The sequence below is a fragment of the Python bivittatus genome, unplaced genomic scaffold (assembly GCF_059951505.1).
Source record: "Python bivittatus isolate LINGU-HERP-01145 unplaced genomic scaffold, Pbiv_v1 ctg000200_np1212, whole genome shotgun sequence".
Taxonomy (NCBI): domain Eukaryota; kingdom Metazoa; phylum Chordata; class Lepidosauria; order Squamata; family Pythonidae; genus Python; species Python bivittatus.
The window spans coordinates 7,455,382-7,526,955 of record NW_028277040.1 but is presented as its reverse complement, the minus strand read 5'-3'; the positions used below and the strand labels follow the sequence as shown (position 1 = coordinate 7,526,955).

The 71,574-nt window shown below is 41.4% G+C and overlaps 1 long non-coding RNA gene across 2 annotated transcripts; it reads left to right on the top strand.

Moving 5' to 3' along the window:
• The first annotated feature begins 12,243 nt into the window (after positions 1-12,243).
• Positions 12,244-55,119, top strand: LOC148216531 (uncharacterized). Of its 2 annotated transcripts, XR_015795230.1 has the most exons (6): positions 12,244-12,406; positions 40,399-40,512; positions 42,030-42,123; positions 42,447-42,515; positions 52,008-52,127; positions 55,068-55,119. It is a non-coding gene; the product is annotated as an uncharacterized LOC148216531 (long non-coding RNA). The 2 variants fall into 2 exon arrangements; XR_015795231.1 differs by lacking the exons at positions 52,008-52,127; positions 55,068-55,119 and adding an exon at positions 43,826-44,180.
• The last annotated feature ends 16,455 nt before the right edge of the window (positions 55,120-71,574 follow it).

The following is a 71,574-nucleotide window of genomic DNA, read 5'->3' as shown; positions in this document are numbered from 1 at the left end:
TTAAACTGTCTCATTCATGAATCTTCTGTCTACAGTTTCGTCCCACAGTTCCCATCCTACCATCCCATAGCATCAGTAGCAGAAGATTCAATTGTAACCTAGCCTTATGCAGGTGCTGTTTTATCTTTGAAGAGGGAAATGCTTTTCAAAGCACCCAAAAATATCTCTCACACACTTTATTAGATTTCCAAGATAGTATTCACCAGTTCTTGGAAAGCAAGGAGAGAATTGTTGGGGTGTCTTGATTCAGTAGTATTTGAAGGTTCAAGATTACTGTAATATCTAAGGTCCAAAGACCTTGTGCTATAGGATGTTACCCATTTTCAGACTAGACTCATTGCTTGTGGAAGCCATGTAACTGAACCTCTTGACTCCCAGATTCTCTTGGTGTATTTCAAAAGTGCATGGTATGTTGTTGTTGTTTTTTTAAAAAAAACCCTGAGGCATAAACCTGCATCATTTTTGTGGGCCAGAAAAAAAGACTGTATTAGAATGGTGTAATTCACACACATTGCAGTAATAACATGTAGGCCTTTTGGACAGAAATTGGGGAGTTCAGACATTTCAGTTTCCTATTTGTCCAGTGTTAAGTTTGATTTGCCATGTTTTCACATTATTTTGATAAGTTTAAAAAAATCATACAAAAACTTGTGTGAATGCTTTATGTATACACATTTCTCTTAATATAACAATTTTGTTATATTACAAGTTTACAGTTTTGTCATACATGCATTTTTGCAATAGGTTTTTCACACAGGGTATGTGTTTTTATACTTTATTTTCACTAGTATAAGCATTTTTATACACCCTTCCCTAGTATAAATGTTTGTGCATGTTTAATTGGAGAATTGGAAGATTAAAAAAAAATGCTTAAGTCAAACAATACTTGAGTTTTGGTTTGTGACTTGGTCTGAAAATGTAAAGTTTAAGTAATATTAAATGCAAGTTGAACTGGCTATCCCTACTCTTGAATACTTTTAATTCCTTTGAATAATTTTAATTCCCTTTATTTTCCAACTGAAACTAATATTCCACTCTGCCTCTGTTCTGTGGATATAGAACATGCTCAGTCTGAGCTGGCCTGTTTCTTCTTTTATTTTTTTCTTTTAATTTGCAAAGTTGTACATTTGTAAGGAATTTCCCAACAAGTAAAAACAGTTACCTAATTTGTGGGATGCCGTATTTCATTTCCAGAATTACACCTTGTCTCTGAGATTAGTAGCAGTTAATATTTATGGTTTTTCTTCAAAACTTGTAGACGTTTGTCTCCAAACTTTGCATTCAAAGGTGGTAAATAGATCTTTCACCATGTATTGCACTATGACATTTAGAAGTCCAGCTGTTCTGTTCAATTCTCGTTCTTCATCCAGGTTTCCATTGTTCTTCAATACTTTAATGATTTGGTACTCCCACTTTAGGGTTTATTCCTCTGAAGGATCTTAACATTAATCTGGTTTCAGGTGTCTCTGAGTCTGTTCTTGCCTCCCAACTGGATTGTGGGTGATGCAGTTTTGACTACAAAAGCAATGGCATTTCCCCCTCAAAGACTAGTATGAAGAGAGATCTCCCTCCCTTCTCTAAGCCATTCCTTCAATATCTCTGTGTATTGCTCTCAACTACTGTGTGACACCTACCCAATTATTTGCAATATTTGCTCTTTGGATGGATAGACTCATCCAATACTAAGATAGCATTCTTCCCAATGCAGATAGGAAGACACAGTGGGGTGTTTTCTTCTACCGGGCAGATGTTAGTCTTCTTGCCAAAGATTGCAAATTGCCAAATCTTTGGATAGGATGTAGAATCTCTCTTTTGCTTGCTGGTTCTTTCTTCCCATGGGCCCACCTTGAAATGCCTCTTCAAAAAGAATTTTCGCAGGTTCGACAGCCTACAGAAATGCGTGGGAGAAGATTAAAATGCAGCTTTCAGTCTCCTCCTCATCTATGTGCTGCAGACCTAAAGATATTTTATGATATTGTTTATTGTTTATATAAAGTAAATACTTTGTGTAACGTAAATAATTATAATTTAAATGAGGAAAACAGAATAAGAGGGAAATAAAATTGTATTCCCTTATCTTTACTGTAATCCTCTTGCTCCATTGTCAGTCTGATCAGAACTGGCAAACCTTCTGGACATCCACCAGCTGGTTGGAAAATGGCGTAGTGAAATCTTTGTTACATATAGAAGGCAAAGTTAAATTTCTTCCTCCTGCGTGATGAAACATTGGGGTGGGGGGGGACTAGAAAATAAAAGGAAATTGTAGATTCTTCCTTTGCTATTACAAAAGTGTCTGGAGTTCCAAAGATTCCTGCTGAAATATTTACACTGATTAAAAGTATTTTTGGAGAGATAACAATGAGGATTGCATCCTATATTAAATAAAAAAATAAACTGAGAAATTTTGCTTACATGTTCCCCTCTCTCTTTCCTTCTAAAAAAAAAAAAATAGTGATGGAAGTTTCCAGTTGCTGGAATATTTGTCACAATGGAAGGCATGAGGTCACAATCAGCAGTTAGAGGATCAGCCCATTGATATCTCCATCAAAGTAGTAAAATTCTGTTCAGTTGCAGTATTTCTCAGGAAAATATTTATTTGAATTTGGCGCTTCTTCTGTTTCTTTTATGCATCTCCTTTTTGGGGGGGGGTGGCCTTTAAAAGAATTATGTATTGTTTGGGTACAGTATTTAATTTCCTTTCTTTGCTCTCTATGACATAAATAAAGCAATAGTAATAACAATCAGCTTTGTAGCCTCTGACTATGAAAGACACCATTATTGGTATACCGTTAACCTTTCTTAATATTTATGATTTAGGCTAAGTTGGACACATGTACTTACTATGAGTAGCACCACAAATTTCTTTTAAAAATCACTTATACTTTTATCACACTAAAAGAATCTGGTTTCTGTCACTTCTGGCAAACTCACAGTGAGATTCAATGCACTGTTTACAAGGGATCCCCAAATGAAAAACTCTGAAAATGTAAATAAACAGAAATCATAGTTAAAAAAAATGCAAGCTCTTAGAATTGCCTAATGTTAATATACAATAATTAAAAATATACATTACATGTTTGTATTGCAAATACTAGAAGTAGGCAGGGTAGTACTTACGGGGACCACAGTACCCCTAGGTATCTATCCCCCGTGGTGCTCACCAGATTCTCTGTCCTACTTGACTTTTTTTAAATAGAGGCTTTTAATACTTAACTAGGAAAATATCAGCTCTACTTGGTTTAAGTAAATTGTTGTATAATGGCACACTATTATGGGAAATGTATTGCTGTGCAGAGGAAAATCTAATCAGAAATATAAAAAACAGGAGAAGGTGTCTTCAAGTCAACATATCCTAAAGTCTGGAGTCAGTTGCAATCAACTCAAGGTCATCTAGACAGCTGGAATATCAAGTGGAGATTTGTAGCTTGGTCTTTATAGTTTGACATTTACTTGCAAGTCATTTGATTAGACAAAGAACTGAAGGATGACATTTTTCAGTTAAATAAAGGGGTCTCGTGTATCCATAGAATACACTATAAGAGTGAAAAATTACAGGGGAAAAGTGCATTTGAACCATGAATATTATTTACTTACTAGTCTGTGCCAAAACATGGATACTGTACAGTAGTTTGAAAGGGGATGTGTGTGTGGAGTTTAGGTATCCCATCAGTTCTGTGAATGGCCAGTGGGATGCTGCTTTCATCTGTCCACTGTGTGTGTTTTCACTGTACTTTGTGTCTACATATGATTTGTCTCACTGCTTTTAATGTTCCCAAGGATTTTTAAAAAAAGAGAAGAAAGAAAAAGTGCATTTTATCTGATGGCTGGTGTGGGTCTTCCGGGCTGTGTGGCCGTGTTCTGGAAGTTTTGTTTCCTAACGTTTCGCCAGCACCTGTGACCGGCATCTTCAGAGTGCAGGAGCACAGACAGGAGCAGTTCTCTCTGTGCCCAGGGTGATGTGACCCTTTTGTGGGTATTTACAGAGATCTGGGGGGGGAAGGGGGGATTGGGGGGAAAGGGGGGGATTGGGGGTGTGTGTGGGGGGTTGAGTTACTGAGTGGCTGCTTGTTTTGGTGTCAGCATCTGTGTGTATCTTCCTGGGGATTAGGCAGGGTTTTTTCTTCTATTGAATTGTTAACGAGGGGCTGCTGGGGGTGATTAGCAAGTTCATTGTGTGAACTGTTCGCATGTCCTGGTGCTTGAGCTGAGTTCGTTGACCTTTTGCAGGCTGTATTTTTCAGGACTGGTAGCCAGGTTTTGTTGATTTTTAGACTCTTCTCTTTTATATTGAAACTGTGCTGGTGTTTGTGAATCTCAATGGCTTCCCGGTATAGCCTGGTATAGTGGCTGTTGGTGTTGTCCAGTATCTCTGTGTTTTCAAATAGGATTTTGTGTCCAGTGTGCTTGAGAGCATGTTCAGCTACTGCAGATTTTTCTGGTTGCTGTAGTCTGCAGTGCCTTTCGTGTTCCTGCACTCTGAAGATGCCAGTCACAGGTGCTGGCGAAATGTTAGGAAACAAAACTTCAAGAACACGGCCACACAGCCCGGAAGACCCACACCAGCCATCGTATGCCGGCCGTGAAAGCCTTCGACAATACATTGCACTTTATCTGTTTGCACTATGGAAAATATTGCAATGCATTCATCACAATTCCCACTAACAATAGAGAAAAGAAATGAACCCTTTAGAGAAACTTAATAAGGGCAAAAAGCCATGCTAAGAATTGGACCACTAAAGCGTAATGGAGCTCACATCTGAAAAACTGTAAATATCATGGTAGCAGATGCCCTCAGCACTCATACCTGATTGACAAAAATGTCCAAGAACTTTTTGTTCATCATGTCTATTTTTTGCTGTGGGCTAGAATGGGAAACTGAAAAAATATCCTGGAAGAAAACAATGGCAAAGCACTTCTATATTTTTGCTAAGAAACTTAACATGGATGAGGCCATGAAGTCATCAGGATCTCGGCTCAACTTGACTTCTAAAGCTGATATTTTATTTTATTGCTGCTATTTTTGTGAAAGGAAGAGATATTTAAAAAAGCAAGTTAAGATTTCTCCGCAGCTCTTCATTATCAAATGCAGGCCTGGGGCCTTCTTCCTCCCCAGTACTGAACATTTGTCTGTAAAAATGTATGCTCAGGAATGGTTTAGATGCTTCCATAGGATCTTTAGACCTCCAAGCCCAATGCACAGTGGCATGAAGGAAGAGTTCCATTCATCTTCTAGTTAGCCAGAAAAGAAGGAGGAAGATTTTTCTTTGATCTTTAATTTCAATCTTCTGGAGAGATTGTCATTACTTCAATAGCCAAAACTATGTCATTCATACCCCAAGAGGGAGATAGGTGTGAAAATCCTTAATGGGTTGCATAACTGACTCTAAATTAAACTGCAGATTAGCAAATAATCACTTTTTTTTTTAACTTTGTGGGCTTTGATGTTCACACCAACCCATAACTAAATCCTAGGGCTGAACTAGGACCAAGGAAAATCACAAAGGTTCAAAATCACAAAGTTGAGTGGGTGTTGCTGGACTGGTCCTTACATCTCACCAGGGCACCCAGCAGATAAAATGGATAATTGGAAAACACAAATAACACCCTGAGCTCTTTGAAATAAAAAGGACAGTGATTATGACAATAGCAGCAGCTTCTATGGCTTTTCTTCCCAACCACTTCCTAACATAAATGAAACTGGTTGATGTATTTTCTCTTTTGTTCACAGAAGATTTGTTGACACAGGACTAAAAGGATTAACATCATCTACATCCAGGTCTTCTAGCAAGAGGCTTTCCATCCAATTCCAAGATCCACAACAGTTTTCATTTGCAGAAGTATTTTTCCCCCCAGGAATTTACGATTCATCCATAAGAAATGTTTGTATTTTGACACTCCACAAATAGAGGAAGACAATATAAACAGTTGTAGGATTTATGTGCCAACATTTAAGATTTTATATGAATTCAAAGAGAAAAAGCAAAAAAGAGAAGGCTTTGCTCATAACTGTAGTTACATATTCTATTTCATAGACTGTTAGTTTTAACTAACATAAATTGCTATTGATCTTTAAAATGTATTATCTATAGTGTTTTTGGATGCTAGAGAAATGGAATGGGATACAGTTAAAGAGATGCAGCCCTCTGATAGGTCACACTTTTCCACTTTTGGCTCTGACTCAGCCCATCTTTTATCCTGGGGGGATCAATTTTAAGGTCTGGCTCCATCCATGGTTGGTTCCTACTGTTCACTGACTTTTGCTATGTGTCAAAGGTCTCCCAAAGTTTCCCCATCTCTTTCAAAATATGAGAGCTGTTGAAGAATAATAGCATACTCGGGATTGATTTAATTGTCTGGGATACAATTTCGAGCCCAAAGGAAACCTTATCTATTTAAAAATACAGGTATCCAGAAAGAGAGACTAGAGCAGTGTCTCTCAACCTTGGCAACTTTAAGATGTGTGGACTTCAACTCCCAGAATTTCCCAGCCAGCAATCTTGAGGGTAGATGAGATAAATGGCATGGGCTTATTACAATGCCAGCTTCCTTGTACAATATCTCATTTTCTATCTAGTTGTTCACTGCTGATTGCAAGCACTGATACCTGTCCCCGTCTCTCTCTTGGTATTCCCAAAGATGCACCTCTCCTCCAGGAAAGACAATCATAAGGCAGCAGCCTTTGTATGCAGTGCAGCGGTGGAAGGACGTGCAAGAGAATGATACATTTGGAAATGTGAACCATTCGAGGGACATCATTAATTTTGTGTTTTTATTGTGCTGATTGCAAACTATGAGTGAGCCATCAGAAATACCATTGCAAAAGCAATATAATTATAGAAACATGGCCCTAATACTGAGCTATGGGGCCTTTTGGAGATTATTAGAATAAATGACTCACTGCCTTACACACTGGACATCCAGTGTCGTAAAATGCTGGCATTTGGGGCTGACAGTAGCAGGACTGTTAATATGTCTCTGGGTCAATCATTACATGTTAAAGGCACAGGTTTTCCTCTTGGCAATATCCCAGTATTTGGAATCTATCCAGGTTTGCGGGGCTTGGGGCACAGGGCCTTGCTAAAAGAATGAACGTACAAATCTGGAAGGAGAAAACTTTCAAGCAATATGGCCAATGTTTTTGGAGTTGTTCTGTTTACACAGTACTGAATTTCCAGGCCATTGCTCCCCCCGCCCCCCCCCCCCAGCTTTTTAAAAAATGCTATGCTTATCAGTTTGAAGTTGTTTTATTTTCTAATAGAGCCAGTTTGGAGCAGTGGTTTAAGGCACCAGGCTAGAAACTGGGAGATGGTGAGTTCTAGTCCTGCCTTAGGCACAAAGCCAGCTGGGTGACCTTGGGCCAGTCCTTCTCTCTCAGCCCTGGGAAGCAGGCAAGGGCAAACCACTTGTGAAATCTTGCCAAGAAAACTGCAGGGACTTGTCCAGGCAGTGACCAGGAGTTAACGCTGACTTGAAGGCACGCACACACACATGCACAAAATACGCCTGCACCCTTTAATTTTAACTATATACATACATACATACATACATACATACATACATACATACATGAAGGTAAATCTCACTGGCTGGCTTCTGTTTGGACCAGTCCAGCAGTGCATAGACCTAATGAGAATTGTTCTCTTCTCATTAGTCTCCATGTCTTTCCTTTGCTTTCCTGAAATGTGTGCATACATGAATGCCTTCACTCCCCCACCATCTTCCCACGGACACTAAAGCAGACTGTTTCTTTTTCTACTTTCCCCTTATGGTATCTTTGCTGCTCTGATGCTACATTAGTCAAAGCAAAAGGGAACAGGCTGTTCTTTCATTCCTGCATTCCTCTGTAGGTCCACAGAAACTTGTAATGAGGAACAACTAATGGTTCAGCTTCATAAAAACAAGATGATGATGATGATGATGATGATGATGATGATGATGATGATGATGGAGAAGGAGGAGGAGGAGGAGGAGGAGGAGGAGAAGGAGAAGGAGAAGGAGAAGGAGAAGGAGAAGGAGAAGGAGAAAGAGAAGAAGGAAGAAGAAGAAGAAGAAGAAGAAGAAGAAGAAGAAGAAGAAGAAGAAGAAGAAGAAGAAGAAGAAGAAGAAGAAGAAGAAGAAGAAGAAGAAGAAGAAGAAGAAGAAGAAGAAGAAGAAGAAAGAAGGGAAGCTATGCAGGGGTCAGGCAAGCAAGGAAAGATTGCTTCATTCAGCCTGGGCAGAAATGGAAAGGGTGCCCACAGGAGATGTCAGGGCTGAAAGGAGCATGAGCTTCTAGGATTGAGATCAGTTCATTGATTTAGTGAACCATTGTTGGATCAACTGCAACGTTACATTTAAAAAACCCTCAGCAACTGTTAACCAACGGAGTACAGACCAAACCAGCAGCCCAGGAAAAATGCCCAGGGCAGTGACCAGCCACTGGAGGGAAGGGGGCATGCCAGGCACTACATTGTGGCTGCTACTCGAATGGAATGAAGTGCTGGAGACCATCTGCTCTGAAAGGCTGAAGATGGCGCCAGTCAACACAGCAGTTTTGAATCAAAGCTGGAAAACCCGGCCGTGGGGTGCTTTTGCAATGGGCTGGGAATAGGAGGAAGAGGAGATCATCTGCTCCTGCACTCAGGAACCAGGGAGTGGCCCTTCCTGGCATGGCATATAAAATATATGAGGTGGTATTATTCTTGTATAGTAAGTTTTATTTCTACATGCATCTGAATTCTCTATGAATGTTGTAAGGTGCTACAATGCCTATTTTTAGCAGAAAATTTAAATATTCTTTTAAGGAGGTGATCTGATCCTAGGATGATTTGCTACTATTTCCCAGCCCCCATCACAGTATTATATACATGGTGCTGGATTAAGAAGTTCCTTTTGGCCTAGGAACAGTATGAATTAACAGCTTGGTAGCAATATCAGTGCTGTATATGCTTTCATCTGATGCTACATAAAAGTATTAACATTTGCAAGTAAACAGAATTTTGTAAACATCTCTCATTCTCTGAGAGCTAACCAATGAAGATATGTTTGGATGGCAATTGAGCCTGTCTGAGATGCTTCAGGTCACCAAATTTTCAAATTTTTGTAAGACCTTTGAATTTTTGGAGAGGTTTTGAGTGGTAAGTATAAAGCTTCATCTGAGAAATATGTAGAAAAATAATTATCCCCCCCCCCAAGTGCAGCAAAAATAGAGTATTTCTGTTTAAAAGAAATACTTTAACACTGAATTCAGTGTGTTAAATTTAAAATTATATTAAGTACATTAATATATAGCTGATAATTATACCAACAAACGCTAAAGTAAAATCAGCAGGAATTCCCTTTGATGCTTGGCTTGTTTCATCAAAACTTTTAAGCCAATTAAACTGATAGCAGGTAGAAAGAAGTCCACAAGCCTGATTCTTTTTTTTTTAATCTTTGATTTTACTTTACTATCTTGTTCGATTCTTTCTTTTTAATTAAGTTGCAGTCCAGTGATCTATCAGAGGGCCACAAAGAAATCAATTCTTCCATTCTAAAGAATCAGAGGTCCACTCTCCCACTACTGAGTAAGTATTCCTCATTCACCCCTGAATAGGTAAATAACTAGAGAGATATGAAATTTGTTCTCCCTGTTGCCAATCCCTATTCTGTCCTAATTGCCTGTTTCAAATCACTGCCAGTCACTCCAGGGTAATGGGTGGCAAGGTCTAACACTGTAGATTTTACACACTTTGAGGCTGTCCTTGGAAGATATGGGAATAAGGAGGAAATACTAGTTTAATACCAAGGACAACTTAAGCCTGTCTCAACCATGGGATAATGAAAAGTTGAAGGCAACGTCATGGGGCATAACAGACATTGCCAGGCATGTGTTCGTGGCATGGTTTGGTACAAATGGGGAAAGGCACATGAGGGATGAGATCTGATATTTGATGTCCTTTCCCAACTCCAGCTGATAAAGTCAGAGCTCCAGGGACAGTACAGATACCAAGTGTACATATCCAGAAGAGAGGATCGTGGAGGTTTCGAATCCTCCCACTGGGGAAAAGCCTGAGTTCCAATGGAGGAATGGGGGTGGAGGAATTGTCAAAAGAAAAAAAAAATGCATAGAGGATGAAAGATGCTGCTGTTCCCTCCACTGCATTCTGTCATGCTTTGACCTTCCTCTTCCAGCTGTTCTCTCCAAATAGTTTCTGCTGTTAAGACAAAGATCCCTCAAAGCAACTTGCAGCATAAGGTTATAAATCACCATTCAAATATTAATAAACACACAATTATTTGACCAAATTATAAATGTTGAAAACGATCAAGCTGCATCTAACACCAATAAAACATTTGAAAGGTGATCCCTTGTAGAAAGCATTTTAAGAAACATGTTCTCCTCTTCCAGTTGAAACTATGGTTGAGTCTGTCCATGTGTTGTTGTGAGAATAAGGAGTTTTCATCATGTCTTCTGACTGCTAGTTGGTGCTCGCGGATGCGCTCTGCTAGTCAAACTGGGAAACTGTCAGGATTTTAGACCAAGCCAAATCCAAAAATGCAAGAGAATTCTTGGAAGCTTGGTGTTCAGACAAGGCAGCAATTAACAGACACATAGAGATAAACAGCATCTACATACTATTCAAAAGAGACAAAAAATCAGAAGATCCCCTCACCAGCAATCATCACCCAGATCAGCAAAGGTCACCACCAGGCACACAATCAAGCAGTAAACAGATGCTAATCAAGGAACTACCAGAGGAGCAAAACAGAACCCCCACCCCCACCAGCACTGGCAAGCCAGGCCACAGTATATAAATAGAGGGCAAACCCCACCCCATTTTAGCACTGAAGATGTTAGCTCAGAGAACCCCAAGGACTCCACAGGACAGGGCTTAGTATTTCATGGGATAAAGAGATAGTATGGTTCACTTTAAAAAGTACTCAGGTGGACGGTACCCTGATATAAACATATCGTAATTGGAATATTTTCTGCTGCTGTTTCAATTTAAGGACTAAAAATTTAATTAAAATAATTTTAGCTACAATCTACTCCATTAATATGAACTTCTACCTGCCTCTGCTGGATTGGCACTGTGCAAAACAAGCACCACAAATCTCTCTGGGTTAGTCAGAAGTAAAGTTTTATTGGAAGCGTTTGCAAAGGCTGGCAGGCTTCATTGCAAATAAGAAGCCACCCCCACATACACACTCCGGCCTAATTATACACATTCCTGATCGCAAGTCCCTCCCCTTTTCCCCATTGGCTAAGGTACTCAGGGTGTACACTCTTTCCGGCCGCTCTATGATTTCTTCCTGGTCCCTCCCACCTCATCCATTGCAAGTCTATGGTAATTTGCTCAAGGTTTCAGCTAATGGCATTATACTGATAAAGACTGCCCCAGGTTAAATTAGTTTTTATTTACATTGTCCCACACAAGGAGACAACTTCCTCTCCATCTGCCACTATTTGATAACCATGACACTTAACACTGCTTCCTTATCTCTCACACAGCTGCACTCTTAGCATGCTCAAGCTACTATTTCTTTGTCAATAATAACATCTTTTATCCATCTCTCACAGCACCTACTGTGAATTCGTTGTAGCTAAAAACTGTCAAATTATACATGATACGATATATTAATATTCTTTATATAATATGATCTGCAAACTGATAATAGCGGTTAGCGAACATACAATATGTTTCTATCCATTTCAGAGAATGCCCTGCCCCATCCTCATTGTCAGCTGGAATTTGCATATATTGAATAGCATCTCACAGCTGGTTTGAATCTTGATTTTTGAATCCATTTCAACTGGGCAGATCTTCATGCTTTGCTTTATGAATTTGTTAAATGCACAATAAATTCAACAAAAGCCCCCCCCCCGCAAAAATCTATGTATCTATTTATATGCTTTCAATTTAGAAATGTGCAAAAGTCAAAATAAGAGGTTTGAATACATCATAATTAAATTCATTGTATTCTATTTTATGAACATTTTTCTAAAAAACAGTTTTACATTGGCTACAATGTTTAAAAGTTTTTGAACACCTGTCAGAAGATCTGCTTCCCGCCTTTTCCCTTTCATCTCAAAGCAGTGGGGTCTCTCTCATCCTGACAGTCTGCAGCTTCTGAACACCTGTCATCTGCGGAGGCTCCTCTTGTAGAGACACAATCTTGGTTTCGGGAAGAGCATTTGGGGTGACCATCCTGACAGCTGCAGCCCATGACAAATATGAAAGCTTTGTATAATGTTGATTTCCCTCTTTGCTGGCAGGCGAAGCTTGCTGGGTGCCTTTTCAGATGGGTCTCTGGAAACTAGCATCAAGACTGCGCAGAGGTTTTTAGAAAATACCTGAAGTCTTGTTTCTCATTTGAAAGGTCCTGGGGATCCCAAGTGAAGAAATGTGGCCAGGAGTTTCCAAACTTTGCCACTATAAGCCAGGTATGATCTCACTGCTTGCTTAAGAGGGTGATGTGAGATGGCTTTTTGCGTGCAGAACATCGATTCATGTTGTATCCTGGTTTTAAGAGCATTTGAATTAAGACTTTTTTTCTCATCCTGGTCAAATCTGCCACCTTTGGGCTATTCTGGCCGGCCTCTTCCTGTATTTCTTATGGTGGCCATTGGTGATAAAAGCATGCATTGCCGTTCCCTGAGCCAGCTGATCAGCTAAGGTGTATGGATCTGATCAGCTGGCAGCACAAAGCAACTGTGATTTACTTGGAGGAAAAAGCATTGTGGCGTTCCCCTTCTTGCCAGCAACACACCTTCAGCCCTTTGTCTGAGACAGGTGTGTGTTGCTGCTGCTGCTGCTGCTGCTGCTGCGAAAGATCTCTGTGCCTTTGACCAGTCTCTCCACTCCCCTGCGCAGTGATCCTGCTTACAATTGCTGTCTTCCTCCATGAGGAACGCAATACTCTGCCAACAGGTTGCTGGGGCTGTGGGGGAGCAGAGACTTCCCCATTTCCTTCCTGCAATTCTGCTCAGAATCAGAGGGGAGAAGGGGAGCAGAGGGGTATCGGTCTTTGTTTCCATCCATCATGGGTGAGAACTTTGTGTCCCCAACTTCAAAGGACCAGTTGTCTCTTAGTGGGATGTGGGCAATGTTTTTTGAAAAGGACCCTCCTTTTCCCTTTCTCTTCTTTTTGTTTAATGTTTTCTCACGAGATGTCTTTCAGAACAGCACACCCAAGCGTCATGGGTACGCGGACGCAATGATCAACCCCAACGCAGGGGGAAATGAAAGAAAAGTGAAATATTAAAACCCTGAGACATGAATTCCCTCCTCTGCATCCTGCTCGTACTGGGAAAAGGGGCACGGTCTGCTTGAAAGCCAGGAGGGTCAGTGGGGGAATGCTTTCAGCCCAAGGTTTTCAGGTCTAGCAGAGCATAGTAACATCCCTTCAAAGAGGAGGGTGTTGCTCAGACAAGCTCCAGAGGCCCTGGTTTGGCTCCCCCGCTTGAAAACTAAACATCCCTCATTTTCACATGCCGGCCATGATGGCCAAACAGTAATTCAGGCTGGTTTTGTAAAGGTGGGGAAACTTTCACACCATTAGCCAGGATTCATTAATCACCCTGGTGTGAAATGGGAATGTGCCGGCTTCCTCTGCAGACTAGAGTTTGTGAGCCATCCTGCTTGTCCTGATGTAGCAACTGATAATCATCCAGGTTTCTGCAGCCCATACCTGATAGACCTGGAATACTCCAAAATTTGATCTCTTTGTTAATTTCTGCATTATTCTACCTATTAATATTGACCCATGTGTATTGCTTGTTTCAAATCCTTCTCAGGAGGTATGGATAGGTGTAGGTTCATCTACCAATTTAATTACAGATTTATTAAGATATTGTCCTGCAGCTATACTTACTGTTGTTCTTGTGATTGTCCTAATTATCATTATTTTATATAAGCTTCCTGACATTTTTGGCCATGAAAACATCTGGAATTTCTAGACACCATAATGGCTGTGAGGGAGAACTTGTACATTCACAAAATGCCTGCCATGGGAACAAAACAAAAAAACTCAGATGGGAATTGGAGCCCCAGGGAAGTGTCTGCGGGCACAGTGATTTACCTAGATTTCTGTCAGGGTGTTTACTTCTGCATTAGGTCTTCCACTTTTGATAAATCCTTTCTATCTTAATTCTCTTCAAATATCTGGATAAGTATGTTACAAAAAGCAGGGCTTTTCAGCTGTTCACATTTTATTATCTGGATTTCATCTGGTCAGCTTCTGCTGTTCAGAAATTAGCTAGGGGGTAATCTGCATTTCTTGCTTGTGCCAATACAAGGATAGGCCAGATATCTGAAGCTGGTTTCATTTTCAGCCAGTTTACCCACAGGAAGCAAGCAACTGAAGGCTGCAATGTAGAAAAGTCTTAAGTCTGTGACTATGTCTGGACTCATTGTCTAAAAATGCAGTAAAATGTTTTATGTGCATCTCTGGGGGAATTTCTGTAATCATCTCACTGCTGCTAGCACATAACAAGAAACAAGGAATAATAACTGATAGAAGGTAAGATTGGGCAAATTGCATGGAGATCAAGAATATGGTGTTCATGAGTGTTGGTATTGTGTGTATGTATGTCAAATGACAACATGCATTGCAGTACACACTTTGCCCCTTTTGAACTTGTGTGCAATGTAATGATGCAAGTGCAAAAATGTGGAGCTTGTGCTGTGATACCACAATGCATATTTCATCACTTCAGCGTTAACATGCTTAAGAATGGAAACCTATGATGACACTCAATGCCTGTCTCCAACTGTTTTATAATTCAACATAATTAATATTAATCTATGTCCATTGGTGAAAGATGAAATGAAATGACTACAATTTGACATATTAGACATCAGCAAATTGAAATGGACTGGGATTGGACACTTTCAGTCAGGAGATCACAATGCTTATTACTCAGGTCAAGAAAAACAAAGCAAGAATGACATTTTTATAGTTAGGAAGGGTAAAGCAAGAACAGTATTTGGCTACAATGCAAACAATGACTGAATAATATCAGTTAGACTTCATGGACAACCCTTTAATATGACGATTATGCTCCAACCACTGATGTAGAATAGAAGAGGAAGTTGATGAGTTTTACAATCAAGTTCAATTTAAAATTGACAGAACATGCAAGCAAGATGTCCTGCTTGTGATTGTGACTGGAATGCCAAAGTTGGAAATATTAAGGTAGAAAATGTAGTTGGATTATATAGCTTTGGAAATTGAAATGAAGCAAGAGAATGACTTATCTATTTCCACCACTCCAATTATTTCTTCATTGCTAACACTGTCTTCAAACAACCAAAATTATGCCTCTATAGATGGACATCACCAGATGGAATATATAGGAATTAAATTGACTATATTATTGCTAAAAGGAACATCAGTTATAGCATCAAAGACATGATGAGGTGCTGACTGGAACAGGTCATAAACTGCTCATGTGCAAGTTTCAAGTTAAGCTAAAGACGAAGAAAGCCAACCAGATTCCACAATACAATCTCGAACATATACCCACCATTTTCAAGGAGAACATCAAGAAACACTTGAAGTGCTCAACTTCATTGGTAGAGCACCAGAGGAACTGTGGAATGAACCTCGTTAAGAAGTCATTAAGGGTGAATGTGAAAAAAGACTGCTAAGGATAAAGAAACAGAAGAAAGCAAGCTGGATGTCAGAAGAAACAGTGGAAATTGCCAAGAAGAGAAGAGAAGCCAAAGCCAAGAAAGTCAAAAATCTCAGGAAGGAAGTTTTGTTTCTAGACGGCAGACTAAGAGGAAACAGTGGCCTGGTTGGGAGAAGCTTCTTCTGGTCTCCCCAAATGCCTCCTAGAAATAGAACATTATTTCCTAGGAGAGTTCTGTGCAGAGAAATCTTGGCCACCAGATGGCACCGTTCTGACACACTAGGGGTGATAAAAGAGCCTTGGTTTTTATCCCCAAACTCTCCCTTAGCCCAAACAAAATCAGCTGCTTTTTATTTTGTGTCCCTATTTTTTGATAAAATTTTCCCTTCCTCTCGACACTAAACCTCTTTTTAAAGAATCCCTTGTTGTTTCACGTTTTACCAGCAGATGGAAGCAAGAAACAATAAGTAAGATTTTATATTATATACTCAATAAACTTAGTAAAGTTTTTGAATGGGATGCATTTTGGGTTTTTTCCCCTTCCAATGTTAATGCTTCACGTTAAGTAGAGTCTCTGGACTTTTCTTCATGCTCCCTCTAACCCTAGCATGAACATGCTCCACTAACTGCTTCCTTCTGCTATGCCCTCGTGGCATTGCCTCATCTCATCCTCAGCCTACACCTGAAGAAGTTAAAGTTGTCTTTGGCTGTTCCAGTTCTAAAGGAGTGCTTTCCCTACCCATTCCCCCTACCCCCACCCATGGACCCAACCTAGCATGCTTCTTCAAGGTTGTGGTGGCTGATACAGTCAGGGGCTGGGATCTCCCAGATCCTTTTAGTCACTGTAAGGCTAGTACAGGTATGTCCTCTCCCCTCCATTGACTGGTCACTGCTCTCTGTGATCATTCGAACCTTGGGCTGCTCAATTGCGCAGAGGCAGCTGCCCGGTTGCCTTCCTTGATACTTGAGGATTACGGCCATACTGGACTGCAGGCCCTGATACTGATTATGCAAGGGGTAAGCAAGCTTTGGGGTTGGGGTTAATCAGTGTACCTGGAATTTTATGGCTGTCAGGGATGCTCTCACAAAATGACAAGCATCTGTAGCTTCTATGATGGGTAGAACCAATAGCAAAACACCCACCTACGAGGGATGTTCTCTACCACCCCAAATTATCTTCGCTTGCTGGCAAAGTGGGCACATTTCTAAACAAAAGCCTGAACTGTAACTGCCTATCAATTTTATTTCTGAAGACTGTCTATAGGAGCCCAAATATGTCCTTCTTATTCTTATAAATAAAGATGGTGCTAGAGGCTAACCCTTTGCTTGGCAACCTGCCAGCCTCTTCTACAATTATTATAATTGTTTTTAATTAAACTAGTCTAACAAAAAGAAATAGAGATGGGCCAAGGAGTCTGGCAAGGTACCAGTGGAAATATCCATGAGTATACTGGTACCTACAGACACCATATTGTCAACCACATGTGATTAACCTCTCAGACGCAGTGCTAATGTAATTAATAAAGTTAGGTACAGTTTTTTTCCTTTACCAATTTATTTTTCGAACAGAACAGGACAGCTCCATTAGCTTGTTAGAATCCAAATCAAAAGCATTTTAATAGATGGAAAACACTTTATATTTAAAAATGCGATGAAATGTTTAAGCTTCTCTTGTCCTACCTCTTTCTTTTATAGTTTGTTGCTTATAAAGGACAAGAACCGAACCAGATCACATGTAATAATGGCAGGATCTGTATCCTACAGACTTCTGCCTGTAGGTCTGCCCTGCTGTGCCCTCTCCCTCTGTCCCTCCCTCCCACGCGCACACAGAAATGCACACACACACTGACTCCAGACTCCACCTTATTTCAGTTATTATTTACAAATGCCAGAGGTGTAATGTGCTTTTCACACAAAGAATTTTAAATGTACACAATTAATTCAGCTCATCCACCCAGTCTGGGCGCTCCTTTCTCTAGCCTTATCTCAAATCAGCAGCCAGAGTGTCTTGCATTCTGGTGGTTGGGAAAGAGTGACTCCAGTCACTGGAGAGATCTCCCAGGGAAACTTGCAGTCATTAGAATCAAAACAGCAGCTGGAGAACTGCCATATCTTTTTCTCATGGACGGGGCATATGTGTTTCTACATATGCTGTGTAGATCAGCATATATCAGCATCCAGCCAACCTCATCTGGGCTCAGAAGCAGAGGCGGTCTGGATGGAAGCCTCTATGGGAGGTTAGTCTGGAAAGTAGGAAAATACTTCCCAGAAGAAGACAATGGCAGACCAGTCCCATGCTGTTGCCAAGAAGACAACATGGAAGTCGCCGTGAAATCACTGGGAGACGAGACTTTTCATCCCATATGTTTGCATTATCCATACTTACATTCAATATTTGGTTTGAACTAAAATTACAATAATTATGAATATAATTTCCAGTGAAAAATTAGAGTGCAGGTGCATCCACAGGGGGTGCGGCGGTGGGGAAATGACAAAACTAGTGATGCAAGCTCTGCCCCTTTTGTACATGCGCATGGACATAAGAGGTGGAGGGGCTTGCCATGCAACAGGGTGATGCTGCTCTATCATTTGAACAAATCATTGGATTCTGTGGACTTCTTTGACAGAGTGGGAAGAATATTGGGCTTCAAGGCCAGTTGTATCATTGAGTAGGTAATTACCTAAGGTGGAGGGGTGCACTCTGTGTGTGTGCCTGTGTTTGTGGGAAATGTGAAGTATTGGAAGACAGACCAAGCTGTGTTCCTAAGATGCAGCCCATAAGCTGCCCTCCAACCATCTCCAAAGTTGAAACATTCAGGTGTAAATCTAATTCACTTCCCCCATAGAGTGATGTCATCTGGTCTCTCTCAAGCATCAGAATAATGGAATCAGTAGGTTTATAGAGACAACACTAAAAGAAGGATGAAGAAGAGGATCTAGATATTGGCAAGAAGGAAAGAACAAAGACTGAGAAACGGAGTCATTTAAGTCCCTCCATTCAGACCAAAGGTAGAAGTTGTACATCTTTCATCAGCTCTTGAAGACATCCTAAAGGGACAGATTGCCTCATGTGATGAGAGATCCTAGCACAGTGGATGGTGGTGCTTGTAATGTATGTGTGTGTGGAATCAGCTAGTCTTCATGGCTCCTAGTAGGTCTTCCTGTCTGACCTGCACTATTTTATAAGCTGCAATCTTTGTTTTTCTAGTAACTCACACAGACATATGCATACATGCATGACATGCATGCACGCACACACACACACACACCCCAAAGGCACAAAGACTGCATAATTTATTTCAGATACAGAATTTGGGGGTTTGGGGTGGTTTATTGTGCAACTGACCTGCTTCATTCATGACGTTCTAACCATCTATCACCCTCTTGCTCTTCTGATTTCTTCCTTTTTTTTCTTTCCACAAAAAAAACAAAACCATTAGGGATAAAAATATCCACATAATACCTTTTGACTGGTAGTGCTAGAAGCCATGTATCTGGAAACAGCCCTCACTGCTGAATTTTGATCGCTGCTGTTGTGCTGCAAATGGCTAAAAAGCTTTGCAAAATCACCTTGGAGTCACTAGTTTTAAAGCTTACAGAGGTCTTACAGGTGTCTTTGAAAAGCAGTGTCTGATCCAGTAGAAGGAATGGACATTCCAAGTATGTGGCTTAGGGTGATTTCTTGGTTTATCTTTGATCAGGTGATTGCAGATGGATTTTCTGGCTGATTCTTTGCTGTTCAGCTTTGGCGGCTCTAAATGATCTGTGCCAGGTAAACTGCTTATAAGACCATTATCAAACACTCTTAAAACTTTGTTTGCTTTTAGGCACACACTTTTTCAAGACTAGGTTTCTTTCTCCTTAGTCTAAATAAGACAACTCCAGACTGGTGGTAGCTGTAGAAAAAATATTAGCAGTTTTTAAATGGATTAAAACAAAAATTTAAGTAGCAGATTCCAAGAAAGGCATTTTACACTTACAAGTTTATCATTACCTTTGGGACAATGCTTATCAACAGTTTGAACAACTACAGATTAATCATTTCACAACTGATCAATACCAGGCAAGATGTCCCTCAGCTGGTTGGGTTTTATGCTATAGAGTAATTGTTCAGCATGTTTGCTAGCTTGTTCTAGCTTACTAAACGTACATTTCATAGTAGAAGTTCTGAGCAGACGCACTAAAAATAAATAATATCCCCTATGTCATGATTTAGATGTGACTGGATTTAAGGTGTACGGACTCGTCATTATCATTGCAAGCCTTTGACACTGCCAATTCCTGATGGATAAATAAGCAGAAATTGTGGTGCTGACCAAGGAAACTGGTCTCCCTCTGTTTTTTCAAGCTTTGTTGCTTGGCCCTTGTTACCAACCATAATATGGACTTCCTGCTTAGCCATTCAAGCCCAAAGCCATTTGTCATACTCTCCCATATAAAATCATAGGGGTGGATGGCCATTTACTCCATCAAATTGGACACCTTTCTCATGGGAGGACTCCACACTTAAAAGAATCATGATGGGTGGCTATTCATCCATATCCAGTAAAGGGAAGCAGGCTGCCAGCCTCGATCTCTGGTTCCACTATTGAATGTTCTTATCATTGGGCATTTTTTCCCACTTAGCATTTAGACTGTTTCTCTGGTGCCTCCCCTGGAAAGAGTTCTCAAGTATGTAATATAATTATCATTTTAAGATTTGATAGTTTCTTAAACTGTAGCAAAAGGTCTCCAAGGAAGGGACCTGGTACCTTCTGCTCTTCTAGCAGAAATGTATTTTGGTGTTTCCTGCTCGAGATATTCCACAGGTACTGATACCTAAAGTATTTCACTCAGACCTAGCCTGAGAGATTTGTCTTTCTAGATTTTGTTGCAAGCTGATACTCTTGTGAGAGAATTTGAATTCTCTTTATCTCTATCTAACCTCTTCATTAGCTGGCAATTTCAACAGGAACTTGGAAAATCCAGGCTGTCCTGCAATGTAGTGGGCTAATATTCTGATATTCCACTAATGATTTCTAAGGATGTGGTCCAAAATCTGTAACCACCAAGACAACATCAACTCAGTCATCTCAGGGGGTGTGTATCCCATTAATCACTTTCCTGATGAAGACCTGGCAAATCAGGACACAACTCAGGACTCTGTTTTGATGCATTGTCTGGGTTCCCAAATCTCTTAGGTCTTAAGATCTGTTTTTCAGGACCTCACTGAAGGGAAATTCTAATTGCCAAACAGTCACCTTGACAAAGAGATATATGTTAGAGAAGCAATGTTATGCTCCTTCTCAAAGCAATGCGACAACACCATTTGCTTCAACATTTCTTTTCAGAACAATTAGAGAAAAAAGTTGAAAGATTGCAAAACCAAATTTCTGCACAAGAGGTACTTGGTTCATCACTCTCTACCCTTTTACTATCTTAACTATACCATCTCTCTTCTTCCAATGTCCACCACAAGCATATCAGAAGAAGCAAATGAATTAATTTCAAGTTATTTATGATTAAGACACAATAACACAGGCTTCTAACTAGATTGGCTAAACAATTTTTGGGGGAAAATCTATACAAGCTTCTGTAAGTTATGCATTTCAGCCATTAAATGCTGACATTCAGGTAATTTCCAGCCATTTCTTTAACTCTTGTAGCAGTTATTATAATGAAAATAAGATTTTCCAATTATGTCTTACTTAGTCTCAGAATAATTGTAAAAATGGGAGCCTATTTGTTAGGAAAAAGGTGACAAGCTTCTATGGCTAGATCAGACACCCTTATATTTTAAAATAATCCTTAATTGTGAGAATTAGAAACATTAGAAACCATTAGACTGAGTGTGGCACCATCCACTGAAGGATGCTGGATGAAGACATCAGGTTCAAGTCCCCCTCAGCCATAGAAGTTCACTGGTGACTTTGTTCTAGAGTTACAGGGCTCTTGTTCTGGAGAAAAATAGGTGGAAGGAGCAATACAGGTGTTACCTTGAACTCCTGAATGAAAGGTGAGATACAGATCTAACAAATAAAATGAACACATATTTTAAGATAAATTGAAGCCCAGCACTTCAAACAGAGATACGATATTCTTACACAGGAAATCAGATTCTTTCTGAAGTTCAGAAGTTTTTGCTACCAGATCCCAGGTGGCGAGGGGACAGTAGGTGAAAATCTTCCTCATTTAAGCATGCTTCCAAACAAGACTTCTATTGTGCAATTGCTCTGCCTGCAACATGGAATTTTATCAAAAAGGTAAATTCAGGTGATGTTGCCTTCTACTTACAAGCTCTGCTCATCACTTCTTCAGTCTTTTTAGCTGTCCAGGTGAAAGCCCAGTCCAGGGAGTGAGGCAGGATAGACTTTATCTATTGATCCCATGCTGTTGCAACAGGGGTCTTGCCATTCCCTGCCTTGTGGTGAAAGAGGCCCTTGTGCTCTAACAGGAGAGGGCTCTTCACTCATGAGCATGATAAATTAAAGCAGTGTTTCTCAACATTGGCAGCTTGAAGACATGTGGACTTCAATTCCCAGAATTCCCCAGCCAGCATGTCAGTCGAAGTCCGCACATCTTCAAGCTGCCAAGGTTGAGAAACACCGAGTTAAAGAGACAAGGCAAGTTTGGCACTATATCAAGCAGAGAAGTACAGGAAAACATTATCTATATTCTTTTTTATTTTGTGAAAACATTACCATATTCTTTTGTATTTTGTGAGGAAGGGGAAGGGATGTGTGTTTCAGCTTAAGCCTGAGGGCAGGATAGTGCACTCAATTACTGTACAGTAAATTCAAATTAAATGACTGGGGTCAAGTACTGGTCAGAAAGGGCAGCAAATATTGGTCGTTGTTGGTTTTCCGCAAGCAACAAATTTACAAACATCAAAACAGGCCTGTTCCCATGGTTCCCCACTCCGCCTTCCCCTCCCCCCGCCACACCCCGTATCAGGCACAATCTCAAGAATATGTTAAAATGGAGGCAAAAAAGCTGTGGAACAAAGAGGCTGGTCATGTGCAAGTCACCATACATCTGTTAAGGAGGAAAGACAGCATAGCAGCTGTTCCAGGCCTCTTGACTGTGAGCGTTAGCTCTCTGTCAAACTATGGTTGGCAGTTGCAGCTCTCTGTGTATAAATGGTAGAGCAAACGCATAAAAAGGAAGCTAAGGGCCCAGTTTGAAAAGCAAAAAGGCATACGGGAACGATATGATAAACTAGGCCCTACATGTAGTTACCATTCTTCACCGTTTGTTCCCCAGGCACGCTTATCCTCCTGGCCAGCTTTGATTCTGGGAGGCTTCCCATTGCTTCCCTGCAATGGGCAGGAGGCAGGTCAGAAACAGCAGAAGAGGTTCTGGTGCACTTTCCCTCCCCAAGTCCCATTTTCTATGCAAGAGAAGCCCAAGCCCCTCTCAGAAGACATGATCTGAGTTTTTAATCCCATACATATGCCAGTGCCCACTATCTGGTTTTGTCTTCAGGGTGCACACATAGTGTGTGTGTGTGTGTGTGTGTGAGAGAGAGAGAGAGAGAGAGAGGGTATGAAGGACAGGAGAGACCGGCTTCCTACGGTGTACAAATGTACTTTCCCACTTTTAGAAAACTGAAGCAATGGAATCTACCGGTGCCTGCCTTTGCCGGCGGATGGGGAGGCTAAGGAGGAGGCGGAGGGGAGGACTCACAGCAGGGGAGAAGTTGACTTTTCTTTATACATACAGGTTTTTTTCCATGCAGAGTTTAAATTATGCCTGATAAAAGGAGTTTCGTGGCTGTTTCAGTTCTTCCCAAACCTCCTGGCTTCCTCCCAATTAAATGAGGTTTGTCAAAGCCACAGGGCTCTGCTGCTGCCTGAGAGGCAGACAAGCATTTCCTGCAGTGACATCTGAAATCCCCGAAGGAGGAGATGAAAGTGCTCCTGCCAAAGGAGAGGAAAAGAAGGAGCAAAAGAGGGTGGGAAAAAAGAGGTAGAGAGACAGAAAGGCAGAAGGGGAAAGGTGGGGAAGGGTTGGAGGGAACAGACTGGCCCACAACACACTGCTCTCCTGGACAAGATTGATTGCTTCCATATGAGGAAAGTATTCCCAGTCCTGCCCATGTTGGTATGTTAGCAGGCCTTTCCAATGGCCGATATTTCACTTCTATTGCAGCCAGTGGGGCCTCCTTGGACAGGAAGCTAGATGACCTTATCATGGCAACCAACGTGTTGAGGAGTAAATCAAAATCACTGAGACAGAAATGGGGCTCTACGTCCCAATTCAGTGAGCTTATATTCATGGGTGATTCACTAGGGTTGCAACAGCAATAACAGCAAGAGCAGCAGCAGCAGCAGCAGCAATAAAAACGTTTCTAGATTATTTCCATCCATGTTTTTACAGTCATGGAAGTCATTGGAGTTCCAGAGTGCCTGGAGCAAATTTAATCATATCAGTTTTGAACTGCTGAGAAGAAAAAAAAAATGCACTCTCTGTTTCTAACAGGGTACTGGCAATAAAACTCTGTATATTAAAAAAACAATTTTGAAGGGGGAGAGGGTGACAGAATTATCCTATTATCTTCATCTAAAGAGGATCATCAGGTTGTAAAGAGAGTGTGAGAAAAATGTAAAAAGCATGTCTACATAGCTTTCTCCGCATTCATCTTGTGAAATAATTAAAAGCATCGGTTATACTTTCTTGGGAATTGCCAATGTGTTTATAACCAAGGAGGCGTGCAAATATTCCATGATATAGGTAACATACGTGATGCTATTTTCTTTCAGGGTAAGCACACCCTGGTTCTGCCTCCTGCTTTGAGGTAGCAGCTTTGTAGTTCCTATTGCCACTACTGATCTTCCAGGAAGCATCTCACCTGATGTCCAGCCCTTCATGTAAAAGAGAAAGGGCTCTCACACCCTGCATTGACTTTCTGGCAATTAAAAAGACAAAATGCAAAAGTTGAAATCAATTCTATACTGCTGTTCCCTGGCTATGTGGTGTAGAGGTGTGGTGACTAGAGGATTCAGCCTCTCTTCACCACTTCTTGCAAATTTTTTAAAAAAATGTCACAGAAGATAAAAACAAAATCAAACTTTAGTTTAAAAAATAAAACTAAAAATAAGTTATAGGAATATGGTCATTTTAATGTGGAAGAAGATAACTGTGCACAGAGCACAGTGAGGATAATTCCACACTGCAGCGTAAGTTGCTTGTCTCCCATGCTGCTCCTGGCCGTTTCTTAAGCAGTCTCAGAAATTCCAGTCTTGGTCTGTGGGTTGGCAATGGGACTGGGCTGGTACTTCATCCAGATTATGGCTACTACAGAATATGATTGGTCATTCCTCCACTTCCTGTCCTTCTTATTTATTCAGGGAAGACAAACCTCACTGGACAGATCTATCAGTGCCTGCCTTTTCTTTTTAGGGATTGTTCCCTCCTCACTTGCCCCTGTTTGCATATATTTTTTAAATAATATTTTTTATTGAAGTTTACAAATACAAAGATAAAAAACGAATACAAACTAAGAAGAATATAAAAAAGAAAAAAGAAAAAATACAAAGTGCAGGAAAAAAAGAAAATAAATAAAAATAAATAAAAAAGATATATAAAGAAATGACTTCAGTAACTTATCACTGTTTCTGATATTTCAGCAAAAGGTATTTTCTTCCCATATCTCATCTCTTATCAATAAACACATTATAAAGCCTCATCATTTTGTCCTAATCAGCAAAAGTCCATAAAGAGTTACCAGAAATAATAACATACATATTTTAACTTCCAGCAAATAATTCACTTTTATATTTCTTTCCTTTCTTTTTAACACAGTAACTTATCATTTTCTCTAAAAATACAGCAAAAAAATCTCTTCTTCCCATATCTTTTCTCTTACCTATAAACAAATCTTTAAAGCCTTGCCATTCAGTCCTAGTCAAAAAAAAAAACACCATTGAGTTACCAGAAAAAACAACATATATATTTTAACCTTGATCAAATAAACCCACTTTGTATTCCTTCCATTTATTTTTAAGAATCTTAATCTTTAATCCCTTCAAATAGTGTTCCACAACTTGATTTCTTATCATTTTACCTTTGTCTCCTCTCAGAAACTCCTTCACATCTCTTTTGTAAATCCAAGATAAGAAAGCTATCCAAGTCACTCTTCTGATTTATTTGTATGTCCCCTTTAATTATTAAGACATCAGAGATTTTCATTTGTAAATCCAGTGTAACATCGTTTTCCATACCATTCTTGTAGCCTGACATTTTAACATCCATTTTCAGATCCACAATCAAATCAGCCTCAGTTTCTGTTTTATCCAGTAAAACCTGTTCCTCTTCTATAACTTCTTTTGAATAAATTTTTATAATACCAAACATTCTTAAGAGTAATTTCTGATTGCATTGTTCCCAAATATCCTTGAATTCTTCCAGTCGAATAATATTGCTCCATTCTGTATTAATGGGTCTCTTCTCCTTTAATTATAATCTTTAGTTCTCTCTGGTTCCCTCTAGTCAACCTTCAAAGGTTCTTACCATTTTTTCCCCCAATCAACAACACTTTCCCATGGGAAGATTTCTTACAGTTAGTTTCAAAATCTTCATATATACTATATTTTTTGTAACATTTTAAACAACCCACAGGAAGTATCCTTATAATTAATTTCAAAAACTTATTTCAAGTCCATCTGGCCCCTTAATCCATTTATAACTTTCCAAAATCAATGTTCTAGTCAGCCTTTTGCTGTTTATTCAATTTTTTTTAAAAAAAATTAAAGTCCTTAAACTTGCATGAAACTTCTTTCATCAAGGATAGAAGGAAACTCACCTGATGTAATGAGACTTTCACTTCTGAAGGTTCTTAACATTCCAAAAAGCCATTAACAAGCAATTTCCTAAAGTGGTTAAGAAAGGGAGTATGCAAACCCAGTGTCCTTTTGAAGGTGCTGAATCACGGCTTAGGTGAGATGACTTTTCCCTGGCTCCCAGAGCTCTGAAACCCCACTGGAGAACACTGTCTTACAATCTCCTCATGGGGAACCTCTGTATGGAGCACTTATGGGAGATCCTGGTCCTCTCCTTGCTCCAGAGAGGAATTCCGAGGAGCTGATCCATTCACCAGCTCCTCTTTCTGCTGAGGTTGTTGGCTCTGCACAGCCCACCATTGCTTCCCCAGAAGTTGCCCCTGTTTACAGAGATGAATACCTTTACACCCCCTTCCTACAATATCATCTTTGACATTAAAGCAAACCCTTTCTACTTCTTTCTTTCTTTCTTTCTTTCTTTCTTTCTTTCTTTCTTTCTTTCTTTCTTTCTTGTCTGTTAGATCTGATTTTACAATAATGAAAGCTACAGGGAAGAGGTTGTTCTTTTGATTCTATGTTTCTCTATCAGTCCATGGAAACCTTGTAGCAATGAAGAACTGGTAGTTCAGCTTCATAGAAACAAAGCAGCAACATTTCTACATTGCAGCTTAAAGATACTAAAACAATTTTAAAAAGAGAAAGGAAACTTTACAATACTGAGGGCAGCAGGTAGGAGAACAAGGGGAGTATGGTTCACTCAGCCTAGGCTGAAACCAAAAGGGTTGTCTACTGGGAGATGTAAGATGTAAGAATGAATCGTAGTTACAGCTGGTCCTCAAAGTTATGGCTGTTGCAGTGCCCTCGTGGTCACATGATCAAAATTCAAGCACTTGGCAGCCCGCCCGCATTTACAATCGTAACCCCTCTGCCTATCTCCCCCCATCTCTGCCCTTTTGGCCGCCCTGCACACCGCCGCCACCACCTACCCCTGCCACCCCCTGCTGCCTCCAGCTGACCTGCACTGTCTTCTTCCTCCTGCTGCTGCTGAGGCACTGCTGCTGGCCCTTCACAAGGCTGTGTGAAGCCTCCACGAGGCCTCCCCAATGCTGTGAGAGGTACCACAAAGGCTGCACAAGGCCTTGGGGAGGCCTCATGTGGCATCGTGGTGGTCTCATGAAGGGCCAGCAGCTGCTTCAGCCAGGCGCTCCTCATCAGCAGCAGGAGGAAGAAGACAGTGAAGGTCAGCGGGGGCTGGTAGGGGGTGGCAGGGGTAGGTGGCAGTGGCAGAGTGCGGCCAAAAGGACAGTGTAATGGTATGTGGGAATAACCTTGGGAGATGGTTATTCCCACATACTGCCTAGGGAATGGTCAGATAAGAGACAGCATAGCCTGCAGCTGGATAGTGGGTGGGGCAAGAGGCTCAGAGGAGACCCTCCTTCATTTCTCGGGGTGTAAAGGAGATGGGGAGAGAATTGTACTTTCATACTTGCAAGATTGATGTCAGCCTTACCAGGTAGACCAGACAGGACACACAGCCAGATAAGCTAAATCTACCTTATTGTAAGTTTATATTAACAGAATACAGCCAATTGCATCTGCGCCTGTAACTAAATCAGAAAGAGGCACTGGAGACTCTCCATTCTGACGGGCTCAAGAAGGCTTGGGTCAGAAAAAAGTAGTCTGAACTGAAGCTGGGAAACACAGGTGGGAAGTGCGTTTGCAGTGGGCTGAGAGTGGGAGGAGGATTATGTCATCTGTTCTTGCATTCAGGAACCAGGGAGTGGCCCATATTGGGAATGAGCCAAGCAGAAAATGAGGACCTGCCCCACAATAGCAGCTTGCAAATTAGTTAAGAAAGAAAACAAAAACAAAAACCATGAAGCATGCAATATTCCAGGTAGACTTCAGGGTGGTGCTACAAATGAAGAAAGCTCTGCCAAAATCTCCAGAAAGACTATAGAGGGATTCATATTATTAGAGATCACAAGAAAATTCTAAAGAAAAGAAATCTTTTGAACATAGCTTGGAATGGAAGGCTGGATACCCAGTTCCATAATTTGTCTAGTGAGATACAGAAAATGAGCACAGTAAACCAGAAATCAAACACCTAGTGCAAATTCTTGGGTTTATGTATTACCTACTTCTATAGACATAGAAAGCTTCCTGAAGCAAATGCTCCTTGGCTTCAGTTTCCCAAACTTCTCTGGCTTTTTGGAAATTCCCAATGTTCAGCAAAGGCTCTTGCAGATGATGGAAGCTCCATCCTTTTCTCAGCCTCTCCCCACTGACATCTATCATGTTTTTAAGTGGCAAAAACTTCTCTCTATTCAGTGGATGAAGGGACAGGGCTACTCTGATTTCATTTGTGACATTTACGAGAGCAGCTTTTGCAGACTGCAGAAAGAGAGTATGAAATAATTATCCAAAGAAATGAAGAATTATGAGAGAAGAACATGAAAATAAATGCATCTAAATCTATTTAACACCATACCTTTTCATACTTTTCTACCCTTGCAAACCATCCTACTTTCTACTGTGTCCATATGCAACTTCTTACATTCCTTTTTGTTCTTTAAACTTCTCATCTTTCTCCTTCTGAGGATCTCATGAACGCCATTCAATCATAACTGTCTTGGTCTTTCACTTCCTCTCAACCCATTCACTCTTCCTTCATATATTTGTTTTTCAGTCCAATCCTCTTTTTTCTCGGTGAGGAACACTTGCATATAACTTGTACTGGCATGGCCCCTCCCTTCTGGTCCCTGGGCATTGTTTTTCAGGGCCATTCTGCTTTGGGGAGAGATTGGTACTTTCAATCAGGCCAGGCTCTCCTTCCAAGTCTCTAAGCTAAACCCATGTTGAAAAGGAGCATGACTTTTAGCTGATATCAGTGTATAGAATCCTATTGAACACCACCTAACCAAATCAGAAAACCAGAACTAGTTTTGACAGAAGGCTAATCCTCCTGCTCCCATATCCCCATTCCACGAAAAAAGGAATAATTGGTGGGTATTTTCCTGTTGGCTGGAGACTTTTGGTGGGAGAGGAGGAAGACAAAGCAGGAGAAATCCTCTGATCCCTATCTTTTAAGTGCAGTCAACACAGTAAATAAGTGCAGAGGGATCGAAATTACTTCTCCTCCTTCTTTTCTCTCTGTAATGGTGCCAGCCAGGTTGCTTGTACTATCCATTTTACCAGTAGAGGCGAATATGTGTAGCTCAGGGTTGAACTGTGGAGTCCTTGGATTCTCTGAGCTTGGCTCTTTTCTTGCAAACGTTTCATTACCCGCCTAGTTAACATCTTCAGTGAAGATGTTACCTAGCCAGGTAATGAAACGTTTGCAAGAAAAGAGCCAAGCTCAGAGAACCCCAAGGACTCCACTATCCATTTTCTCCAAAAGGGTGAACAATCTATGAGGTGATATTGATCAGAAAGACAGGTTGTTTAGAACCCCCTTTCCTCTAGGTCCATCTTCTTTCAAAGGCAGTCCTGGAGTAGCAGCTGTATTTTGTAAGCCCCCAAAGCACTTCCTGAAAACAGTAACTGAATGGCCTAGGTTGTGGAGTTGCACCTCAAGATGTGTCCTGACTGGCCACAAATTAGTTTTAGCCATGCTACTACTCCTAGGATCTATCATCTATTTATCTATCTGTCTGTCTGTCTGTCCATCCGTCCATCCATCTTCTATCAATAATCATCATTATCTATCATCTATCAATCAATCAATAATCTATCAATTATCCATCCATCCATCAATCAATCAATAATCTATCATCTACTATCTACTCTCTCTCTCTCTCTCAATTATCTTCTATCAATAAAAAAATCTATCATCATCTTTCTATCAATTATCATCTATCAATCAAAATTCTATCAATTATCTATCTATATCCTATCTATCATCTATCATCTGTCTATCATCTCTCTCTCTCTCTCTTTTGCCCTCTGAATCAGATGAGAGGAGTGAAATGGAGATGCATAAAGGTTTCCTGAGGAGCAAAAGTTTAAAAGGTGAAAACAGAGATGGAGACAAGCAAATGCCCACAGAATGAGGAATTCAATTAGCCCGCAGACAACTATCTCATTATCTTGTCCCCCAAACGGTCTAAACTGATGCGGATATCCACATTTAAAACCCACTATCTCTGCCGACTGCCTGGATGACAGCATTTCCCTTCTCATTTTCTTTAAACATCCATTTTCACATTTATTTATTCCAAGGGCAAAGCAACTGCAATAATTAGACTGTCAGATTCGGGAACTTAATGAGGAGTCAGTGGAGTGGAAACGTTTGCATTTGTGAAGGAGAGAAGCTTGGTGCTTTCAGCCTTCAGCCTGTCTTTTGTCTCTCTCTCTCTCTCTCTCTCTCTCTCTCTCTCTCTCTCTCTCTCTCTCCCAGCCCCCCCCCCCCTCCACTGAGTGGGAAGAAGAAAGCTTGGCAGCACATAGAAAGATTTGAATCCTTTTGATTAGAGGACTGCAGCCCCACTACTGCTATGCCAGTTTTGTTTTGTCTTTCCTTTCCTTTCCTTTCCTTTCCTTTCCTTTCCTTTCCTTTCCTTTCCTTTCCTTTCCTTTCCTTTCCTTTCCTTTCCTTTCCTCCTCTTTCCCTTCCCCTTCCCCTTCCCCTTCCCCTCCCTTTCCTAGAACTCCTGGTTTTTAAACAGAGAATTTTCAGATAGGAATTCTATCAGGACTACAGACAAAGGCTAGGTTAGACTCTCCAAATATTGATCCTCTACGTATGGGAAAGGGAAATGGGAAATGCTTTTCAACTATTTCATGTCATGATATCTGAAAAATAATTGTACCTTTTAATTATATAATGGTGGATTGTAGTATATGAATGTTGTTGTTGTTGTTGTTATTATTAGTAGTAGTAGTAGTAGTATTTAGATCTAGAGGCTGCCTGACCCCAGAATAACTCTGGGCAACTTATTATCAAAAAACAAAAAACAGTAAAGAGAAAATCCTGTATCTGGACAACCACACTCCATACACCAAAAAACGTTTATTCAAGTTATATCCTGCCTTTTCCCCAGGAGGTAAAAGCAATGTACACAGCAGTCTCTCCTGCAATTTTTTTTCTACAGTAGGGAAGGATGGCATGAAAGAGAGTGGCTGAACCAAACCTTCCTAGTGAACTTCCATGGCTGAAGGTTGATCTGTACTTGGGTCTTCCTGATCCTAGATATCACACCATACTGTTTGTCTTTAAGGTGCACCAAGATTTTTTGTTGCTTTAAAAATGAATGTAAATTTCTTAATGCCTAAAAGACAGAATGGAACCTAATTTCCTTCATGTTTTAAAAGCTGGGGGTTGGGGCCAGCCGTTTAGTTTGTCCCTGAATACTAGGGGTAACCTGACACCAGCGAAACTTACCACCAGCAGTCTGTAATCTCCAGTTTGAAATCACTTTGTAGCAAAACTCATGCTGAAATTTGAGTTTTGCTACAAAGTGATTTCAAACTAGAGGTTTTTATTTTTAAAAAAACACATTCTTTTTCTTCCCCGTCTTCATCTTTTTGTAATCTCTTAGTACATTAAGAGTTCTGGAGAATTTGAAACATTGCACACGTTTTGTGCAATTCTGATTGGTTTTGAGAAAAAAATTACCCTATTATGGATTTTAGATTTTTGTCATAGAGCAAAACGATTGTGACTGTTTTTTATGTCTTCAGAAGATCAGTGCTACTGAAATGCAAATATCCACAAACTGCACCCATTGGTTAAAACAGTTCTGTTGCATCCATTTTGGCAAGGAAACTGCCTAGACTGCTTTGTTGAATGAATTTTACTGGGGGGGGGGGGGAGTGCCATCTTTTTCAACCTCCTAGATTTCTCCATGGATTGCAGGATCCTTCAGGGGAGTTTGCCCCAGCTAAGTGTGAAAAGAAGACCCACAAAGCAGTTCTGCTCATGTCTAGATGGCCAATGCTAGAAAGCAGGGTTGGAAGACTTCTGCTTGACCCTCTGGCATTTGCAATGTGGGGTTCCACAAGTTTATGTTTTATCCACAGTGTGGATCAACATCTACATGCAACCACTGAGTTAGATCATTTGGAGTTTTAGAATTAAATGCTATCAGTATGCTCTCTCTCTCTCCTTTTTTGGTCCAGCTGAGGCAATGAAATTGCTGAACCAGCACCTGCCATGGTAATGGAAAAGAGGGCCAACCAACTGAGGGTCAATCCAGATAAGAGAAGAATGAAGTTGGACATATTTGGGATGGGGCTGCTGCCCTCTCCAAAGAATCAAACACAAACCTTATTATTAGGGGCACAATCGGCTTCTATGGCAACCTATCTGGTGTACCAGCTACAGCTTTATTTGGATAGAGATAGCCTTGCAATCTCTATCCATTCCCTAGTAAGTTCTCTCTTAGGTTACTTTGGCGACTGCAACCATTGAGTTTCCTAGGCAGCATTATGGAAGTACTTTGTTGCATCCATCTTCTGAGATTTTTTTTTCTCCTACTTTCTAGCCTAGCAAATAATAATACTTAAAAAAAAAGGGTTAGTTAGGAACCAGAAATGCAGGTTAGTTAAAATGTCATGCATCAAGACAAACTGCAGTCAGGCTCATCGATTGGCAACCATCCAGAGGAAAATGATTGGGTAGGAGCTAAAAGCAGTTTAAGGTGGAGACAAGTAGATGGAAATAGAAGCTGAGTTTAAGTGCCCTGTCAGGGCAGGTGGTTGCTCAGGAGTTGTTTTTCTTTTTAGCCCTAGAATTGTTGTTATTGTTCCATCAGAAGCACCATGAACAGAAGTTACCAGAGTGAAGTCTCAGGAAAAACAAACCCCTCATCACAGTTGGATAAGCATTTGGCTATCAGAGCCAAAGATAATGATTCAATAACATCTTCTTGTTGTTCAGTGAGTCAGTCACTTCCGATTCTTCCTGAGCTGGTGGATATCATTTTGCCAGGGTTGTCTGTCAGTAACTATTTCTTTAAGTTCTTGCAAGGTCCTGCTTGGGTCAGCTGCCTTGTCTTATACTGGCCTCTTTTTTCAATTGCCTTTGATTTTTCCAAGCAGCAAAGTTTTCTCCAGCCTAGCCATCTTCTCACTCTAGACTATAAGAAATGATGGATTCCTTTTAAAATTATGCTTCCAAGGCTCGTGAGGGAACTATGATCACTCACTATTAATCTTGCATATCTCATTACAAGGAAGCTTTGAAATTTCCCCTTCACAGTCTACATTACTGATAGGAGCCACTCACATCATTGCTTTTAAGTACGTCTTGTGACTTGCAGTGCCACTCTATGCTTACAATTTATAGATATTTATGACAATGGTGTGCTAGGACTTGGGTGGTCAACTAACAGTAAACCTCGGCATTTCCCTTTCATATCTTCTAAAAATGGCTGGACTTCATGTCAGTTAACAATGTTTAGTGGACATTTCCTTTTCATCTTTGTCAGAAAACGACAGACACGGGTTCGGTTGTCCAGTAGACAGAAGTTTTTTATTGGGCACGTTTGCAAAGGTGGGTCCCTCCCGCAGCAATGGAGGAACCCCGAAACAAGGTCTGACAGGTTTTTTTATACCCCCTATCTGTCCTCCCCCTCCTCCGAGGGCTTGGCTCACAATCTCACCTTTTTTTACCGCCCCAGAGCGCCGCTAATTAACAGCAAAACCGCAGACATTCCACTTTCCTAATCCAATCAGCGCAATACACACTGCAATACCCACTTGACCCAACAGCCGCCCCCTGCCGTTTCTCTTCACTCTGGTGCGAACGTGTCTCCTGCCTACAGTATTTCCTCCCTCCTGCCGTCCCCCCCAAGGCTGCCCCATGGTGCACAGCGCTCTCCCCTAGCAAACATGTTTCGTTTGAGGCCCTCACTTCTCCCTGCCTTCTCACAATCCCCCCTTTTTCTTTTCACGCCTCTGTTGGGCCTCAAACCTGGCTAACAGGATTGCTCCCTCGTCCCGGACCCGGGGCTTCACACACTGGGACAGGTAATTCCCACAAGCAGGGAGGCATTGCATTAAGCAACATACTAGGACCAGTAAGGCAATGAAGCCAATAGTTAGTACAGAAAGTTGTTTTAACCAAGCAAAGTTAGGTAACCAACTAGTGAGCCACGACCAATTCCATCCCTCTGGATCCTCGGATATGCGAGAGGCTAAGGTCTTCAACTTGGCTAGTTTTGCTTCAATATAATTCTCATTGTTGGTTAGGTTAAAGCAACAAAGACCTTGAAAAGATTCACAGCCTTGTCCTGCCCTTAACAGGAGATAGTCTATAGCTATCCGATTTTGAATGACCGCCCTCCTGATCTCAGTGACTTCTTCAGTGAGAGCTGCAATGAGAGAGGATGTAAGGTTGACACTTTTAGCCAGGAGGCAGGCCACCTTCCTTAGGTCCAGATAAGTTCTTCCGCTTAGTGCAGGAACCCCTACTAAGGAGAGGGCCAGAGCCATGGCTTCTTTTTCGGACAAGAGTGTCACATCACTCTCACAATCAGATGGCAGCTCCCTTTTTCTTTTTTCTTTTGATGGGTGCGCTTGCATTGGAGGCAGGGCATATAGAGAGGTCAGGCGCCCTACGGCACAAGGGCCCCCTGAACTATAGGTTGGAACATAGGTATAAGCTTCATGTCCACATAACAAAAAGAAACCTTTAGGTAGGTCTAGAGGGGTTGAAGCATAAGGGATATTATAGACCCCTCCACAAGTGAAAGCAGGACCTTTTGAGGGCAATGGGTGGGTACGGTTCTGGGTATTGTTGAAATATACACATTGAGTTGCATTGGTTATCCCCAAGAGATTTAGAGCCATTTGCCTTTGATCAGTCCAGGGTCTTGGTGTGGGAGTAGACCCAAAATGATAGAACATCCCCCCCCATGGGGGATCATCCCCAGTGATATCAATATTCGCTATCTGAGTAACATTCTTCAATGCTTCCAAGCTGATGGGCATTCCAAAGAAACAGATGGAAGTGACACCATTCACAGTCAAGAGTTGCCCCACACAAAAAGTTGTGCTGTTCAAAGCTGTCTGTGCCAATTCTACAAAAAAATTGTTGTTAGAGCTGTGTGTAGAGCATCTAAGCAGTGACATAACAGAATAACCTGGATGCAAGCCTTTATGTTGGTCATCTCCTCCCCTGCCTTAGTTCAGTTCCTTTTAAGTTTTACTTTGAGTCCGTCTCCTGGTTGGGCAGTCCACGGTTGGGGGTCGGGAGCTCGCTTAACCCGATGGTAGTGGGTCCAACCCCCCTGTCGGGCCCGAACCGCTGATTCAGTTGTCAGGAGAACTTGGTATGGTCCCTCCCAAGATGGTTTCAGCTTCTCATCCTTCCACGTCTTTATCAAGACCCAATCCCCTGGCTTGTGGGGGTGTTGGTGTTCCAGCAAGGGGGGCCGTTGAGCGAGGAGTCCCTGTTTTCTTAAAGACAAGACAGATTGTGACAGTACCAAGAGATACTTTCTTAGGAAGGCATCCTTTAGCTCGGGGATAGGCTCTCCCATTGGGGCCAGGAAAGGTCTTCCCATCATCAGCTCGAACGGGGAGACCCCCACATCCTTGTGAGGGGCTGTCCGCATTCGAAGCAGGGCAACCGGAAGTGTCTTTGTCCAAGGTAGCCCTGTTTCCAATCCCAGTTTGGTGAGATGTTGCTTCAATACCCCGTTAGCCCTTTCCACTTTCCCACTGGATTCAGGATGCCAAGGGGTGTGGAGTTCCCATCGAACCCCCAGGCTCCAGTACCACGGCTTTACAGTGTCTACCAAAGCCTGCACCCCCCATGAGACCCTTCGTGCAGTTTCTCCACCATCCCCCTCATGTCAGCACGGCTCACTACTGGGGTCCCCTCAATTGTAACCCAACGACCTGCTTCCTCCCTGCAACCTTCCCTTTCCAGCAGCTGTGAGTAAACCCCGTCCCAGCCAAATTTTCCCGAAAGTGTGCACTACTCCCCAGGCGTATCGCGAGTCTGTGTAAACGGTGAGGGACACTCCCTTTCTCAATTCTAGTGCCCGTTTCAAAGCGTGCACTTCACACAGCTGGGCCGACCAGTCCGCTGGTAGTGCCCCCTTCTCTACTGTCTTTCCCTCCGCCGCCACTATCACATACCCTGACTTCCTTTGTCCCTGCTCTACTCGGCTAGACCCATCCACAAACCAGACCTCACCCTCCTCCAGCGGGACCTCCTACAGGTCCTCCCGGGTCTTTGTTTGCAGCTGCAACAGGGTGGAGCACTCGTGCTCCGCCGGCTCCCATTCTTTCCGCTCCCCCGCAAGAAACTCCGCTGGGTTCAAATTCCTGTCTGTTCCTTCCACCACATCAGGACTTATCCGGAGAACTGTCTCATATTTCAACATCCTTCCTTCTGTCATCCAAGCAGCCGCCTGCTGACTAAGCACACTTAAGATCTGATGGGGTGAATGGACAATCACGGGGCTCCCAAAAGTGAGTTTTTTCCCTTCTGTCACTAGCACAGCAGCAGCAGCCACTGCCTGCACACAAGTCAGCCATCCCCTCACCACCGGTTCTAGGGCTTTGCTCAGGAAGGCCACTGGTTGATATTTCCCAGCCCGTCTCTGAGTCAGCACTCCAATGGCGGTTCCCCCATGGGCTGTAACGTACAGGTGAAAGGGGAGGGCCAGGTTCGTTAGAGCCAGAGCCGGGGTCGTCACCAGGCTCCTTCGTAATTCTCCCCACTTCTCTTTGTCCCCGCCTGTCCATTCTACCCTGTCAGATGTTCCTTTCAACTTCTCATACAGAAACTGAGCCTTGCTCATGTACTCATCTATCCATAGCCGGCAATATCCTACTAGACCCAGAAACCGCCGCACCTCCGTTTTAGTATGAGGGGGCTTCAACTGCATTATCCCCTGTATCCGAGAAGGATCAATCAACTTCTCGCCCTTCCGGAGTACATGTCCTAAATACTTGACCTCCCTTTCCACAAATTGGACCTTCCCTTTTGACACCTTCAATCCTTCCTCAGCCAACCAGTTCAATAAAGCCACTGAGTCTTCTCTCACCTTTACCTCCTTCTCTCCAGACACCAACAAATCATCCACATACTGCAGCACCCGAGAACCCCCGGGGGCCCAGAACCCCTGGAGTTTCTCTTCCAATGCCTGTCCAAACAAGAGGGGGCTCTCGGTGTACCCCTGGGGCAGCACCGTTCATCTCAGTTGTTGCTTCCTCCCAGTCTCCGGATCTTCCCACTCAAAGGCGAACAGATCCCTACTTTCCTCTGCCAGAGGGCATGACCAAAAAGCATCCTTCAAGTCTATCACCGTGAACCACCGATCCCCGGGAGGGATCTTCCCCATCAAAGTGTAGGGGTCAGGCACTACCGGGGTCCGGGCCAAGACCAAATCGTTGACCCTCCTCAGATCCTGCACCAGCCTGTAACTATTGTCCTTCTTCTTCACAGCTAAGATAGGGGAGTTGAAGGGGGACATAGCCGGTTCCAACAGCCCTTGCCGCCTCAGCCCATCTATGATGGGCTTCAGCCCGCGCCTCCCATCCCGGGACAGCGGGTATTGGGCTTGCCGCAAACCCGTCACCCCCGGTTTCAAGGGGATGCTAATTGGGGCGATGCAAAACCGACCCGCCGCCCCCTCCCCTGCCCATACCTCAGGGTTCACAACCTCCACGTCCGCCTCCCGCAACAAACACATCCTTTCTGCCTGTTCCACATTCCACAACTCCACTCTTAGACTACCCATTAGATCCCTTCCCAGCAGGTTCACTCCCGCCTGTGGGATCAGTAACACATCTGCAGTTACCTCCTTCCCATTCCACTCCAATCTTACTCCCTCCAGTACATCTGCCTTGACCGGAGAGCCTCCCACCCCCATCACCGATACCGATGCGCCCCGGGATTTCGCAATCCCTGGGATCGGTTGGCACAGCGATGTTCGAGAGGCTCCGGTGTCCACGAGGAACTGCCGTTCCTCGCCGGTGGGACCCACCGTGATGTTTACCAAGGGTTCCCCGTGGGTCCCGGTTGGGGAACCATGACCCCCCTAGTCGTACAGGGGGAAACTCCTCTCATGTTCTGCCGATGTTCAGCATTATTGGGATCCCAATTTGGGTCCGCCAGAGGGAATTTAGTATCCGCGGCTGGGGCACTCGGGACATTTGCATTCCTTCGCTCCCAAGCCCCGAGCGCGGCTTGCCGAATCTGGGCCCTCTCTTCTGGCGTATAGAGGTGGGCTAAAATGTAATTCAGTTCCCCCCAGGAGTATTCCACCGGGCCGAGAAAAAGTTCCAATTGTTCGGCGGCGGTATGGGCATTCTCTTGCATACGAGGGAGGGTCTTTTTTAATTCCCTCAACTCACTGGGTTTGATGGGAACCGTTACGTAACTGGTGACGGCCACCCCCTGTGCGTTCGTTCCGTTCGGGACCTCCCGGACGGGGAAGGCACTGGCCGACCTTAGAATAAAGGGCAAGTTCTGAATGTCTTGGTTCAGCTGGTCCAGCTCTTTCCACAGCCCAGGATAGAGTGGGGGTGCCGGAGGGGGAGCGGTAGGAAGAGGAGGAGGAGGAGGAGGTGGCGGCCCCCATTGGGGTCCAGTCAGCCAGCGGTCCTCCTCATCCTCCTGTTCTTTTTGGACAAAAATTTTGGCTAACTTGGGTCGAGGCCCCTCCCAATGAACATGGAACCAGACTTCCACACCCTTGGCTAACAATTTATGCTCCACAATGTAGTTTTTTTTAGTTGGGTCACCCAGTAATTACTGGGGATTCCAAGAGTATCCCAATGGTAGGGGAATTCGGGGTCCCCTAGTGGATATTTTGGCCATTCTTTAGTGCACAAAGTTATCATGGTCGGTTTTTCCAGACCCCTGGTGAATGGACACAACCAGGGTGTCTCCCATTGTTGCAACAATTGTCCTAATGGAGAATCCGTGGGGATTCCCCCTACTGCGTTTTTCCCACTGGCCCCTGGCCTTACACTCTTACTCTCCGCCTTACCCATCCTTCCTGACTACGTTTCCCACCTTACAGAAGGTCCCGGACTCTTCTGTCCCCTTGCGGCGTCCAACGCCTCGTAACCACGCTAATCTCCCCGAGATTATGGGTAGGCTGTACTCACCAGGCCTCCCGGAGGTCCCCTCGTCGGCTGACTTCCTCTTTACTTCTGTCTGACTGGCAATTGGAGTCCCGTCCCGGACCCGACTCTGGGGAAAACGGGAGACACCTCAATGGGGTGCTACGGCCGATTACTCACCGGTTCCCCACAGTCCGGTCCACGTCGAGGACTCCTGGCTGGCTCGCCAATTTTGTCAGAAAACGACAGACACAGATTCGGTTGTCCAGTAGACAGAAGTTTTTTATTGGGCACGTTTGCAAAGGTGGGTCCCTCCCGCAGCAATGGAGGAACCCCGAAACAAGGTCTGACAGGTTTTTTTATACCCCCTATCTGTCCTCCCCCTCCTAAGAGGGCTTGGCTCACAATCTCACCTTTTTTTACTGCCCCGGAGCGCCGCTAATTAACCGCAAAACCGCAGACATTCCACTTTCCTAATCCAATCAGCGCAATACACATTGCAATACCCACCTGACCCAACAGCTGCCCCCTGCCGTTTCTCTTCACTCTGGTGCGAACGTGCCTCCTGCCTACAGTATTTCCTCCCTCCTGCCGTCCCCCCCAAGGCTGCCCCATGGTGCACAGCGCTCTCCCCTTGCAAACATGTTTCGTTTGAGGCCCTCACTTCTCCCTGCCTTCTCACATCTTTAAGCAGCAAATGGACTAGAGCTTTGCTGGTAGAAGCTGTAGCAAAAGTTGTGGGACTAACCTGCACAGCAACAACTACAGCAGGAGGAGGCTGGGCTCCAAATTAATCTAGAGAACTAAAGGAAATCTATTTTTAATTATCACAAAAGTAACTGAATCTGGCTATGTTAGAATGGTTAAATGAACTGATGAAATATATATCAGCAGAGATAATAGCAGTAGAGTACCTAGTGAAGGGACATGTTATTCTTCCTCAACAGCATATCTCAGCAGTGATACAAAAAATAATGTGGATGTCTTGCATTGTATTGTTTTTCTGTTTAGAAAGCCTTGTCAGAAAATTTGACTTGGAAATCCAGAAGTTAACACAGCAATCTGATTACTGGACCTTCAGGATAATCCAAACATTTCTTTGTGGAGGGATTCTTGGAACAGAATGTGAGTGGACAAACAGAATGGGGATGAAGGGCTGATAATTTTAAGACTATAATAACTGAGCCACAGTTTAGATAGACTTGTTGTTCCAGAGGTTTGTTTTCAATCTTTCCCAACAAAAGGACTCAGGGGAGAAGGAGGAGATTAATCAAAAGTTGAGCAAGGTCCCCAGGGAAGATGGCTTCCTTGGATAAAGTCAACAAAAGGATTTGTTTAATATTTGTTATACTTTCCTAAAAGGACCTTCTGCTATAACTAACAGGATTATCGGTATAGTGGTTCCACCTCAGTGGAACATTAGAAATGTGCAAAGCAGACAGGTGATTTAGCTACATTCAGATGACTTTTTCTCTTCCACCCCCAAGATGTATGCTTTAAAAAGAAATGGCTAGCAAGGAAGCATGTAAGGATCCTGCTAAGGGTTTCGGGTGGTAGAAGTTGCCAGTGTGGGTCAGCAGTGAGTCAGAAGTGGGCTTTCTCTCTTTGAACTCTGCATTCTTGACAGAACATCAATAGGAAAGCAACACTTCAGTGACTTCTAAGATACAGTGGGAGGGGCTGGTGGGTGAATCTGTGTTCTTGCCTAGACATCACGTTCTTACAGTATCTATAGTAATTCATCTCCTGAGAATGGGAAAAAATTTACTCATGCTGGCTGTCTCAACTGGTTTCATTAATCCTTTCAAAGCAGACTTCCTTTCTCCAAATAATGAAGACTATAGGAAAGGGAAATAAATAACGATCTCACAAGTCATTTGTAATTAGTCATTATTATTGTAATAAATAACAAAGGTTATTCGGCCAGCTACCACTACATACATATGTCCTTCCTGTCCTAAGACAGGGTATAAAAAACAAGCCCCAGGCTACATCAAGTCCTCCAGACCTCTTTTGTGCCTTAACAGCCTCCAGAGTAGGTGTGAACAAATATATGGGCATCTTTTGCATGTTTGGAGGTTGAGGGTGCCTTCAGGAACAAAATGGGCACTTTTGGCCTTGCAGATACTCAAGACCCTAATTCTACCCTTTAAAATTCCTAAAGCTCCTTCCTAAAATGAACCCTGGATCCACAACATATCAAGCAAAGTCTCAAACCACCGGAAGCCACCCATTCTTGCCCGAAAAGGAGGCAAACTTTTTATAGCTAATTCAGTAGCATATCTCTGACCTTACCAACCTTGTGCCCTCCAGAGATGTTTGGCTAAAATTAAATGAGGCCAGGCTGGCTAGGAATTAAGGGAGCTTCAGTTCACAGACAACCCCCCCCCCCCATTCCTTCCTCCCATTTGGGTCTGCACATTGGAACCCAAGATAAAAAGGCTTGGCTTGGATCTTGTGAAGGTATCACTTTGATAATGCTTCCAGGGACCCAGATAGAGGCCCTCCCTGGGCTCATGAGCCACAACTTCATTACTCTCACAATGGGTGGGCTGTGGCTGTCCATGCCAGCTTGCTTTATTTATTTATTTGCTTGTTTAGTATGCGCTGATAATGAGAAAATGTTTAAATTTCCATCCCAGTGTTTAAATACTTCTTCCTGCTGACAGCAGCAGGGGCACCCTTGATCAGCTGTCAGTCTGAAAAGTGATTCGTTCCCCACCTCCCTCCAGGAAAGTAAGTGGCATATTTGCCAGTGGAAATAATTTTCTGTTTGTTTGGTGCAGTGAGTGCTGGGAGTGATGGAGACATATCCAAGTAGTTGCTTGATTTGGCAGGGGTGGGGGTGGGGATAATAATTGGGCTGGAAGAAAAGGCCTCTGGTTGCAAGTGGCTGTGATGTCTGGCATTGAAGCATGGATCAAGTCCTCCTATCAGCACATCCCTTGGGGTGAGCTTCTGAACACGGGGAAAAAACAAAAAACAATGGGAAGTTTTTTTGTATATAAAACCTGCTGAATGAAGAACAACTTAAAAACAAGCTGTCTTTTTCTTTAAAGTCAGGCCCACGCGAAGAGTTGGCACAACAGCTGACAAGCCAGATGGGTGGAAGTAATTCTGGACAGAAGGTGAGCTGGAACTCCACCCTATTTCACACTGCCTTTTGCCATATTGGTTCACCCCAAATGTTGCATGTGGCCCCCCAAGGGTGGAGTGCCACCTTGGCTCAAGTTCTAAAAGCTCCACTCCTCTGCCCCATTGGGAGAACTTGCTGTGGCCGGGGGAATGCCAGAAGTTGGACATTGGCAACATACGCTCAACAACAGGCCTGGGAGTGATGCCGTTCCTGTATGCAACCCCGGACTAAATATAATTGACCCTCATTTCCAGCCTACAGATTTCACACACACAGTTCTGTGAGAAAATCCCTGCTCCCTTTCTGATTCTCTGAATTTCTGCATATCTTTGCTACTGAATGTTATCAGAGCTTCATGTAGATCCTGCTGATACCTAAAGGGAGTCTGAGTGAACAAACGATATCCACATTTTGTGCTTGTTTCAATTACTTCACAAACAAAGTCGCCCACAGCAGTATTCTGACTTTCTCCTCTGACAACAGAGTGAAGCCCTGATTTGCTTTTAGTTTGTTAATGGTTTTGTCCTTTGGCATCTTCCAGGTGAGAAAATGAGAGTATAGGTCAAGCTAAGCTTTGCTGACCTCATCACAGATGGCTCCTTAGCTACAGCTGCTTGTACAGGAGGTCAGCAAAGATGATAGGCACATTTACCACTGTGGTAAATCTGAGTACTACCTTTATGGTGGTGTGTGTCTCTATTTCATTTCTTAATGAAAGATATTCATGGCCTGTTTGCAAAAATGGGTTGTCCACTCTGGACACAGCATACAGGTCAAGGGATGTTGACCTGCGAGAGGATAAATAATTAATGTGGAAGAAAATTATGAGCAGAGTGTTTAAAGGGCTGCAAAAATGTGGCAAGAGAATGGAAATGAAGCCCAGCTTCTTTGGATTCCACACAAAGCTATCTGTTCTCCAAAAAGATGCAGGTGTTATACATGCCTACTGATGAACACTGTGAGATCCTGCCTTTGATATGGATCATGTAGGTGAACAGAAAAGGCCAAGTGCAGATCCTGGCCAGGATGGTGCTCAGCACGATGTGGAAAGAAGCGGGCAATCCCTTCCGTGGGAGAGACAAGAAACTGTATTATCTTGCTAGCAGTTGGTGCTTCCTTTCTGATGCCCAAAGAGAGGCCCAGCTGGGGAGTTAAACTCAAGCCAGGATATTATCACCATTTTCAGATCAGAGACTATCCCATAATCTCATGCTAATTATGAATGCTTAATATGGATGTTGGAAGAACATCTGTAGTAGGAATTGCCTCATCTTTCACATCTTTTTTCACATTTTCATACAGGAAACATCTGTCGGTTCATGCTGCAGTGGATCAGTAACACAAATATCAAGCTAGAATAGCACATTTAATATTTTGCATTCTCTTGCACATTAAAAGCACTTGGGCATGACACAAATAGCATGAGAAAGGCACAAAAGTGTTTTTCAGTTGTTTTCCTAGTCCAGAGAGTTTATAGCTAGAGTTCCCAACATCATCTCTGCCAATCAATGTACTTCCAAGCATCTCTCCTGATATCCACCAAGGAACAATTTTAAATAAATTGTTTTAATTTTAAAATTGGAAGTTGGTATGCTTGTTGCTGACTTCACCAGACCATGTTTGATCAGGCTGCACGGGGTCAGGAGCTGAAGGTTGCACATATCAGCCCTGCCTAAGGGTTTTCCATCCTTAAGCAGAAATATTTTCCCCATGTTTCCCAACTGTGTAACACAAGCGTGATAAAATCTGGGAGAGCTACATAGCTTTTTCAAGGCTCCCTGAAGCTGATATCGTTGGATGTACAAGATATCAAATTCCAGTTCCTAGGATTGGTGGCAGCAATGGCACAGCAATTCAGAAGGCAACATGATTTTCAGATAAAAAGGGCACTACCTATCCAGATTGATTTATTTGGCTTTTCCTACTGCTGACTCTCTCAGCAGTTAACAATAAAACATCTCCTTGTACCTCTCTGAGGTCCAAATTTACTAGTGGGCTTTTGCCAAGGCTATATGGTCCCATCAAGGATCTCAGAGGCAGCACGGTGCCATCTATATCCTCATCCTGGCTATAGCAAGTCTGCAGTAGGCACAAGAACATCACTTCCATGAACTTAAGCAACTGCTTCCAGAAAGAACTAGGAAATGAATGTCCAGATTTGTACAAGATGGTACTTACTTCCAAATGAAATTAGCAGAAAGGTGTAAACTCCATTTATCTGCCTGATTCCTTGGAGATCTGGGGTTACGATTTTTTTTTTAAAATATACATTTATTTTCTTTAAATAAATGGAAGTGTCTTGTGTAGTCATTGTGATGCAGGGCTCTTTGTTCAGTGGTTGCTGCTGCTGCAGTTCGGTTCCTAAACTGAACATGCTACCCAGCGCGCAAGCAATTTTAACAGTTAAAAAAGTGAAAGGTACAAGCTCCTTGAACATATCGTATCTTACAAAAGGTATGCTTTTTGCTGCCATAGATATGCTGGAAATGCAATCACTTCTAGATAGGATTTATGATGGAAGTCCATTATTTCTTTAATGAACAGCAAGCAAATTGGTTGAAGTGGGAGCAAGTAAAGATGGACCACGAGTGGATGTCATGCCAATTACAGTCCCAAACTGTCTTTAGGATGCTCCACAAACAAAACAAAACAAAACAAAACATCCAGGGCATTGGTTTGAAATAAACAGCAACAAACAATACATCCAAGATTCTTGGTTGTTATAATTCACAACGGTCTCATTATTTTCAGCTGTCCTTGTCTGGTTTTTTTTTTATTATTATTTTAAAAAGACTTTCAGGATAACTTCCACGCTGTCAATCAATTAAAAGACCCAGAACCCGTGCCTTCTTATGTATCGGGCAATGGCTGAGGCATTTTGCAGTTTGCCATTGTTCATCTTCTGGGGCTCCATTCAGTAGAATGAGGATGTCCTCTAATGAATCCGAAGTAGCTAATGCCAATTCGAAGCAGGTGAACTCATAGCATCTTCATGAAGCAGGCTCCCTTCAGGCTCCCCACTAACAAATCCGCTCCAAGGCTGCCTTGGAGTTTAGAGAAGTCTCATAGGAGGAGTCAAGTCTGTGTAAGTCCGATAGATAGCTTGAGATTTGACTTCTAGTTAGGAGAAATCATTCTTTCCAAAATGACATAGAAAATGTAGTGGAATGACAGGCAAAGTTAAGCAAAAGGAAAGAGGAGGTGAGATGTATACCTTTTTAGTTTTGTAGCATGGAGGCATGATGAGGAATCCAGCTGTGAGCTTCCTCCAATATGCATTTTGACAGTATGGCACGTGGAGTTTGATTCTGTTCCAGGAGGGCTTCACAGGGAATATCTGTTCAAAGTAATTATTCCTTTGAACAGTCTAAGTACTAATTTATGGTAGTGGAGAAAAGTACAACTATGGACGTTCCTAAGAACAGATTTCAAAGCTAATTCACCGCCGACCACATGTCCCAAAAGTTCTAGACAGTTTTTGTGAAGCTGGAGTCTTTCGTGACTGAAGACAAGCAGATAAAACACACCCAAAGAGGGGAGAAAGAGAGAGAACAAAATGGTCCAAAAGAGGAACGTAGATATTATTGGTATAGCAAGCATAGGGAAGTCTTCCAAAGACAGCAAAACTGGAATTGATTACAGTACAATTACAAATTCTTGTTGATCACATTGCAGGGAAGTGAACATCTTACAACTGAACCATTTTAATATATATCTGTGCAAATGACATGGCCAATGAACATTTTCCACTGTGAGCAGAAAAATATGGGAAAATGCTAACAATTGTTTTTCCTAAATTTTTGTAAAGAGGACAAAAGGATGTGTGTTTAGGCCTAGACCAGAAGGAGCAGGAGAAGTCACTCAGTTCCTGGTTGCCAAACACAGCTTGGCGGACAGTTCTCTGTGATCCTTGGTCAGAAAGTGAAATGATTATTGGCTGGTGGTGTTCTCTGAGCTGTCAACTTGCAAGGACATACAATGCCCCCTATCCATAGTGTTCTCATTCTGAATAGATCTCAAAATAATCAAAACAGCCCAGATCAATTTGCAGATATATTTTAAAGTGGATTCAGAAAGACTGGGAGATGGAAAGACTGTCTCAAAATCCCCTTATGGCTACTTAAGTTTCTAATCCTGAGGATCCTGTTATTATCAATCCATTTAGTTTAGGAAATGAGATCTATCCAAAACACTGGGAAGACTATGGTGATAGAATTGCAAATGGAAAGTAGGTGGCGTCCATATCCAGACTGTTTTCCAATTCTCCAGATGGAAGCTGTTTCCATCTCTCTTATTATGTCTATGCCTCCTTCCTCATTTTTCCTTATGCAAAAGAGCTGTCTTTTCCTTGGAAACTTGCAACAGTATACATCAAGACCTCAGCTGTGCTTTTGCAACCCTTGAGGACAGTCGGGAGGGAGACACACTGAATGGCTGCTACCTGTTTCCTCTATTCAGCTTAAAGTAGGGCAAATCGAGCAGCCCCTTCCTTCCCCTCCCCACAAGGTTTAGCATTTTGTTCATGCAGCTTCCAATGTCCTGATGTTCAGGTAGGCATTTCAACAGGTGATCTTCTTTCACTGCCCTAACCTGTTTGCAGGTTTAGCACCAGGTCCTGACAAAGACTTTTGAGGAGAGGCCTGAAAGACTCAGGTGCAGACCTGTCTTCAGGCCCCCATATCATCATCATTGTGACAATCAAGAAAGACTGACTCTGGCTAAAGCATCATGGCCATGACTGTACGCTCAGCTCTGAAGTGCTCTGAACAGGGCCAAGAATGAACAGGTGGACATGGTGGAAAGAGAGCAGCCCAAATGAAAAAAAGTATGTTGAGGAGATTTGTTCATACAGACGGAAAAAATGAGGATCAAATCCCCAAGCCAACAATGAAGGAAGTCACTGGATCCAGAGGGAGGGGAAAACTGAGAAAGCTGTTGGATGAAAGGGATAAAATCCTCAAAAACAGAGCCATGAGAAATAAAGGTATATGGAACAAAAGGCTGCATATGAAGCAATGTATAGACATGGTGGAAGCAAGGATGACTTCCTTCCTTCCTTCCTTCCTTCCTTCCTTCCTTCCTTCCTTCCTTCCTTCCTTCCTTCCTTCCTTCCTTCCTATTTATTGGCTGCCCAACTCCAGTGGACCTGCAAGAATACAAGGGTGCAGGGAATGGTGTTAACTAGATATGGTTGTGTTTTGTTTTCTTGCTTTGTATTTTGCCTTCATTACTATTCCATACTCTTTTTCTCTGCTCTGGATAACACTGCTTATCCTGAAAGGCACAGTTTTAATGGATACATATGTAAAATAGTAAATTACACGGGTGCTGCCACCCAGGTCAGAATGGCCCCCATCCTATTAGTCTTGTGGAAAGCTGGAAAAATGGTGCTCTTCTGCAGGGCTGTTGGAGAAAATTAATGAGACAACAGTGATAAGAGTTTTCATGGGTGTTACCAATTTTTGGAATGATGATTTATGCTTTCATAACCATGAGCCACTTAGGGTGGGGTGAGTAGGTGGCAGACAAATGCTTATAAGCAAGTAAATAGGTTGTATGAGCTGAGATCATAGCAGGAATACTGAAAGAGAGGGAGATAACAGAGAAAGCTTTATTATGCAGTCACTCTGCTTCACCCACAAATTTTTGCTCAGAGATGGAGACATCTTTATCTTCCATTTGTGTATTCCTGTCATTCTCCTTTAAAAAAAGCATAGAGAGTAGACAGCAGAGCAACAGAGCCCCTTTTCATGGGTAGAATTTGAAACCTGCTTGCCAACAGAATTTCCATTTTGATAAGATTTTCTCAACCTGGTCCTCTCCAGATGTGATGCCCTCCAGATGTGATGGATTACAACCCTCATAATTTGGATCCAGCACATCTTGACAGCATTAAATTAGGGAAGCTATTGTCCATGTAACACCAAGACACAGAAGTTTTTAAAATGACAATAGATCATTTTAGGCATTAATATTCTGTGCCAGGAGACTTCACTCCTATTGCACAAGCCTGGGAATCCCAAAAGGTGCCCTGTCCTTCTCTCAAACTTTGCAAAGCGATGGTGCATTTGCCAGTCTCAGGCAGCCAGAGAGAGAAAAAAGTTGCACGCAAATGACCTTGAACTTTGGCAACAAAGCAGGGATTTGATGCATCAGTGCAAAAATGATGGCAGGACCTACCCTTTCAGCTCTCTACCCAGTGTAGAAAAATGGCAGCAGGACAGCAAAAATGTGGTGCGTGCCTGCCCTGGAAGACCCTGAAAGGGTTAACTGGATTCTGCCTATCTTTTCTCTTGAATTCATTGATTTGGGTTTTCTCCCCCTCCCCTTCCATTTCTTTCTTTTACTTTCTTCTTTTTCTTGCAGCTGATTAAAAACTCTTTTGAGTTTGAAGGTTTCTGAATCAAAACAGCTCAGCTGCCAGCTGGGTGCCAGGCAGTGAATATTCATGGTATTTAAATGCGGCATTGGGGATGGGGGGAGATGGACTAGTTAGCTCTTTTTAGATGGAGATGAGCCACCGCTTTGCTCCTTACCTTCTTAATCACAAGAGTTGTGGAAATACTGTTGCCTCTCTTACAACTCCTGAGGTCCCCCATAAAATGGTCACCTCATCTCTTTGCTTTGGGAAATGGACTGGTGCCATCCTACCTGGTTTCCAAATGTTTAAAGCAGAGAACATCTATGATGCCTGAAAGAGCTAGAAGTAAGAACTGAAAATTCAAGCCAAGCTTTACAAGGCAACTCTACGCACATTTACTCAGAACTAAATCTGAGTTCAGTTGATCTTTCTCATTAGTAACACCTTTTTCAAAAACTGTACCATCATTGCAGATAGTTTCAGGACTACTGCATTCACTACACTACCAGGCAAGTGAGATATAATCTAATGTAAAGGCACTGGTCATTTTGATCGTATATTTATCAGCTTGCCTTCTTGTATAACATGTGGCATCCGTATAGTACTGTCCTTCTTCTGAACTTGGAAAAATGCAATTTCCCTTCCCCCCAAAAAATGCCCAATAATTTAATCAGTCCATGCAAAGCTAGAGCTCCCACATATTCGTAGTTTTTTATTGATTGCTTCATGTTTTAAGAATTCTGCTCATAATGCATAGAACATTTGCAATACTGTAGCTGGAATTTCTCCATATTTCTTGCCGTCTTGGGATCCAAGCTCAAAATTAAATCTCCAGTGAATAACTATGCATTTTATGCAGCTACACACTCATAGGAGATGCATTTGCTGCTATAATACTTTGATACTAGATTTCCTCTGCCAGTAACATTCAACCTCCTTTCAACAGCTGTAGCATCTAGCCAATCCTGGCTGGTCTCCAAAAGAGCAGGGTCAGATCTCATTAGTATTAGGACAGGAAAGCACCAGGAAATCCCACAGCTGTAGATTCCCCTTGGAAGCAAAGGAAAAAAATAAAAGAAACAACATCCAGAAGAAAGCAGTAGCATATTATCAAGAAAATGATTGAGCATAACTCAAATGAGACTTTACCTTGTTATTTTGCTATTTCTGCATATGCTATTTACTAATGAGTCTTTCTATAGAAAGCAGAACTGCCAAATGATAAAATTAAGACTGTGTGTTTATATCTATCTATTTATTTTTGATATTCAAAAATGCAAAAGTAGTAATAAAAGTCAAGGAGCACAGTGAAAAAATGGGACTAAAATTAAATATAAAAAAGACCATACTAATGACAACAAGTACAACAACCAGCCTTAGAAGTGACAGTGAAGATACTGAAGTGGTGGATAGCTTCTGCCTTTTAGGATCAACCATCAACAGTAATGGAACAAGCATTGGTAGATCATGCTTTTAGGATCAACCATCAACAGTAATGGAATCAAGAAACTTGGTAGAGCAGCATGAAGACCTTGGAAAAGGTATTCAGATGCCATGATGTGTCTCTGTCTACAAAGTTCAGAATAGTGCATACCATGATATTCCCTGTGATATTCGATGGAAGCAAAAGTTGGACTTTGAAGAAGCAGGATAAAAAGAGTATTGATGCTTTTGAACATTAGTGTTGGAGAAGACTCCTGAGAATATTCTGGACAGCCAAGAAAACAAACAAATGGATCTTTGAACAAATCAACCTAGAATTTTCACTCAAACCACAAATGACCAAGCTTAAATTAACCTACTTTGTACATATTATGTAAAGATCTAGCTGTATAGAGAAGTCTATAATGCTGGTAAAGGTGGAAGGAACAAGAAGAGGACAACTAGCAGCAAAGTGGACAGACTAAATTATAGTGGCAATGGGTGCACAATTGGAAGACCTGAAGGATCAGGTTAGATCATCATAGAGAAAATTTATCTATGTGGTTGCTAAGAGTCGACACTGACTTGATAGCACATGATTTATTTATCTACCTACCTACCTACCTACCTACCTACCTACCTACCTACCTACCTACCTATTCTTATATGGAAACAAGTCAAGTTCAGCAAATCTTTAATTTGACATGCTTGTAATTGTGCTATAATTATAATAAATTAATTGAAACAATTTGACTAGTGAACCAAGTGTGTACTGTAGGTACAATAACCTTTATACAACCACAGTTTAATGTTGGGTTATTACTTATAATGTTCTAATAAATGTAAATCATAAGCTTAAGTGTGTAGCACTCAGGTTTCCTGATGGCCTTTTATTTTACTAACATTCATTTTGTTTTTAATTCCAACAACCTCAACTTTGGGGGCCAACCCTTACCTTTATGTAAGATGCGCAGCCATATATAAAGCTCTTAAAACAGTAACAACAGGGAAAAAACCCTAACTAGCACAAGATAAAGGAATTACAGCAGTAAATGCAAGCATTACCACTGTGGTAAAAAGGGGATACTTAACATTCCAAAACTTAACTGAAAACTGAAAACTGAACCATTTTACTTTCAAGCCTTATTTGATTGGGTTGTTTTATCCCCTTGTTTTTGCAGCACTGATTGTGGCTGCATCTTTGCCATGCCTTGCCACGTTCAGCTCCACAGGACATCGCAATTCTGAGAGGCCTGCCAAAGATCCACTTAGGAATATAACTGGTGAAAAAATAAATATCATCCGTGCTTGGTGAACCTCATATTGTTTATTCTTCTGAAGCAGTGCAAGACTTTCACTTAAACACCACTTTAATTTACTTACAGCAAGAGAACGAACTCCCTTTTGGCCACCCGGAAGGCGGTGACGACCTGACTTTGCCTTCGGGTACTGGGCCAGGATGTTAGATGAGCCCAGTAGAGATATGTTTTGTGCTGGGAGTTGTTATGCGGGGCCTCAATTATTGTGTGATGATTATTTTAATTGTATCCTTTGTTTGGGGAGGTTTTATTACATTGAGTTTTTGTTTGTTTGTTTTGGGGTTGTTAAGATGCTAAGAGTTCTTTATGTAAGATGGGCAGCCATATAGAATTTCTAAATAAATAAATGTGTTTACAATCTTTAATCTGCTATTCCCAGCAGAAACCCTCCCTCCCCAGCTTACTCCTGCTTCTGTTGTTTCTGGATTCTTCCTTGTCATGGGTCAAGATCTGGCTCCTCCTCTTCCTGGATTGGGATCACCTGCAGAACAAATGTCAACAGGTGAGCACAGACGCTTAAAATACTGGGAGGTGATCCCCATTTTCACCTACTGGATTACAGCAAGTAGGGTCTTTTCATTCAGGCTACCAGATCTGGGTGGAAATAAGCTGGATGACCATAAGATGATGGGAAAGGTATACACCATCTCTTTGGTTCCTCTAGTGGTCATCACAGTTTTGCAACTCAGATCTGGAACCTCTAATTTTCATGACTTTTCTTTTTGATATTTGCTGTTTCCCTGGGCTTGGTTCGTTCGATAGAGCAATACAAATTATTCTGAGATAAACTATCATTTGGATTTTGTCAGGAAAAAGAAAGGAGGAGGGGAAACTAGTACAGAAGGGGAAACTGGTACAGAAACTAGTAAGTTCTGTATTCTGCAGCAACAGGCCCAATTAAAAACCGGACATGCAGCTATGAAATAGGGGTATCAGCCAGAACATTTAAAGAATGAATGTACCTGGTAGGTCATTCTTACTTTGAAAAATGGGTATTGTATGATTTTAGAAAACTAAGGGAAAGGTGACTGGAGGGGAGAAGAATCTGATGATATTTTGTTCTCAACACTTTTGAAATTATAAAGCAGTGTTCTCCAAACTTGGCCACTTTAAGATGAGTGGACTTCAACTCCCAGAATTCCCCAGCCAGCCATGGGAGTTGAAGTCCACTCATCTTAAAGTGGCCAAGTTTGGACAACACTGTTATAAAGAAAAAGGAAACAGATGGCTTTGGCTCCTGGCAAGCAGCATCTTAAAATGCATCATTAGGCACCTTGGGAGCAGCCCTTTTGCTCTCCTGCAGGATCTTTTTTTCTCAGAAATATAAATGTTTACAAAAGAATAATGGCAGCAGTAAATACTTTAAGCTGACCACCCCAAAACTCAATGAAATTCAGGTATACCATCTGTGAAGCAAGCAGCTGTTGAAAATTAATAACATGATGCTAATTAAAAATCAGTAACAGCATCCTAAAATTGGGATTGGTTGGTTTTCAGTAACTGAGTCTCAGGCTTTCCCTGATTAACAAAATCTGCAGTGATTGATACTGAGACCCAAGAATATCAAAGTGAGAGGGCAGCACTAAGATTTTCATACATTTTTGTAATTTGGGAGGTTAGCTGGGTTATTTATTTAATTTCAACTACTATGCCAGTCTGAAGGCTGATGTATCTTTGCTTTTATTTTAAAAAATAGCCACAAATCATGTCTTTAACAAATTGGCAATATGGCACTCAGTTTTGATGGCTCAATTGCAAGGGTCATGCCAGGGGCTGCAGAAACATGTGTACAGGGACCACTGGTCTGATCATCCTTCCTGCTATACATCAGTGGTATTGTTCCTCAGAATAATCTGAGAATACATGCTAATTTGTCACAATGCCTTTGCAAAATGAGAACAAGCTAGTTTGCTTTCGTTATAAATTGTGAATGAAGGAAAAGAAGAGCAACCCCCTTTGCTAATCTGAAATACAGTTGATGTTAACCAATAAATTCATGTTGAGAGAATGTTCTACACTTGTTGAAAATCAGATTTATTATAATTACAAAACTTCTCTGCTGCACTGCCTTTTGGGGTTTGCTTGGTCAATATTCTGTAGATGCAAATGGCCCTTTCTCTAGCTTTCTTGAAAAGTAGGAAAATGCCCTCCCATGTCAATTGACCTGCAGAACTATTGGCTTCATAGCTATCTTAAGAAGGGAGTCCATACCAGAATAGGGGGACAATCAAGAATAAGTATCTTAATAAACACATATATGCATCTGTCACGGGTTCTTTTTAAACTATACCCAATTTGATTGACTCAGACTCAAAAGATCCACCAAAACCACTGGATCCTAGACACTTGGATTTTTATATCTCCCTATAAGGATTGGGGAGATGCTTTATTTTGAGGAAAAAAAACTATCCAAGATACAAAAGTGAAATATACAAACATACATGTGCAAGTTCTTTCTATGGCTATTATCTTAGCCTACACACTATTTCTATTACTAATGATACTATACAATTTTCTCTATACTATATTCTACTACTATTACTATACTACACTCTATACTATTACTTCTACTTCAATGCTATATTATACTATTACTAGTATACTATCACTTTTGCAATTATGCTACTGCTATTACTAGTATACAATAGTGTTTTCCTTTTACAGACCCTGGGCTGTCTTTAAATCTTCTTTCTCTGGGATTTCTTCTATTTTTTTTTTAAATCTTCTTTATTAATGGGCAGCATGTAAAGCACTTGCCCATTCCCAACGTTGGGCTGGGCTGGGCTGGGCTGGGCTGGGCTGGGCTGGGCTGGGCTGGGCTGGGCTGGGCTTTTTCCTCTGGACCCTTCAGTCTCTTTGAAGGAAAACCCCCTTCTTCGGCTTGGCTGCTCGACTCAGTTTGCTGGTGGCTATAGAGCTCCCAAACACGCATCTCCTCCATTCTCCTCCCGTCTCCTCCCCCCAACCGCGCCAATGTCAAGGTGGCAGCGTTATTGGCAACTCTGCCCCGCTGACGCTGGGGAGAAAGGCTCAGATGGGAGGGAAAGAAGGCAGCACGGGGGCCTGCAATTTTGCCAAGCAGCCTGCTCTTCCACAACATCCCATATTAAAATAAATCTCAATTCTTCAAAAGCTGACCCCCTACACCATCAAAAAGACACCTTCCACACACAAGGCTGACATATTAACAGACTTAAGTGCAGAAGTTCATTTATGGTGGGGAAAAGAAAAGTATCCTAAAAACTGCCCAGTGAAAACTGAGTGTATTCAGTGAGGCATGAGTGAAATGAGCAGGAGGAACAGATTGGCAAATGCTGAACATTAGGATATCTTAATTCAACATTTTGATGCAATCTCACTTATGAGCAATGAAGACATGCTGAGCACTTCATTTTCTTCTATTTTTTGTTATTTGCTGTTTTTTCTTTTTAATGAAAAATAGATATGAGAGGCTACGTAGCTTTACCCTTCCCAGCAATGGAAGAACTGCTTAGCCATGTGAAGTTTGTTTCTTTGCAAAAGTCAAGACAGTGAATCATGACGTATGGCACTTGGCACTTCCCTGTGGCTCTGTCAATATGTATTCTTCTCATCCTGGAGTCAGGAGAAAATTACGTCAACAGCTTGCAATGAAGCCAGGGAGTGGTGCTGTCCTTATGGGTTCAAGGTAGGATGGTTTCAGCACAGCCATTGATGGATTCCCAGGCTTCCTTTCCCCTCCCAGCCTGTGGCAGCTACTGGTAGGAAACACCACCACCATTCACTCTCCAAAATGTTCAGGGCAGGTTAGGGGACCCTAAGCAGATGTCTGACGTAGAGGGTTTTGCTACCTTTTCAGTTGCCCAGGATAACCTAGAACTGCTGGTCTTCTGGAAGGCAGTTATTCCGCTGTCCCTAAAAATACCCTGGCTGACAAATCAGTAGAGTGCAGAAGGGGAGAGTGGGAGAGACCTTGTGGGCACACTGACAGAGCTTCCTCATGTATTAACCTACCTCCTCCTGTGTCCCACAAGCTGATATATATATATATATATATATATAGAGAGAGAGAGAGAGAGAGAGAGAGAGAGAGAGAGATTGAGAGAGAGAGAGAGAGAATATCAATCTTTTGGAAGATTAATATACCTATGTCAAGATCACTATTCTCATACAAAAACTAATAGCTTGGTTTTTTAATTTCATGTTTTCTCCTTTTATATAGCATGTGGTGGCAGTGGTGAAGGGATTTTGGTTACTCCAGTGGAGTGGAAATGGTGATAGTGTGACTCTTACTGTGAGTTCTAGTTCCTTCAGCCTAAGAAGTTGCATTTCCCCCCCAAATTGATAGCCTCTTCTCTCCCTATTAGGTGTCTCTGTAGCCTACAACTATGATTAGGCTCATTGAAAAAGTTTTTGGTAGCATGGTGTTATGCAATCTTCATAACTGTCAATAGGATTTATAATATACAGCTCTCAATGGGATATTCAATTATGCTTTTTACAGATTCCTACTGATCAGCTGGAAGGAGATCATTGATTGATTCACTGGGTTCTTGGCATGTTTTCAGTGTTGCAAGATTGGCAGAAGTAAAAACAATTGACAGTTCATTTCAAAGTGCTTTGGAGGGATTATAGAGTGGAAACAATGGCATGTGGAAATGCCCCCATTGTTAGACCAATTAAAGGATGAAACCCTCCGTTTTCTAAAATCAGAGACCAAATGCAAAAATGAACACATTTGAAATGCAGAAATTTCACATTTGAATAATGTATTATAGTCAGGAAAAACAATGGGCTCTTCCAGATGGCCACAAAGTCATATCCACCAGTCCTTTACAGTACTCAATTAGAAAATGATGTTGGCATAATTTGTATTGTTCCTCATTCTGCAAGGAGTTTTCTTTAATTATTGTGGGCCACATTAAGGAAGATGACTGGGGGGGTGTCATGGCTTCATTTTCCCGCCCCCAAAACATCACCTGCCAATGGGAAAAACAACTACCAATCCCTCTCCTTGGTGTCTGGTGAGGTGGGATTGGATGATTGTTGGCAGGTGCTTGAAATTGGGGGTTTGGCCGCTTGTCAACTTGGTCAACTAGCAGCTGCTCATGGGGGATGGGGCGCAGGATGAAGCAGGAAGCTCTCCCCAGGCCCTTGCTCAGCGCAGCCTCTCCCTGTGCCTGTGACCTGTCAGCTGCACTGTTTCGGCATACATCTAGTGCTCCTCTGAAAGAGCCCCAAATGCATATTTAAAATAGCCCAACTGATAGACTGACATGCAGGTAGTGGGTTATGGGATGAAGCAGGAGGGAGACATTGACCAGAAGCTAACTATGTTCTCATGCTACTGCTGAAAAAGAATGTCAGTGCTAGTTGTGAGTAACCAGAGTTCAGTTCTGGCCTAGAGGCTGGCAGCATCCGGGTGTAGTCAGTGGGCTGCCATACAGAACACAGTTTTGGTTGGCTTACCTGTAATTACAACAGCTCTCCCCATGATCTCTAGTTCCATCAATGCTTGAATGGAGAAGGCAAAATGGTGCTGTCCAAGTTTGATATGTGTAGCCATATGGTGTCCTGCATAAGCAGCTACAAAAACTGCAGCTGTATGATATTGATTCTGAGAGCATGGACAACAGGCAACAATTGCAGCACTTGTATGAGAGTCCTTAAAAAAAGTAAAGAACGCAGTAAAAAAAATATGGCCAAAGGAAACCCCTTGCTGGTAAAAGCAGCCGAAAACCAATAATGGTAGCAGAACTGGCAACATATGTTTGGCCGAACTTGGATCTCTTTTTGTGTTTGAATTGATCTTCTGTTCAGCATGCAGAAACATAGATGTAGTGCTGTGTTTAAAGAACTGGCCTAAATCCATATTTATAAAGGGCCTGCCTGAGACCTCACAAGTACTATGGAAAGTCCTGATCAGACATTATGTGGGCAGAAGTCTCTGCGGAAGCCAGGTGTCTAGTCTCTCCTGCAGTCCAAGCCAAAATACCTATGGAGGCAACACCCATTGATTGGAGGGATGTGTGTGTACCCACAGCCATCTAAGGTGGCCAATAGGGAACTGGGCAGATCCCAATCCTTGACCACAGCTGCAACCACATTGTTGGTGAAGTGTGCCAGATCGTATCCATGGCAAAAATTCTGTTGGGAGATAAATGAAAAGACTACTTTGAAGCTGGAACAGCTAAATATGACTTTAAGCTTCCTCAGGTATGGTATGGGCTGGGGCAACGGGGGTGGATAAAGGCAACATCATGAGGACATGGTAGAAAACAGTGGTTACTAGGGCATGTTCCTGCTTGTGGTTAGGGGGAACATGAAGACAAAACCACTGTGCAATTCAGGTTTCACTTGTATTACAGTACTGCTTTATTTTAATGCACAAAGAATGATCAAACCGAAAGAGCTGATACTTTTTAATATTTGCAGTAGGTTTTTACCAAGGGACAACTTTTGTCACCTGAAATAACGTTACTTAAATTACTAAAATGCATACATAAATGTAACAAAAACAACTGTAAACTGCTGAAATTCACATGATTGCAATGGTCTAAAAATAAACACAGAAATAATAAAAGAGGAGGTAAAAGCAGGGAGAAGGAAGGTAGCAGAGCATCTGAAAGTTAAAATGAGGAAGCTGAACATACTTGCTAGGAAAGAAGTCCCTTAATGTAGCAGCTGCAGTAGAAAAGGCACTATCAATTCTGACTCTGAAATTGGTAGGACAATAGATTGACATTCCAATGTTAAGTCTGTTGACAAAAAGTTTGGGAGCAGGCCTTCTTCTGAAATGTTGGTGCTAAAGTATGTAATGCTTTATGAGAATCAGACCTGGAAACTAGTTCCAAAAATGTAACATGGATGTGATCTGATCAAGCTCCTGAAACTAAGCTGGCTGCCACATGATGCAAATGAAGACCCATGCAGAATATGTTACAGTAATCAGATCCAAATGTGATGTAGGCATGGGTCAAGTGACCAAATGTGCATTATCTAGGGAAGCTGAGATATTCACGGAACTGATGCAAAACTCCATCTGATTATGGATGGCATTTAAGCATTTTCAGGCAAAGCCTAGACCTGAAGCAATCTGAGGCCATGTACCTAATCTTTCAAAGGGAAGACTTCTCTGTCCAAAGAAGCCACAATGCCACTTCACCTTGTCCATTCTACTGACCCACAGTACCTCTGTCTGGACAGAGTCTCAGCTTCTACATCCACATTCAGTTGGTTATGCTCTCCACTAATTGATTCTTCAGCATCAGATGGAAAGAGAGAGAGGTTGTAATCACTTTGGTAATTCATGACAACCACCTGCAAATTTTGGGGTTCCAGCAGGTGTTAATTTGTAAAGTTGTGCAGTGCTTTAGCTTCAATTTGGAAAAGGAACTTTGGGAAGTGTGGGAACATGAGTGTAGTGCCTTTCTGCAACTCAACAGAAGTCTCCCTGCAGCAGCAGTGCTACCCTGGAAAATGGCACAGCTGCTTTAATGAGCCAAAAATGCAACTTCTGTGCATTCTGAAGCAAATGCATTCCAAATCAAATCCAAAGCATTGCACCGCCCTTGTATTCAAGGCACCTGTGCTTCCCCCCCCCCCTTTAAGTTCTTTATCTAAACAGAAACTCCAGGAACAAATAGCTTTTCCAGATCCACTCCTTTTCCTGGCTCCTGTGTAGATGACATGCTGTCTCTGCTGTGCAATTTTGTTCTCATCTCATTATTTCCCATTTTCTAGCCCAGATTCATTAACTTTCATTATAATAATCCGTATGCATATGCAGAGTTTCAGGGATTTTGTTGACAATCTGCAAGATTACTTTACCAATAGTTTGGTACCAAAAAGCAACAAGGGCTGGGAATAACTGGATTTTGGGGTTCTGGGTGCCTTTTCCACAAAACTGCATCCTGCTTTTCTTGCACGAAGCAATATTTTTATACAAATATTTCAACTGAAGCCATTTGGAACTGTTCCAGAATCTTCAAGGACCTTGGGCTGAAGCAGCCTTTCACTTCCAAGCTTCACAGAGAAAACACCAAATAAAGGAGCATACCCTGAAAGCAGCCCCAGCTTCAGGAATCCAAAGTTTTGGATTGGATTAATTACCCCAAAAGCGGCTTGTTAGATGGTGTGTCGACAAGCAGATAAGGAGGGCTGCAATAGAACCAGCCAATTAACTAGGCAATGTTGCTGAACTAAGGGTGACCTCATCATTAATTGTGGAAGTTGTTTCTGAGCAGTTTCCCTTTGGAGTGAGTTTTGGGGTGAGTAGGAAGGCAAAAAACAGGGATAGAAAAGAGAGGGAGCAGAGGAATAGAAAGAAAAGTTCACCTAATTTATTTTTCCTTATAAAATAGGAATTGTCTATTAAAAAATTGTGAAGAAAATAACACATGGTCGTTTTTTGTTTTTAATCTGCAGGTCTGCTTTTTCCAAGGGGATATAATAATAATAATAATAATAATAATAATAATAATAATAATAATAATCCATCAGAGTTTCTCCTCATTAACTGGAGTAGAGTGAATTGCTTGTTATACAGGGATAAAAAAAAGGAGCACCTTCTGAAATGGCCTAACCTCTTGAAAGCCACAGAAGCTTGGCTGGAAAGGTAAAAAACCAGGCAAAGCCCTCCCTGAGGTGAATAGGGCTGTGGGTGACCAGTGTCTTATTCCACCAGCGGTAGGCTGCCAAGTCAATTTGATAAGTATGCCCCCAAGCTTCCTTGGGCTCTTTCCAATGGGAGAGCAGTTCCAGTAGTAGAACTGGATAAGTCTCCTGCTGATCAGATGATGCTGTAATCAGGTGCTGACTTTTACCTGGAAGAGTCTTGTGCCAGTGAGAGATATCAGCTGATGAAAACATCCTAGTTCAAGCAACAAATGCCACCGTAGAGATAACAGCATTTCAAGGATTAATTGTCTTGGATCCCATCCTCTACTCACAGGGGATGTTCTTTGAACTCTCCACGTTGGTGAGCAAATTCCCAACAATGGTGCTGGTTGTGTCTGAGAATACCCCCTATAGTTATCCCCACAAGAAATATTTTATAGGAAAGAAATGGTAACTAAGCAGAAATGGTTAACTTATGGCAATATCCTTGATATTCATCAAGAAGAAATTAAAATCAAGAGAGGATTTGACATCTCAAGAACATTCATGCCACTGGCTTTCATATGTACAACTTGGAGAAAGATTTAAAGCCAATAAAAAGATATATGGTTTTGAACAAAACAAAGTTTTTTTTTTAAAATTGAATTGTGGAACAATGATGAACACCTTATTGCTAAAATGTATAAGCTTTTGTTGAGACCTGAAACAGAAGATGAACAAGTTAAAGAATGTATGATAAAATGGGTTAAAAAATTTGGACATAATATACAAATGGAACAATGGGAAAATATATGGATGAAAGGGTTAAAATTTACACTGTGTTATAATCTGAAGGAGAATTTCTATAAAATGATGTATAGATGGTATCTGTCACTATCCAAAATGTACAAAGGGGTTTCAAATATATGTTGGAAATGTGAACAACATGAAGGGACTTTTTATCATCTTTGGTGGACTAATAAGGCTAAAAATTTTTGGACCCAAATTCATATATTAATTCAGAAGAACTTGAAGGTTAATATACAGTTAAAACCAGAGACTTTCCTTTTGGGACTGATGGACAAACAGTTGGAAAAATCTCATGGACTTTTGTTTTTATATATGATAACTGCAGCTAGACTCAAAGGTGAAAGACTCAACATTACCCACAATGGACGAATGGCCTGTGAAGATGTTGGAGTTAGCTGAGATGGCAACATTGACAGCTTTGCTTAGAGAAAAAACATTGACTAACTTTAATGCCAATTGGAAGCCCCTTTTGAACTTTTTGCAGGAGACAGAAAAAAAAATGAAATTATGATTTATGGATTTGATGTTTAGTTAAAATAGTAAGTTCTACAAAATATGTATGTTAAGATGTAGTTTTAGAGTAAGAGGTCACTATATGATTTATCTATATCTGCTGTATAAGAAGTCAGAAGTCATTCTTTTTGTAATTTTTCCTTTCTTTTTCCTTCCTTTTCATCACTTTTGTATTCTTCCTTTATTTCTAACTCTCTTACTCTCTATTTCTCTCTTTGATTATTAGTTCTTGTTTGCTTTTGTCTTTATGCTTTTTATAACTTAATAAAGTTCTTATAAAAAACCTCCACAAATTCTTTCTGGTGCTGGTGACCATGGACTATAGAAACCTTGATCTGCTTATAGGGAGTGGCAGTAGCCGCAGCAGTTGTGCCCACACAACTCAGTTTTAATTTGCCTTCTGGTACGCCGCAAGGATGTGTACTTTGCTTATAGGTCCTGTTGGATGCTTGGACTGGCCCTTTTTTAGAGACATGCAAGTAACGGTGAGGACTCTTCAAGATACTCTTCTGCCACCTTTGGCTTGGCCGGTCCTGCCTGCATCTCTCCCTCTCACCCTTCTGTACGAAAATCATGCAAACAACCTGGATCAATTTGGGGCTTTAAGTGGGGTTCAGAAGGATTGGGAGATGGAAGGCTGGCAATCAGGGAGCGGCCTTAGAAAGAATGGGGGGAAAGTGGCAAATAGATAGTTGGTTCCTATAGCTGTCATCCTGGGTCAATCTCTAGCTCTCAATAAGTCCCTACTCTGCCTGCATGGTCCATACTGCCCAGGACAGCAAAAGGGGTAACTGAGCTATATTTTGAAATACCTTGGTAACAGGAGGTGGGGCGGCCATGGCTTTCTCCCCCAACCCCACAGCACCTTTGTTGATCCATATCTCACTAGCTGTGGAGAGCAAGACTCATACTGGGTCACATTTTGTTGGGGTTCACAACTTGCATTATACTATGAAGTTTGGCTTTTGAAATTATTGGAACCCAGGCAATTCAGCTTTATTCGAGAAACAATGGTTAAATAAACTATCACTTAACATGATGTGTGAACCCAGCCATCAGTGGGGAGGGGGATGGAAGGCAGACAAAGGAGCAATTGTGGTCATCAAGTATCAAATATGATTCCTATTTCTGCTTGGTTATTAACCTCAGTGGGCCCATTCCAATCCTTTGGTTTCATAATTATTCTGAAAATAAAATGATTGGGGAGAGAATGTCTAGTGGTTAAGGCTCCAGGCTAGAAAGCAGAAGACTCTGAGTTCCAGTCCCGCCTTAGGCATGAAAGCCCGCTGGGTGACTTTGGGCCAGTCCCTCTCTCAGCCCAACTCACCTCACAGGGATGTTGTTGTGGGGAAAATAGGAGGAGGAAAGAGTATTAGGTATGTTTGCCACCATGAATTATTTATAAAAATAATAATGGTGGGATAAAAAAATCTACAAAAAAAAAAGATCCCATAAGCACGTTGAATCAAATTTATCAGAGGAAGAGTGGGATTTAACTGCAGCAAAGAGTTGCCCATTTTTCTATGGATAAATTCACAGACTGCAACCTAATTAGAAAAACCCTGGCCTTAAAACAACAGGAGAGAAACAGTTTTCCATTTGGAGGGTCCACAATGGAAGACATGGAACTCTCAGTGTATAAAAAGAAGGTTGAAATGTAAATCACTCCTGCTTTTCATTAGCAAATAGTGGAGGAATATTACTTGTTTATAACTAAGAGGGGGTGGAAAATAGAACCTACCAATAAATTATTAACAATTAAGGCAACAATTTACTGACTTTCCCACAACAACAGAAAGAATAATATTGTTAGTAATTCCTGCATAGCTGAGCAGCAAATGTACTGTATCCCACATCCGTTTTTCACATGGATTCCCATGGTGGGCCCAAATAATGTCTGACTGTTATTCCAACTACCTAATCTCCCAAACAGGTCACAGTGGTGTAACAATAATGGGATTGTCAGGCTGCTCCAAATGAAATAGATCCAGTTTAAAACAGAATTGAGAAAGCTACTTGCCAACTATTAGGAAATATTCATATAACAGCCAAGCAGGACAAAAGGAGCTGGTTAGGAAAGCCAAGGACTAAACTGCAGAAAGAAGAGACCCCAAGATGTAAAGGAGCTGAGATAAGGGAGTAAAGTACCTATCAGGCTGAGAAAGAAAATACCCGTGAAGGAGGTAAAAGAGAAACGTGGGTAAATAGGAGATACAAAGAGTTAGGGAAGAGTGACCACAGGAAGAGGAATTCAGGAAGGGTTGGAGGAAAGGAAAGAAGATGTTCTTTGGTCCCACTAGAAAGGCAAGCTCTGGTGGCGGAAGATACAAGGCTCTCAAGGATAGGCCTCAGGAAGTAATGGTATCAAGAAGAAGACCTGAGATGACGAGGTCCAGCAAGTGAGGGAATCAGAGCTGTGGCGAAAAGAGTTTAGGAATGGAAGCTGCAAAGAACTGAACAACCAATAGATGGAAACAAAGTGTTTGTTTTCTGTATTTCTTTGCTGCCCTCTTGCAATCATCTGGATTTTTGCAGCCCAGATCTGGTGGCCTTAGCCATGACCATGAGAAGTTTCTCATATTTGTACAAATGAAAACATTCAGACATTTGCAGGGATGGATTCACACATCATGTGAAATTGTGGTCCATTTGGCTTATTGACTAAATTTAAATTGGCAAGGTTTGCACAACACGCTTAATAATAAACCATAGTTTACATGCCACAGTGGCTGAGTTCATACAACTTATTAGGCCAAAACCAAACAAATCACCTATGATTTAGTACAATCCATAAACCCGTTCTAAGTGTGACAGAAGCCATTTCCACTTCTAAAACAAATGGCTCAGAGTGCAGCTAATGGGTGTTCAAACTGTGTTTACCATCCTTGAGATGGAGAATATTTCCAGCCAAGGCTTTTGTTTATAAATATGTACTTGGGCTCCAGAAGTCATCATATTCCATTTGTAACTTTCCTGTGCTTTCCCAGTGCTGCTTCCATCTTTTTATCTGTCACAGAGATTCTGTAAAAGTGGGGAAGTTTAATAATTGCTCAGTGCTGGTTGATTTCTAGACCTAGGAATCTCAGTTGGTCTTCATATTTAGTAATATTCTTTTACAAAATAGTCTAGAAGGCCTGGATTTTGCAATCCCCAAAGCTTTGGGACATAGCAATAATCATCATAGGACAACATTTGACTATCCAGCTCTGGTTTTGGCTATAGATTTCTTAAATCTCTTTAATAGATAGATGATTGTGTGGATTGGGGGGGGGGGATGATCAGCTCCTGGAGAAGATAGCATACTGAGTCTGTTGCTTATTTGACATTCAGCCTTCTAACTTAGGGAAGAGTGACCACAGGAAGAGGAATTCAGGAGGGGTTGGAAGAAAGGAAAGAAGATGTTCTTTGGTCCCTTTCTAGGCAAGCTCTGGTTCAACTAACTCTTTTCCAAAGAAAAGCAAAATCTCAAGAAAAAGAGTTCTGCAAAGGCAATGGCATTAACCCTATCTGAAAGAATCAGAGATATGTGAATCTTAGTACTCTCGAGAAGGAAGGAATCCACAATGAAGATTTCCAGTGTGAGACACCCTCAAATAAGTCACTGCACTAAGGAACATTCTGACTCAGATCCGATCTTGATTAAGCAACTCAAACAAGAATTTTAACTGGAATAGGAATAATCTGTAACATTAATAAGAGAGGACTTAGCAGGAATGTCCAAATAAATTAAGAAGCAATTGGAGGAAATGTCAAAGCAAATGTCTGATATAGCTCAAACAGCCAGCCAGACATATGATTCTAGCATACTGAAAGCAGCTAACACTGAAAAAGTTCAAAAACATATTTTAGATATCAAGATATCTACAGTATTTGGCAGATTTACAAGTTTAGAGTAGGAGAAATAATCTAAGGGTCAGAGATCTTGGAGAAAATGTTGAGAATGCTGATATAATTGGTTTTGTTGTGATAAGTATTAACAAATTGTTTCCTGATCTAAAATTATTGGGTATTGAACATGCTCTTAGAATTTACTTCTAGGCTCACAAAGACGAAAAAGCATTTTATTACTCAAGGCTCAAGAGACAAAATTATTTAAAAGGCCCTGAACTAGAAGAAAAAAATCAGGAAGGGGATAGTCGTGTTATTTCAGGAGATCAGCCAAGCTACTTTACAGAAAAGGAGAATATTAAAACCCCTTACTGAGCCACTGACTAAAAGAGGAAAAAGTGGGGGGTTTCCATTCAGGCTAATTATATTCAAGCCTCAAGGAAGGGAAATAATTTTTACTCTTCAAGAAATAAACAGCTTTGGATGACCACCTGCACTGTCAGTGTGAAATATGGCCTTGGAGCTTCTGAAGGACACCTGGAGCTGCAAGAAGGAGAAGATGGAAAAGATAGCAGAATGAACTCTATGGCTTTTATTATTTTAATATAACTTTAGAGAAAATGGGGGAAAGGCTGAATGTTAAAAAATGATTAGCTGGGAAGGAAGAGGGAGGACTATAGCACAACACTATTTCCTTAGCCCAAATAGGGCTCACAGGGAGCCTCTGTGAATATTTCCCCCCCCCCCCAAATTCATGTAAACAAGTGGGAGGGTTGGAACTGGGAGGGACGGGGTGGGGGGAGGAGGAGGAGAGGAGGAGGAGGAGGAGGACACACAGAGGGAAAAATATGTGAAAAGTCTCTTGCTAAATAAGATTGTTACAGGCATCAATTTCACAAACCTTCCAGAGGTTTCCAACTAGAAAATGACAATCTAAATTATATGAAGAGTTAAGTTAATATTAGCAAAAAAAGATAATCATGGTAAATGACCAATGTAAAATAGTTTTTTTTAAATGTTAGAGGTTTAGGAGATTACCATCAAAAGGATTAGAATATTTAAGATTTTTTAGGTCATCTATAAATGCTACAGGAAACATATAATGAAAGGCATTAACGGTAAGTATTTTGGAAAGCAAAACTTTGCTGGGGGAATAAATAAATCAAAGAGATGTGGCAATCTTAATTAAAGGTAAAGTTTTAGCATTATAAATACTATACCCTTTTTGTAAAACCAATTTACTCCCTTTATCAATATGTTCATTGCATATACTGAAAGCTTTGGATTGCGTGGAAGGATTAGTTATGAAAAGAATGTTACAAGAATTTTAATTTGGCAAAATTGTTTTAGATGTGATAGATTAGATCTATAAACCCATGATTAAAATTTAACTGTTGAATTGCTTCAAACAAACAAACAAAAAGCTTCAATGTTTTTGGAAGGTCAGTCCAAACAGTGGGTAGAAATTGAATATATACAAGAATAAGAAAATAAATAATTTATAATATTTATATTATAAATATTTATAAATAATAAATAAAATACTGATGCCATTTTTTTTCTTCCAAAAGATCTATCTAAAAGTCAGAATAACTAATCAATTTACACAACTAATGAAAACACAAGTATGCAACACTTACACAGAATATATCCCCTTTATTACCTCTTTTGACATATCTAGTTTTGCGATCAATGTAGACTTGGCCAAATACAAATGTGGAAAGGCAGGGGATTATAAAGAATAAGAGATGTTTATAAAATTCCTTACCTTAAAACAAAGAAGAGATAAACAGCAATTAAGATATAAAATACTTTGGTTTGTATTGATTCAAATAAACCCATTCTTATGTACTGGACTGGTAATGGAAGTTACAAATTGTCCATTAACTGATTTTGAGAAACTCATGCTAAATTATCCCTCTCAATCTAAGGGCATGACCTCCAAAATATACTGTACAGTATATTGGAGACAGATGCAAAAAATCCTTCCCCAGGTTTGAAAGAAACTTGGGAGATTGATCTGGGAAAACAGATGGATGTTAACATGTGGCAAGCATTGTAGCAATCTGGAGCATTTCTGTCAGTTTCTATGCAGGAATTAGATTTGAGGTTTTTGCACAAATGGCATTTATCGCCCATAAGATTTGCACAAGTATCTTGCAATTATCCAACAAAAAGCTTTAGAGGTTGTAAACAGAAGGTTCCACCTTTGTTGACATGTGAAAAATATCAGAGTTTTGGAAATTTTTTGGACAAATTGAATGTTATAACAAATATTGTTCACCAAAATTAGGATTATTACATATATTTGATGGAGAGAATATAGGGTTATACAGCCAAAAAAAAAAACATTTTTACTATTGGTACCTAAATTATTAATTGCTCAGCATTGGAAATATAATGATAATTTTTCAATTGAAAAGTGGCAGAATAAAATTTGATCAGTAGCTCTACTCAAAAAAATATCAGATAAAATTCATATGGTGAAGAAACAGGATGGCAAACCAACATTCCACAGGAACTGGGGGGTATTATAATTGTTTTATAAACTAGAAAATGTTGATGCTAAACTGGAAAATGCATTAAAACTTTTTTTTAAAAAAGTAAAAAGTAATAGGCAGATCATTAAAAGTATAGAACAGAAATATATACAAAATCATTTCTTTAGCCCTGGGCCGCTTTACAAAATTGGTGAAAGCTGGGAAAACATGTGAACATGTGAATCAAATCCCTGTCTGCCAGGGGCATCTGTGGTGGGGTTTAAAAACTCATAATGGCAACTATGACTATGTGATCAAAGCCCCACCCTGTTTTAAGTGCTGCAACAAATATAAAAGGGGGCAGGGCTCCAATCCTGCAGTTGCAGCCCCCATCTTGACACCCGCCCCACGTGGGTGCCTCTGCCGTCTGCTCTTTCCAATCGGCAATAAACTGGCCGATCACATGTCTTCCAAAGCTTTCCTCCCCCATTAATGGTATTCATTATTGGAGTATGTTTTAGCTGAAAGTGGCTTAAAAATGGTATGAGCCAGATGTAAGGAGGATAAGACTACCAAGTAGCTACAAGAATTTATGGCATTATATTATGATATTCAATAGAATATGTTCTCTTCTATTGGTATATTCAATATCCTAGTCAATAGACCTATAAGGGCCAATTATTAGAGAACATGAAGGGGAGAGTGCCATTGCACTCGTGTCTGTGGGCTTCTTGTGGACCTTGGCTTGGTGGCCGAGAACTCCAGCCTTCCTTCTCCAGGCTCCAGCCCAGCTCCCTTTAGTTATTCATTGTCTTAATCCAGTGTTGTCCAAACTTGGCCACTTTAAGATGAGTGGACTTCAACTCCCAGAATTCCCCAGCCAGCCATGCTGGCTGGGGAATTCTGGGAGTTGAAGTCCACTCATCTTAAAGTGGCCAAGTTTGGACAACACTGTCTTAATCCAATGAGAAACCAAAAAACAAGTCACACTGCCTGGCATTCTGGCCTCAGGTCCTATCTAGCTTTTCATAAGAAACAAAGGACCACTAATATTATTTGAACCACCGCACAGGTTATGTTTGACGTTTGAAGCCTGTTGTGATTCTCCTCTGCCCCTCCTCCTTATGCCACTGGGATATAGCCACATAATTCAAGCTTCACACATGTGGGAGAAGCTTTTTGACACAGTGCTGGAATCCTCTGCAGCGCATCATGGCAGGTTCTTTTCGAAATCTTGCATAAAGACCTGATCCCTTGCTAGCAATAACATCAGGAAAGAGTCCGTTGATTCATTCCACATTTGGGCTCTTCTCCCCTCCCCCAGGTCAGGAGAACATATTTTAATGATCCTCTGGGGATCTTATTCAAGTCCTCTGTTTACCCAGCAGATCTGGGGCTGCATGTTTGAAGTCAGGATTTAAGCTGTTCCTTCTAATTACTGAAAGAATTTGAAACCAGCAAGACCTCAGCTATAGAAGAGCAAACAAGGGGAAGGGGCAGGATTGTTGGCGAAACAAGGACTTTGCCAAAACTAAGGCTTCCTTGAAAGAAAGGGTGAGGCCTGGAAGAGGGGGAGTCTGCCCTTAACAGAAAGACATGTGCTTATTTTGTTGGCTCTGTGATTGTTTAATTTTTTTTTTTTACAGAATCCATAACTGCTGTCCAAAATCTCCCTTTGTTTTCTGGAGGGGGAAGGGCTAAGATGCACATCTGGAATGAGGAATGGAATCTATCAAGTCATTAATTATTGTAATTCTGAAAGCCTGCTCTTTGAGAAAGTCATAGCAGATAACTCCCAGGTAGTCCCCTATCTAGGCTGAACTGGGGCTGTTTTTATCATTATTATTTATAACTTTAAAATTGAAGTCCAGCAAACTGATCAATTATGAGCCTAAGTACACTTCTTTATGCTTCCAAACATAAGGTTTTCTTAGGGCATTAAATGATTTGAGATGCAGGGTTCACCTGACAGTCATCTGCCATACTTTCCACTGTGGAGAAATAGAAAAGGAGTGGGTGGAAAAGAATATCATGGTTTCACATGTAGCATTGAGGTTCCAACTTGTTTCTAAGGATTTACAGAATTATTCACTAGCTTTCGCGTGGCATTCATTTTCTTCAGGGATCTCTATGTCAGTGTTCATGCAATATATTAGGCTATAAACCTTATTTAGTGTGTATACATGCAGTGCCACTTTTACCCTCCTCCCCCCAGGCACTACTATTTATCCAACATTTTAAGATATCATTCTTTCAAGGCCTCAACAGTTGTCATCTTGGATTCCTTCAGGTTGGATGCTCTAATGAAGAAGAAGTCTAAGATACATGTGTGGATTAAAAGGATTTTCACCAATGATTTTGGAGAGTTCCCACAATACAGTAAACCTAAAACTTTGGTTAAAGAGCCATAGGCAGGAAAATTAGAAATCATTGATACATAGAGTTGAGCGTTTGTGCAAACGCAGCTTATGGAAAATTGGCAGATATAACTGGCGTGATGCAACTCCCACTTGATGCCAACTTCAAATCTGGTTGAGCAATCTCTACAAGGGAGCAAAGGAGACTTTATATTTCTAGCTGACTGTCTAGGCAAAATCATCTGCCTCTGCAGGAGTTTATCTGTACATCGAGAAGTCTTTTTCCATATTCCCTTCCCATCTGAGCTGCAGCTGGTAATCAGAGAAAAGATCTTTTCAGTGGTGATCTTCAGGCTTAGATTGTTCCCTAGAAGCAAATGACCCCCTCTCTAGCTTTATGTGACATGCTTTATTGGTATGTTTTGTTGTGGGTCATATATAATTTCTATGTAGCTTTTATAGATGTGCTGTTTTCTGTGTTGCTTTATTCTCTGGGAATGAATGAATGAATGAATAGATAGGCGAAGAGGACTGCAGATTGTAATGCACTTTCCTGGGTATACCTGTTACTTAAGATAAGAGAACTTACTTCTTTCTAAATTCATATGACTTTGGCATTATATCAACAATGAAAATAAGAGACATATATTTGATTATTTAAATTAATAAGTCATAGTGCTACACTGAAAGTCCCACTGAGATTAACTAATAAGCCATATTGTATAAAGTGGGAGCGGGGAGGGCTTTATGTGGATTCAGAAGCTACATAGGAACAGACCTGGTTAGTTCTTTGAATGGGAGATTATCAGGAAAAACCAGGGCTGTAAAGTAGCCTGGGAAGTGGGAAAAAAATATTGGAAGAGAACAGTGGCAAGCCACTTTTGTACTGTTGCCAAGAAATCTGCAATGAATATGTCCATGGAATCGCCAGGAGTTGAATTTGGCTAGCAGACCTCTTTATCTTTCCTCCCCCCTTTAATAAAATGGTTTAGGACTGCATCCTTATTACCTTTAGTTGGATTAGGACCTAATGCCAGACTCTAGCAAAATACGCTAATTTCAGCTGAAATAAAAAAATGGAAATAACAGTTGAATTGTATCTGCAAACTCATACACCTATATCTGGAGGAAAGTCTCACTGCAATATGAAGGCTTGATTGAGCGAGTAGTTGATTGATTATATGCTATTAAGTCATTGTCAGTTCTTAGTGACCACATGGATAGATTTTCTCCCTGATGATCTGTCCCTAACCAGGTCTTTCAGGTCACAGCCACTGTAACTGAGTCCATCCACCTTGCAGTGAAGGCTTACTTCTTACTAAATGCAAATAGGATAGGACTGATTGACCAGGGAAGGGGTCCTTGCGGATCATTTACAAGGCCA